The 72,089-nt window shown below is 33.0% G+C and overlaps 1 protein-coding gene and 1 long non-coding RNA gene across 3 annotated transcripts; one reads left to right on the plus strand and one right to left on the minus strand.

Moving 5' to 3' along the window:
- The first annotated feature begins 877 nt into the window (after positions 1 to 877).
- LOC145055291 (GDSL lipase-like) lies at positions 878 to 3,966 on the plus strand. Its single transcript, XM_079003590.1, has 6 exons — positions 878 to 1,198; positions 1,293 to 1,420; positions 1,486 to 1,707; positions 2,342 to 2,591; positions 2,670 to 2,900; positions 3,566 to 3,966. Exons 1-6 carry the CDS (start codon positions 934 to 936, stop codon positions 3,670 to 3,672), a joined length of 1,203 nt encoding a protein of 400 aa, XP_078859716.1. The 5' UTR covers positions 878 to 933; the 3' UTR covers positions 3,673 to 3,966.
- A 19,889-nt stretch (positions 3,967 to 23,855) lies between these two features.
- On the minus strand, positions 23,856 to 27,894 carry LOC145052005 (uncharacterized). 2 transcript variants are annotated; one of them, XR_013683899.1, is made up of 4 exons: positions 27,586 to 27,894; positions 27,213 to 27,482; positions 24,345 to 25,086; positions 23,856 to 24,129 (listed from the first exon to the last, which is right to left on the minus strand). It is a non-coding gene; the product is annotated as an uncharacterized LOC145052005 (long non-coding RNA). The 2 variants fall into 2 exon arrangements; XR_013683898.1 differs by having other exon boundaries at positions 27,213 to 27,894.
- Positions 27,895 to 72,089: the final 44,195 nt, after the last annotated feature.

Here is a 72,089-nt window from a genome sequence, read left to right on the forward strand (position 1 = left end):
AAAGTGTAAATATAATTGTATGAAAAAAAACTTATTAAAATATTATTCTTTTAAATTGATAAACTTGTCGTTAAACCTAAAATATGTAATTAATATCAAAACAATAAAGCTACTAGACTCCAAACTCAAACTATAATAAATTTTATAATAATCAAAGTTTTATACGAAAAGAAAAAATGGCTAAACTAAAAGGAAAACCAAAAAGAAAAAAAAAACCAAAATTATTTATGAAATTTATCTTATACTATTATTCCAAATTAAAAACAAATATGATATATCTTTATATAAATTAAGAAAACTAAACAAATCACATTTATTAATAATATATATTACAATTTAATAAAATTAATAAATAGTTTTGTTATTCCGATTAAAAAAACAATCAAGCTGCAAAAAATCAATATTCAACCTAAAAACTAAACAGTAAGATACCTACTTTTAAAACAATTGTAAAAAAAAATTAAATTAGATTACTTTTATCCGTGACAAATAAGTTTTTGTATAAAAATGAAACAAAAAAAAATGAATAACTTTAAGCAGAAGAAAGTGGAATAGGTGAAAAGTGGGGTGAGGAGAAAATCATAGACACTATTAATTGGATAGTTTTCACAGTCTAAGTTTAGATTGAATTGAACATTTATTACAAGTAGTATGAAATGTAAAAATAAAAAGCTTTTAACACTATTAAAAAGTTAGAAAAGTCATGATTTCATGATTTTCAAAAAGACCAAATTTACTTTATTAGAAAAATCATTCTTATTATCCCAAACATCTTTTTAACTTCTTTCTAAAAAAAAAAATCAAAAGAAAAGTTAAACCAAACAAACTCTTAATCTTCAACGGGGCTGACTAGATTGGGCCATTTAATTAAAGAGTGAAGACAAGCAAACAACTCAAAGGGTCATTTGAAGGTTCAGAGTTGAGACATATGATATGGGTGTTCTAAAAAGCATGTTGGGACTTGATCAACTTGTTGTTTTGTGTCTTTTGATCCTTACAGGTTGCCAGAGTTCTCAGGGGCATTTCAACAAACATGTTGCGCTCTTCGTTTTCGGTGATTCGTTTTTCGATTCCGGAAACAACAACTACATAAAAACTACTCCGGACTTTCAAGCCAATTTTTGGCCCTATGGCGAATCATACTTCAATCACCCAACTGGAAGATTCTCCAATGGCCGTCTCCTCCCTGATTTCATCGGTAACAATTAATATATATCTCAAACAACTACCAATTTTACTCCTCTTTTTCAAATTTCTTTCTTATTCCAAACTTAATTCCCTTCTGTTAACAGCTGAGTTTGCTGGATTGCCTTTCATCCCTGCATATCTCGACCCCCATTACCATAATAGTGGATTTTTGTATGGAGCAAACTTTGCATCAGGGGGATCTGGTGCATTAGTTGAAACTGATGCAGGACTCGTATGTATCCCTTCTTCGTATCCACTGCTTGAATTGACTTCATATATATAAATTAATGGATGTAGGTAGTTGACCTCAAAACACAGCTACAATATTTCTCCGATTTAGAGAAACAATATAGGCAGAATTTAGGTGATGCGAAAGCCAATCAGCTGTTGTCCGATGCTGTCTACTTGTTTAGCTGCGGATGCAACGACTATTCAGTCCTCTTGAGCAACAATGAGAGTAGTCTTCTTTATGAGCAGTACGTTGAAATGGTGATCGGAAACCTTACTGATGTCTTCAAGGTAACAAATATCAGGAGTATCCATAACATGAGAGGTGTTTGATGGAGTTTTTGAGTGACTCTATTCTCACTCCCCTCTATCTATACTTCCTACCATTTATAATTATATTTTATTTATTATGTATTGTAGATATGATGTGAGACAGTGAGAGTAGATGAAGTTTTTCAATTTGATTATTAATGAGTCCACAATGACCTAATTATTGAAAAAACTTTTAGGAATAACTTGTTAATTAACAAACTTTTTTTTCAAGATGTTTTGATTTGGAAAACCTCCCAGAAAACTTCTATTAGGATGTTGTTATGTTTCCAATTAATTACCTTGATCCTCAATTTATTTTAGAGTAAATTATTAAAATCGTCCCTATGGTTTTAGTTAAAATTACATGTTTGGTTCCTAACTTTTTTTTGCACTGGGTTTGTCTTTGTGGTTTGATTTTGTTGCGTTTTTCATCCCTTACATACATAAAGTTAGGGACTAAACGTACAATTTTGACCAAACATAGAGACGAAAAACGCAACAAAATCAAACCATAGGAATAATCCGAGTGCAAAAAAAAATTTGGATGTAATTTTGACCAAACCATAATATAGATCTGAGTAATTTACTCTTTATTTTATCTTAATTTAAAAAGGAAATCCATGCAAAGGGGGGAAGAAAAATTGGAATCGGTACAGTCCCAGCAATAGGCTGTTGGCCTAACACTCGTGCAGAAAGGCCAGACAATACGTGCAACGAAGAGCTTAACATCATAGCAAGTCAACACAATCATGCACTTCTACATAAATTGCAAGATCTAGGGCAACAATTGGAAGGATTCATGTTTGCAAACTATGATATCTCAACTGCCATTAACAAACGGATGAAAAACCCATCAAAATATGGTTGTATACTCATGAGTTTCATTGCTTTCAATTCGTGAGCTATTATCATTCATTGTTTGGATTTGAATGGATTTGTAGGTTTTAAGGTTGGAGATAGTGCATGTTGTGGTAGTGGTCCTTTACGAGGGTTTTTTAGTTGTGGAGGAAAGAGAGGAATACGAGAGTTTGAATTATGTGATAATCCTGATGATTATCTCTTCTTCGACTCATTACATCCTAGTGAAGCCGCAGTTCGCCAGTTTGCAGAGTTGTTTTGGAATGGAGATTCCAAATTCACATCTCCCTACAATTTTAAAACCTTGTTTCAAGGTACCTATATATGTGTTTTTAATTATCGTAGTCAAAAACTAATTATCGCGACTTAGCAATAACAATATTAACCTTATTCTAAGCTAAACATCGTAACAAAAAAAAAAGGAATCATTATGAGTTTTTGGTGTTTTATATTAAAATATGTCAAGATAGACCTTTATTTGTAGAGAAAAAAAAAATACGAACTATGGTGTATTTTTCGGCTAAAAGTAATGTATGTCACTAAATAACTTTAGTTGGAAGAAAAGTTAAACCAACAAATCAAGAGCTGAAAAGTGGTGTCCTTGAAAAATTAAGTTATGATTACATTTGTGTTAATTTTTTTATTGAAAGTTTATTGACTAATTAAGTAGTTGGTAATATGTCAGCACCATTTTTAAAAGCTGGTTTAACTCAATTGAAAAGTTTATATCGGGGTTGGCTAAAAAGACATCCTATTTTACCATTTAGACAACCCTAATTAATGTTTAAAATATTTTTATTGGTTGAAATTGCATTGTTTTCCGAAAAAGATGATTATAAGTAGTTGATTATAGGTTGACTTTTTATAAAGATGATTATAAGATGTCTAAGGGGTGTCTTATTTCTAACCCATTATATTTCTAATGAATACATAGGTGACAAGAGATTACATGTATTTATTTGATCATATGAAATTTTAGGTGTAGGACCTCAAATAGGAGACATCCAGTCTACAAGCTCAGTTGATGTGAAAGTTGGGAGGATCGAGACTGGCTCAGGTGTGGACGCTGATGGAGCTGTGATTTAAGCACATGTAGGTTACGGTGGAGATATTTTGAAACAAAAATATAGATAACAACATTGGCATCCAAGCCTATGAGTTTATAGTTATGAGCTGTTCAATAAAAGGAAAGAAAGGAAATTATTATACCCAATGTTTTAAAAATCGGTTTTTTAGTTGAACTGATATGATTACCGGTTTTCGGTTCAATCGGTTTAACCGATTCGACCGTCAAATAAACCGGTTTCTATAATTTTTATATTTTTTTTGTATTTTCCTACACATACATATATACATAAATTAATAATTTGATGTCCACAAGTTCAAACGTTAAAAATAAACATGAAAACAAGTCGTAGATCAATTTAAATATATTAAAATAACATATAACCATAAGTTTTATACCAATCCAAGTGGATTAAAAAGAAAATAAAGTCTTAAATGAATACAAACGCATCAAAGAACTTCATAAAATTTATCAAGTGTTTTTATTCATGAAAATCTTAATAGATATGAAAAAACCACCAAAGTTTATTATGCAAAATGTTTCAATTTCATATGTTTTTATTCAATTTAATCGGTTCAACCTGTTTAATTTAACCGGTTCAACCGGATTTTTGTGAAAACCGGTCGGTTCGTTCCGGTTCAGAAATAGACATAAAGCCGGTGATAGTTGAACCGTTCCCTTCTCCGGTCCAACCGGTTTGACCGGCTGGTTCAAACCGATTTTTAAAACATTGATTATACCGATAAAAGATTGAGTTCCTTGTAAGATTATTAAAATTCATTTGTATTTTTAGCAAAAGATCACTTAAAATATTGTATTTTTTTGGCTTAGCTTTTGTGGGACAAAAGTCTTTTTTGTAAAAGAACTTTTTGTAAAAGAACTTTTTGAAAAAGTTGTTTTTTAAAATGTGTTTGTATTAGCTTTTGAAGGGAAAAAATCAAAAATTAAAATGTTTGGTTTAACTTTTACATGTAAAATGACTAAAAATGACTAAAAATGACATGGTTTAACTTTTAGATGGGGTTATAAATGTAATTTAATGTTTTAGCTGGTGAAAAGTTTTCAAAAAGCTTGAATTTACTCTATAGCAAAAGTTGATTAAAAAATCATTTTCATTTTACCCAAACATCTTTTTAGACTTTTTCTAAAAGATAAAGTCAAAAGTTAGTTTAAAAGCCAATACAAACACCCCCAAACATAGACGGTCTTGGGATGTGCGGGTCATACGGTCGCACAAGATATCCGATTATAAAGAGGTTTTCGATTGAAAATTTCTTTTAATATTATATTACTTACAAAATTAGAACTTGATAAAAATTAAAATATAGTTGGATGTTATTAATTTGATTCACGTTATTAGCAATATACTTTAAATTTAGGTTTGTTAAATATATTATAAATATCGATTTCTCATATACCAATATATAGACATTTATATCACGACACTAAAGCTCGAAAACATAACTCAAATTTAAAAATATATTTGGGCTTTAGGGTTGAGTTAAGTAGATGACGAGGGTCAGACTTTTAAAGTTAAGAATGCAACACATTTATTAAAGAATCACTTCAAGTGAATATATTATAAAAAAGTGTCAAAATGGCATATAACGAATAATCCGTTCAAATGGAGCAACATATATTTGAAGATAATACTATAAATTTTAATAATATTCAATCTAGTGAGGAAAAACATAAAGAAGATGTAACACTAAATGTGAATGAAGTTGTAACCACAATTTGATGATGAACATATAGAGGGCAACTACAATATGAAACCATGGATATTGATGAGATAATGAATAGTATATGAGCACTTATTGAGTTTCTTAAAGACTAACGACAAAATGGGTTTGAGAAGGCTTTGAATTTTTCTTAAGCAATAGCTTATCATTTAGGAATTTATCTGGTGTTTGTTGAGAAAAGTAATAAAAGAATTATTGGAAAAAAAATTGTTTGATGAGAGAAACGTTGAGTCACCGAAACTAATACATGAACGTTCACCTCAAGAATCATTTGTGGTTGATTATTTTGACTATATAAATGATCAAGTTATTGGTTCGTCGCTCTTATTTGTTAGAGCGATGATTTGAATAATACAAATAATATGAAAAGATTTTTGGTTTCTTATTTAGAATATAAAAGTTAAAGTCATTGAGTATTGATAAGCTAAAGTGTTGAAAAAAAATCTTGATATGACGATATAAAATAGTCACATCTCATAATCATCTAACGCATACTAAATTTTTTAAAAATGATAAATAATTATCCAGCTTATTGTCTCGTACATAATATTGCTAATTGTTCCTCTGATTACAATTGCATCACTAGAAAAAAAAAACTATTCAAAACTAAAACTTTTGATATATTATTTGAGACCTACTATTTTTCAAGAGAGATTAAACGTTTTTACTTTGATTTTGATTGAGAATTAGATTTTTTGAAAATATTGACAATAACACATAGAAAGTTTTTTCTTTTAAAAATACTAGATTATCGACGTTCAGAAAATAGTAATGCAATAGTTGTTTTTTTTTATTTGGAAAGCTGTTTGTAGCTGTTTCAATTTATTTCTAATGAGTTAAGACCAATATATGATGCACAAGTACAAAATTAACAAGATACTTGTTATAAATTTTAAGTTTTAAATTTAGCGATAATGAATTTAATCAACAATTATCTACAAACTTTTTATGAGACTTCAATTTGATTTTTGCACAAGGCATGCCAGGATATAAGGTGTTAATAACACTATAGAAAATGATTAAACGATGAAGGACCAAATATTTAGTGCGCCTTTACAAAACCGGTTTATAAAAACACTTAAAAAATTGTATGATAAAATCATAAAAGATATGATTGCCAAATGAAGTTAGATCATATAACCTATCATCAAGATACATGTCATTCATAGTGGTTCCCTTTGGTGGTGCACTGGGAAATGGCTCGTAAAAGAAATACATCTTGAAAAGAAATACATCTTTTGTTCGTGTCTAATAATAAGTAATAACCCTTAGACATAGATGCTAGTCATAAACATTGATGATTACCTATACGGTCGGTAATTATTTATTATCAAAACTATGTTTCACCATATCCATGTCTTTGGTCAATGTTGTAACACCCAAACTTATATAAAGCTTGAAAGTAACAATAAAGCAATGCCAATTTAAAATATTGGTATGGATGTAAATGTATGCGGGTGGGAATATGATTAAATGGTATTGGTGAGCGGATGTTGCTTATATGGGTAATGTGATGTGTATGGGTCGTTATTGATGATAAAGGTACAATGCGGTATCCCAACTATTTTGTTTTTTTTTTGAATAATTATTATGGTATATTATCATTTCAAGGTTCTAAGTAACGTTAAACAATATTTATAATATGATAATTTAAACAGACATTCTTAATTTTAAGAAATTTTAAGTATGTATACTAAACGCAGTATCATAATATAAGTCTCATTATGACAATCATAAACTTAACGAGTGAGCCTTTAGGATACTTAATTATAAGGTTGAAACTAAATGTGTGTAATCTTCGTATGATGTCAATTATAGTATATAAGTTAAGGGTATAAAATGTTGAAAGTAGGATGCTATAAGTGTTCTATGTGGTTTACTACTTAAACCGATTATATAAGAAAGTGAGTCACACCAGAATGTTGTTAATGATATGTTCAAAGTGTTGATTTCCATGTTTAAGTTAATAACTAAATTGGTATATTCTTAAAATAAAAACAAAGTCCTTTTTGGGTTGCCCTTAAAACTAGCAACCGAGAAGAATTACATTGAGAGAGAGAGAGAGAAAAAGAGAGAGGATAATTTACTCATATTTTATATGATTAATATATTAATTAGAAAAAGTAATTATTAATTTAGAATTAATCATAAATTAATTGAAATTAATTTTGGGATTAATTAAATTAATTGGAAGTGCAAGGGATTAAAAGTGACATTGTTCAAAGGTTGAGCAATGGAGAGTTTCTAGAACCTCCCTCTAGGGGACGATTTTTGTAGAGATTCCTAAGGCTTCTAGGAAGCCTTCGAGAATAAGTAAAGGTTTGGATAACTACATATTTTGAGATATTACTTTTATATTCAATTGAGTGTTATCCATGGATTCCATATCAAATAGGACCTTATGGTCTCATTATTTTTGTCCATGCCTTCTAACTCTTCTAAGATCCGAAATTCCTTACCCCTCTCTTCTCTCATCTTATGTTCTTGTTACTAAGGTTTGGGTACAAACCATTAAAGACATCATCTTTTTATGATAGTTTTTCCAAGCTTCATAACTTCAAGGATTTGTTTGATTTGTTTGCTATAACAAATCAAAAGGTATGAAACCTAAACTTTGTAATATTCGATATACACTAGGGTTAGGTAGTTTAGTTGTTCATTGTATGTTGTTATCAAGGTGTATGACATAGACCTTTTATAGGATGCATGTAACTTATTAATTGTTAATTGTTTTCCACATTATACATATTTGCTATCTATAAAACACATTAGTGGTATTAGAGCCTAGAATTAATTTTTTTTTTCAAAATACTAATCTCACGATGTGAGAGATAGATCTCACGTCGTGAGCTCAATGTTTTTCCAGAATTTCAGGTTTTCATCCTCCTAATCAAATTTATGTGTTAGTTTTTGTAATTATCCGGTATTAATTCTGTAAGATTCCGAATTTTGATTGCCTTGTGTGATAATCCGTAAAACCCTAAATATTAGGAGATATCCTTATTTGATAATTTATAATTAGATAGAATTAAATTGAATGATCTCATATGAATTTAATAATTAATTTAATAGTAAAGTAATTAATGGATAATTATAAATTTATAATATGTTTAAATTGATTAATTAATTATATGATAATTTAGTAATTTATATTTAAACCTCGTATTTTGAAAAGTTTTAAAATACACCTTATAATATATATATATATATATATATATATATATATAAGTTTAATATACTATATGTATAAGACAAGCCATTCAATCGTTAGTAAGCCTCATTCATAAACCATGCTATATAAGGGGGGGGGGGGTATAAGAAACGACCTATAAAATGACTGTTGAATGGGTTTATACTCTCACCCACTGCTCCCTTGCGTGGTGGAGGGTTGTTAGCCGAACCGGTTGATAGGACATAACCTCTAAAAGTATGATACAATAAAGTAACTAAACCTTTTATAAAATCCCAACTCTAGTTACTTTATGAAAAAATGTGAAATGTATGTTAATCCATGAAAACACAAACCACTCTTTATAAGTCGTTAGTGGAGCGTGCGTGGTTAACCGACACACTAATTTGGGACTATAAAGTTGGGTGATGGACAAATCAAAATTTATCATTGTTAATGGAGCATGTGTGGTTTACTGCACATTAATTTGTGATGATAAATGACATTGATGTTGTCAAGCGGGATTGCATGGTTATTCACATCTTATTTGTGATTCCCGGCATCCTAGTCACAAATTGAAGAACATAATCTAAGATTAAACATGTCGTTGATAAGATTCAATGAATCTCAAATGATCTAGGAATTTTATGGTAGATTGGAATTGGTAAATTTGTGTTACATACTTTAATAAATTTGCAATTAGATTTTGACATCCCTTCTCTTTATTGTAAATTGTAGTTAGGATCCTAGCCTTGAATATTAATTTTTGGTTAAAATAATAACGATTTATATCATTAACTAAAACTATGTCTCTTAATAGATGTCTGTAAACGGTGATCTCTCAACTACTCAAACCGGCTCCTCAAACTCAAGCTTCTCCATACTTTCGATTTTTTCAAAAGAGAAGCTTACTGCCCTAACTACATGGACTGGATGAGAAATTTGAAGATGACTCTTCGATATGAGGGCAAGGAATATGTCCTTGATAAGCATCTTGTTGAAATCGATCATTCCACGGCTACTCCCGAGGAAATTGCTTCCTACAAAAAACATTCTAATAACTCCACGAAGGTCACTCGCATCATGGTGGCCACTATGGCACTTGACCTAGCCAAGTTCTGAGGACTACTGGCCATATGTGATGAGTCTTGACCTTGCTGGAAAGTTCCACAAGAAGGCCAGACAAGAGCGTTATGAAGTGGTCAAATCTCTTATGACATGTAAGCTCAAGGAAGGAGAATCAGTTTGTGCTCACATACAAAAAATGCAAAGGTACATGGAGCAACTCTAGAGGCTGAATGTCTTGTTTGGTGAGGAGTTGGCCATTGATACAGTCCTTAAATCTTTGCCTCCTAGTTATAATCCGTTTGTCCTAACTTATCATTTGAACAACATAGAGACGACATTGACCCAGTTCCATATTTTATTGCAAACTGTTGAGTCGAGGATGAAGAAAAATCATGCCTCTACTACAACAAATGCTCCTGACCTAGCCATTGGATGTGGCAAAAGGAAAAAGAGGAAGGCTCCTTCTCAATCCAATAGGAAAGGGAAGTCCCATATTGGAGGGTCTAGCAGTAGGTCTAAGACGAAGCCCAATTTTGATGTTCCTGTGATTAGTGACCCAAAAGAGGCCACTTGCTTCCATTGTGAAGAAAATGGTCATTAGAGAAGAAGCTGCTCAAAATACTTGCGGGACTTGAAGGGTGGAAATTCAAGGCGTCCTCATCAGGTATTTACACTACCCACGTCAGTAACACACGACTTTATTATACTTGGGTTCTTGATATAGGATGTAGTTTTTACATTTGTTATGATTTGTAGGGATTAAGAAAAAGTGAGGAAGTAGAGCATGGAAGACTGAACCTGATCATGGGGAATAGACGATCTTCACCTGTTACCAAGATTGGGAATTATGAACTTATGCTTAGTAGTGATGTTAGGATTGACTTATTAAATTGTTGCTACTCTTTAGAAATGACACGCAACATTATTTCTTTTCAGGTATTGTTCAGAAAAGGTTTTAAATACACTTTTGATAATGATATTGGTTCAATTTCTGCTTTCAAAAATGGTGTTTTTATATTTAAATTTTTACCTTGTAATGGAGTGTACGAAACTGTGATTTGTGTTGATAACTTAGGCAATAATGTGTTTCATATTGATTTGTCCAATGGTGTGGACAAGGCATGTTTGTGGCATTGTCTTCATGGTCACATAAACAAGAAACACATCACACAACTCCAAAAGGATGGAGTGTTGGAATCGTTTGACCTTAGGACAAATGGTGAATGCAAATCTTGTCTCTTGTGCAAGATGATGAAATCACCTTTCACTGGAACATGTGAAAGAGGTGAAGGATTACTGGATCTCATACATACAAATGTATGTGGCCCATTCAGATCTACCACGAAAGATGCTATTCAATATAATGTGACATTTATAGATGATTATAGTAGATATAGTTATATCTACTTGATCAAACATAAATCAGAAACCTTGAAAAGTTTAGACAGTTGAAGCATGAAGTCGAGAATCAATTGAGTAGGAAGATTAAGAGGCTTAGATCTAACAGGGGTGGTGAGTATCTTAGTATCAAGTTCCATGACTATCTTAAGGAATTCGGAATTGTTTCACAATTGACTCCTCCCAGAACACCACAACTTAATGTTATGGCTGAGAGGCGCAATCAAACCTTACTAGATATGGTTCGTTCTATGATGAGTCAAGCTTCTCTTCCTATTCATTTATGGGGGTATGCCTTAGAGACAACCACCCATATCTTGAATCTTGTTCCGATAAAGAAGGTTGTCAAAACACCTCATGAGATGTGGACAGAGAAAGCTCCCTCGCTTTCACATATCAAGGTCTGGGGTTGTGAGGCACTCGTAAGACGAGAGACTCATGACAAACTTGAACCTAGAGTTGAGAAGTGTTATTTCATTGGCTATCCACAAAAGTCCTTTGGATAGTTGTTCTACAGACCTAGTGAGAACATGGTCTTTATAGCTTGAAGAGGAGTCTTTTGCGAGAGAGAGAGAGAGAGAGAGAGAGAGAGAGAGCTCATATTCAATGAGGTCAATGGAAGTGCTATTGATCTTGAATAAATTCAAGAGTCATCCAATGAAGGAACCTCTGACAACACTAACACTCAACTTGAGGAAAAAATTCCAATTGATCCAGTTGACAACCTATCACCCCTTAGTCGATCCAATAAGGTTAGCATGCCACCCACGTTCTATTGTTTCCATATTACATCAAATGGTGATATGTTTATCAGTGATCGAACACTGGTAAATTTATATGAACCTGCTAACTTCAAGGAAGCAATGGAAGGCCCTAAGGCTGCTAAATATAAGTAGGAAATGGAGAGTGAGATTCAGTTCATGTATGATAATCAAGTGTGAAACTTGGTTGATTAAGTACCTGGTCGAAAGACAATCGAGTGAAAATGGATCTTCAAGAAGAAGACCGAAATGGATGGGAAAATACACACTTTCAAAGCTAGGTTGCTTACAAAGAGATTTACTCAAACCCAATGGATAGACTACGATGAGACCTTTTCAATAGTAGCTAAGATAAAGTCTATCAGAATTATGCTTGTTATAACTGGATTTCATGATTATGAAATGCAACCGAAAGATGTTAAAACCGCATTCCTTAATGAGAAGTTATCTGAGACGTCTACATGAGTCAGCCATAAGGTTTTGTACATGCCAAGTTTCATGATAGAGTGTGTAAGCTTGAGAAATCCATTTATGGATTGAAACAAGCATCTCGAAGCTGGAATCTTTTCTTCCATGAGAAAGTCAAAGAGTTTGGGTTCTCTAGAAGCAAAGATGAGTCCTATGTATATGTCAAAGCTAGTGGGAGTATAGTAAGTTTCCAAGTGTTGTATGTTGATGACATAATCATTATAGGAAACAACATTCCAACTTTGCAAGAAGTCATGTCTTGGTTTGGGAAGGATTTGGCTATGAAAGATCTAGGGGAAACAACCTATGTTCTAGGAATAAGGGTTCATCGTGATAGAAAGAATTGTCTTATTGGTATTAGCCAGAGTACATATTTGGATAAAATACTTAAGTGTTTTAGTATGAAGAACTCAAAAAAAAGGAGAATTGTCTATTCATAGTGCTATCAAGTTGAGTAAGACTCAAAGTCCCAACACTAATGAAGAGATAGTTGACATGAGTCGAGCCCCATATACTTCGGTTGTAGGATCGATCATGTATGCAATGACATGTACTCACCCTGATGTATCTTATGCTTTGAGCATGGTTAGTTGATTTCAGGGAAATTCTGGCAGAGCCCACCGGATTGTGGTGAAGAATACTCTTAAGTATCTGTGAAGAACAAAAGACATGTTCCTAATTCTTGGCGGCAGTGATACATTAAGAGTAACTGGTTACAATGATGCAAACTTTCAAATAGACTGATACAACTTCAGTTCGCAATGTGGTTGGATGTTGTTATTAAACGGGGGAGCAATTTTTTGGAAGAGTTCCAAACAAGACATAATGTTTGATTCCATCTATGAGTCAGAGTAAATTGCAGCGAGTGAAGCATTGAAGGAAACGGATTGACTAAAGAACTTTATTGGATATCTTGGAGTCGTTCCAACTATTCAGGAGCCAATGGATCTTTTCCATAATAATGAAGGGGTGGTTGATTTGACGAAAAAACTAAAGGATCATGGCAGATCCAAGCATATCGATAGAAAATACCATTATATTTGACATCGGGTAGAAGAAGGACACCTTGTGGTGAAGAAAGTATCATCAGAAGATAATGTTGCAGATCCTTTCACAAAAGTTTTGAGCAGAGTCAAACACTACCAGCATACTAGGAGCATTGGACTAAGAGATGACATTAGTTTTAGTAATTATGTCATATTTAGAAACGTATAACTAAATAAATGTAATTGTTTTGGTGAATGAATAATGGAGAAATATTTATGAGTATCGTACTGCCTTATTCAATTATTTATTCTTGTTTTCCTTTTTGCATGTTTATAATTCCTGAGTAATATGAATTATTAAAACCTCCAGAATTGTTTGTACTTTTGGAAGTAAGTAGTGAATCAAGACTGTCATGAATTGATTATAGATTGTCGATTGAGGTTAATACATTGCAATTGGAATTGCTATAATATTCATGAGTACTTTGAAAATAGGGATTTTAAGTATTGGATAAACCCACGCTTAGAGATTACTTCATGGATCTAGTCACGAGTAATTCATATATGATAATATCTACTATTCTGGAGATACATAAGTTGTAATTTACAAATCGGTTGTATATTGGTGTTACATAAACGTATTAGTAACTTGATGTTATAAAACATAGTATCATATATGATTTGGTGAGTAAATGTTACAACTACGTGGTCAAAGTTTATTCATTCCTTTTGCTCTAACAGGGAAAGTGATATCTTTAGGTCCCTCGATGATTTCATGTTGACTATATATAGTGTTGGGCCCAACCATGACTAATTGATATGTTCAGTTGAAGTCTAATAAAGTCTTTACAAATCGGGAAATCGAGAAACAGAATCTTGGATGAGATTGATTCTGATCCATGTCACGTGTCCATATGATATCTTGTAGAACGAAAGAATAGCTAACCACTTATCTTAGGGCCTATGGCTGATATGAATCAAAGTTTGGCAGTGGCTTTAGAAAGCACACTTTGTTGTTTACTTCAAGGTCTATACTTGCAATTGTAGATACAGACTTATCCAAGTGGGTGACTGTTAATTTGGGTGTCTAAGCCAATAACTAAATTGGTATATTCTTGAAATAAAAGAGAAGTTCTTTTTGGGTTGCACTCAAAACTAGCAACTGAGAGGATTTACATTTGGAGAGAGAGAGTATTATTTGTTAATATATTATGTTATTAATATATTAATTAGAAATAGTAATTATTAATTTAGAATTAATTAGAAATTAATTAGATTTAATTTTAGGATTAAATTAATTGGAAGGGTAAGAATTAAAGGTGACATTATTCAAAAGTTGAGCAATGGAGAGTTTCTAAAACCTCCCTCTAGGGGACGGTTTTTGTAGAGATTCCTAAGGCTTCTAGGAAGCGTTGGAGTATAAGTAAAGGATTGAATAACTGCCTATTTTGAGATATTACTATTATATTCATGTGAGTGTTATCCACGGATTCTTTATCACCTATAAATAGGTTATGGTCTCATTATTTTCTTCCATTCCTTCTAACTCTTCTAAGAGCCAAAATTCCTTACTCCTCTCCTCTCTCTTATTGTGTGCTTGTTGCTAAGGTTTGGGTACAAACCATTAGGGGCATCATCTCTTTGGTGCTAGTTTCTGTAAGCTTCATAAGTTCAAGGATTGGTTTGATTTGTTTGCCATAACAAATCAAAAGTAATGTAACCTAAACTTTGTAATTTTCAATTTACACTAGGGTTAGGTTGGTTTAGTTGTTCAATGTATGTTGTTATCAAGGTGTATGACATGGATCTTTTATAGGATGCATGTACCATATTAATTGTTAATTGTTTTCCGCATTGTACATATTTGCTATATATAAAACTCATCACAAAGTGTTAATGATAGTGTTACTTATTACTTACTGTAATTGGCATTAACGCGAGTACCAAATGGAGATTTAAGCTATAATCTAATATAATTTATGAGGTATGGAGTGCACATTTTATATACTATGAGTTCTATCTTGAACACGACAAAATGTGGAGGTTAAAGGGCATCGCCCGATTGAGAGGTCGTAGGAGAAAATGTTTTGGCAGTTGAAGAAACATGTAGAATTTGGGTATGCTTGAAGAAAGAAATTGGAATTTAGATATTCTTGAAGGCAGCTCAAGCTGCATGTGCTACATGTCGAAGCTTATTTGTGTGGCTACTTCTTCCAAAAACCGTTTCTCAACTGAAGATTCCACAATTTCTTCAACCTTATTTGATTTTCGGATTGATTAATATATGTACTCATGTGACACTAATTTGGAAATCTCTTATGAAATCTAACATTCCATATATTCCTCATTGCTTTGTTCCTTGAACTTTGAGTGTTCTTGCTTAAGTTGAATTTCTCAATAATTCATGCATATAGGGGATAAATATTATTTGGTAAAATTACACAAACTTTGAGATAACCTAATTCCTTATTACCAAACCTCTATTTTTAGCCCATGCCTCTAACACAAAGTCAGAAGGCTACTCATGAGCTTTATAATTATTCGAGGTCTTCACATAGGGTAAAACAAGTTATGTAATACGATGAATATGATGAGAAGTTACAATTTCATAGTCCTCTAATACCTCATATAAATCCAAGTTTCTAGAATTCATGCCTTTCATTTGAATATTAGAAGCACACATATTATATCATACTATGTGAATATTCGCGTGTTGTGCAAAATAAATTTATATAGTTAAACTTTTGGTAATCATATGTTATTGAAAATATTTATGTTATTTATATTAACTATAAAATATTGATTATTACATTTATTTGATGTAAAGTTATAATTAATTTGAATAATAGATAATAACACTTATTAAAATCAAAATCATATAATGGTCTCTACTCACACTTTACGTGTATACAAAATTAGTTATATTTCTCAACTATTTTAATTAACTACTGCTATGATTTATTAGTTTTAAAATTTTGTGACGATGTTTTAATTTCATCATGATGATTTTTCAAATATCAACTATTTTTTTGTAATGTAACATAATCTGATTTATAACTTTATGTTATTTTTAACCATTATTATTATAAATTAATTTAAAGTAACTTCATTGAATTTTTGTTATTATAAAAAATTATTTTTAGACATCTTTTAGTTAATTCATTTTTTAGATTTAAATTAGATTTAGGTTCTTTTACATTTATCGTATTTAATATTTTTCTATTAAGTATATTAAAAAGTATATTGTGAATTTTTTTTACAAACTTTATTTGATATTTTATGTTAGGGTGTAAAGTCATGCTTGTATGTGGCTTACCCTTATTGATGTGTAGATGAGTTGTCTTTCCTATAAATAGGAAATGAGTGACACTCATATTTAGTAATGATCACTTTGGAGTGTTAGTCTTGAGAGAGAATTTGTACAAGACCCATTTGTATACTCTTTCAAGATCTAATGAGAGTTTAACACAAATTTATTTACTCTTTGTGTTCTTGAGTTTACATGATGATTCACTAGATCTTTTCTAATTCCGCACATGCCATCATAATCAACGTCACTACAATTGGTATCAGAGCAGGTATTCTTGATTTGATCAAGAATAGATTCATGGTGGCTTTCTTGATTTGGTGATTCTTCATTTTGAGTTTTGATCTTCGTGATTTAGAGAGTTTTTGGATTCTAGAAATCGAATTTATCTTTGATTCTATTCAAAATTCGATTTTCTTCACTAAAATTCAAGTGATTTTTACTTTCTCTCTCTAGAAAACCCATTTAAAATCACTATCTCTCTCTAGAAATTTTCAAGGTTTTGTGATCATGGTGGATTTGCCTTATTATTCTTGGATTGTGATCGTTGAAGATATCAAATACAAAGTCAATGAAGATCAATTTTATGGGTGATTTTAAGCAAATTGATTTCATGGGGTAATATGGTTTCTTATGGAGATTTGAATGATGATCACGGAAGCCTGATATTTCAACCACTTTGTAAGATTGTATGGTTGAATAAAATTGTCTTGTTCATATTAGTTCGTGGTTGAAATCAAAAGGAAGGAGAAGAAAGAGATTTGTTTAATAAGAAATAATTGAAAACCCGAATGATCTTCATGCTCTTAAGTTTGTTGAAGTTCTTGACAATGGAGTTCAATGTGATGTTCTTGATGTTCAAGAAAAAAGAGTTCAAGTTGATTCTCATGAAGATGCAAAAGTTTTTTGCTCGATTGGAGTTCAAACCGATGATATTTTGTGTTCTTGTGATTCGTTTGAATGAATGATTCCTTATTGGAAACCGGTGATCCAAGAAATTCACAAGTATCACACTCCAAAAGATTTGATTCAAACTTGCAAAGTTGAAGTTGTCAAGAATGAAGGTGTTCTTGAAATCAAGTATTCAAGATGCAAAAAGATGAGAAAAAAAAAGAAGAAGAAGATTAAACGGAAGAACAAGCGGGTTTATTCTCAAAAATCGTCAAATGTTGTGAAGTCGAAATTCGTGAAACAAATTTGGGTTCTAAAGCAACAATCTCCAAAGGTTGCATTGAATTTGAAGTCAAAACCCAAAAGTGTTGGTGGTTCTTTTGAAGATGTTCTTGGATCATTGAAGAACACGAAAAACACAAAGAACGAGCTGTACAACACACATTGTGGATGATACAATGTTCAAATTCGAGAATTTCTCGTTCCAACAAAAGAACCAAGATCTTCTAAATTTATTCATTTGATGCAAATGGATATCGATTCGTCAAAAAGGTATCTCAAATTCTCAAATGGATTCCCAAACGTCCATGATTTTGATTCGTGTTTTTTCGTTTTTCAATTTTTGATCGATTTGTCTCATTTGATCAAATCCGTTTCAACCTCGTTGATTGATCCAATTATTTTTGTCTAGATCAAAATTTCAAACATCAAAATCAATTCTCAAATTTCTTTTACTGTTGATCAAATCAGAATGAGAATCTAATTCCATTTGTTTTTTTTTTTTTTTGTCAATGTTCATCGGTATTCGCTTTCGAAGCCTAGTCCAACATTAATTCATTTGTTATTGATTTTGAGCCCAAATTTTCGATCAAATAATGTTCATCAATTTCAAGCCCAAATCTTATTAAAAATGTAAACTCGGTGACTCGTGGATTTCAAATTGAATCGTCGAATAGATTGTATTATCGATTTCTCTTTCTTCCATCTTGACTATCGATTCTATATTTGTAAATCAAATTCTCATCACTTTTTAATCGTTGTTAGATCTATTGAATAAATTGATCGATTTCTTGATTTTGAGTAGAAATCAGACGTTAATTGCTTCTAAGTCGAAAGTTGTTGAAGTCATGGTTGAAAGTCAAAATCGAATTATTGATGCATCTGGAATCAATTTCAGACTTGTGTTTACTGTTGAGTGGGAATGTATTGTTAGTCGATGATTAGAAATTCGTTTTTGGAATCGATTGGTTGCAAGTTGAAGTTGATGTCGATGGCAACTAACAAGGTTGAAATCGATAGTTTGAGATGGTATTTGACTTTGATTTCGAATGATGAGATTAAATCTCAATGATTGCAAGCTTGATTTCAAGTGAGTATTTGGTTTGAGGTCGAACAAATCAAGGCTCAAGTTCGAAATGAGTTTGAGTGACTTAGAACTGAAATCAGAAAACGAAAGATAAAAGCGAAGGCTGATTTGGAATCATTTTGGGATTCGATTGTTGATTTGGATTTAGGTATCGATATCGATATTGATTTTGAAGGACTAATTTTGGGTTTGACATGAGTATCGATTTTAATTTCGAAGTATTGGAATAAATTTTTGTTGCTTGATTGGAAACGAACTGGAAAGGCTTTCATATCGGTGTCAAAAAGCGAAGCCGTGGTTCACTGGAAATCGTTTGTTGAATCGATTGGGTTGATGACGATTCGTGGCGATGAAAAAGCAAATGAAGGATTGGGAATCTGATTTCGAAGATTTTTGTTCTTGGGTCGATGTGCGAAAGTATTTGATTTGGTATTGTTGATGCCTTAGATTTGGGTTAAGATTGGAGGTCAAATTGGATGATTGCTGATCTTTGACTTCGTTTTTGTGATAACGAATAGCAGATTGACATCGATTTCGAAAGGCTGATGTTTTGGGTTACTAAAAGCGAAGGACAAATTGTTGTAGTTGTGACAAAGAAGGACTCGTGGTTGATTTTGTTATCAAAGACCCGTGCTTCGTTAATAATATTTGTTTGATTGGAATGCGAAGGATCGAAACTAAAAGCGAAGCGTGAAAAGAGAATTCGTTACTTGGTTAACCAAGTGAAGAAGAAGATACAAATGTTTCGAAAGTGGACCCTAAAGTTTCACAAGTTTGACATTTTAATCTTACATTCGAAATTTGGGGTATAAGGGAATTGGTCCCTGTAACTTTCGAAAGATTGACAGTTTGCACCTTTCGAAAGTTTGAAGAAGTGTGCAGAAGTTTCAAAAGTAGTCCCTGATGTTTTGAAATTTTGATTGTTCGCACCCAAATTTCGAAAATGGAGTTATAAAGGTGAGAAATTGAAGAATATTCATTTCTGACACCTGCAGTTTGTGCGAATTTACGCTTTATGCCTAGTTTCGCATATTTGGTTGTTTTTGGCGCAACAGGTCCCTGTAGAATTCTGTTATTGACAGTTTAAACTCAGATTTTGGAAAATCTTGCAACTTTCACCCAAAAAGTCAAAAAATTTCACGACTTTGGAAAATTTTGAGGCTTTTTTGTGATTGTTTTTCCGTGCAAGATTTTTGGTGATTCAGTTTTGGTACACATCAAGGGGAGTATTGTGAAGTTTATTCCTCGGACACTTCTCACCCTTAATGAGTTTTATAATCATTTTTTGATTATAAAAAGGGGGAGAATGATAGGTATTCGAAGCGAGTTTTTCGGGTATTCATTTGCGGATTTGAAGACCGATGTTACTTCGAGGGGGAGTTTGGTCTTGGTCACGTGAGCTCGTTGGATATTGAATCCTAACTTTGAGGGGGAGAATGTTAGGGTGTAAAGTCACGCTTGGATGTGGCTTACCCTTATTGATGTGTGAATGAATTGTCTTTCCTATGAATAGGAAGTGAGTGACACTCATATTTAGTAATGATCATTTTGGAGTGTTAGTCTTGAGAGAGAATTTGTACAAGACCCATTTGTATACTCTTTCAAGATCTAAGTTTACATGATGATTCACTAGATCTTTTCTTAAATTCCGCACATGCAATCATAATCAACGCCACTACATTTTAATTTAGGAGTTAAATTTTACAGTATATTTTTAAGGTTATTTGATATATTAGTTTTGGTTATGCATTTAACACTATATTAAAGTCGACAAATTAAGTATATCATATTGATAAACCAAGAAGTCTTCCATTTATGATAATGTCTATAATTAGCAATATATTTAAGTTAGTAAATTAAGTATATATTATGTGGAAATATGAAGAGTTTGGAGTTTCAAATGGATGTGGTGAAAGGAAAGATATTCCATTTATAATATACTAGACGAATTTTCGCACGACGCAGGTGAAAAATATATTGTTAGAATATTGAAAAATATATGTTTATAATGATTATGTTATTGATGTTAACTTTGACATAATATTTTTATACTGATATATATATATATATATATATATATATATATATATATATATATATACACACACACACACACACATAATCTCAACTAATTTGAACAATAATATTTATTGAGATCAACCCACCTTCCTCATTAATAGAATTAAGTATAATGATGTATTTAGGATTATTTTTAACAATTGTTATGATTGATTAAGTTAAATTTTTACTGATGCAATTATTTTCTAATTTCATTAATGATGTTCATTTAAAATACAATTTATTTGTAGCTAACGTTATGTAATTTATAATTATATGTTATTATCATTTAAAATTATTGTTCATTAATTTTAAACCGCTTATTATTATTCATAAGTTAAAGAAGACTTTTAAGAAACACTTAATATTATTATTCATATATATAAAACATATATAAATAATAAAGTGATAAGATTGACAATTTGCATTTCAAAATAGACTTGCATGAATAATATGATATATCCATGATTTTTATAATTTGATTTGATTATTTATAATTATTGTTCATTAATTTTATAACCACCTATTATTATTAATAAGTGAAGGAAAACTTTTAAAAAACATTTATTATTATACTTAAAATGTTAAACATATACTAAAATATAAAGTGATAAGATAGACAATTTGCACTTTGAAAGAGACTTACATGAATAATATGACATATCCATGATTTTTAAATAATTATTGCTTTGAAGCAACACAAACATACAAACATATATATATATATATATATATATATATATATATATATATATATAATATTTAATTACATATTATCTATATCATATTCCATAACATATGATCGACAACATGAATCTAATCTAATTTACATTAAAATTTCAACCATAACATACAATGATTGTCTTAAAAGAATACTTAAACCATGAAAAAAAAGAATTAGTATATAACAAACTTACAAATTTAAAAACTTTAACATAATAACATGGCTCGAAAAATGGTCAAAAGCCCTCGAACCAACACAAAAACATTTAAACTTCTTTTCTTTGTGAATTTTGTATGTGATTGGTATTTGTGTGTCTACTTAAAGAGATTGACCTTTTATAGTAGACTATCCATTAATTGCTTATTAACCATATTATATAAGTTATAAAACCTTTGAATGGTTAATCGTTATTAAGAGACTTTTGAGTGGTATTCATTCAAATAGTAGGTTTCAAATGAATACGTATTGAGTAAAAATGTATCATGAGAGTTTCAAATGAATATGATAAAAGAAAAAATGCTTCCTTTATAAGTATACTAGACGAATGCCCGCGCGTTGCTCAGAAACACCTATATAGTTGAAGTCTTTACAAATATATGATTTTTTAAATATAACAATAACGTTGTTGTTAAATTTGATATAATAATTTGTATATACTAAATTGATATAATATATTGATTATTTTGAATTATATGATAATATATACATTTATTATAACTTCATAATCTCAATCGTTTGAATGACTTCTACCCGCGAGTTACACATGAATATAATTAAATATAATATATGATTTGATATTATTTATAGTTGTTTTTATTGTTAATTAATTTTTTTAAAATTTATATGTTTAATGTTTTAATTTCTATCATTATAATTATTTAAAACATCAAACATTGTTTTTTTATTTTAAAGCTAACAATATAATCATTTATATAGAGTTTTTTTTAACTATTGTTATTGTAAGTTATTTTAAGCTATTTATTTGGAAACTTTTAACGATTATAAAAATATATTTAAAAATATTTTATTTAAATTGAAATTACAATTTAGTTTTTGCTTTTATCACTACAATTTATCAGTTTTAACTATTTACAAAATATTATTTAGTTTTTTTAAATGGAATTGAAATTTATATTTGAGTTGACATTGTAATGCGCATAAACACCTATATTGTTGAAGTCTTTACGAATATATATTTTTTAAAATATAACACTAACGTTGTTGTTAAATTTGATATAATAATTTGTATATTAATTTGATATAATATATTGATTATTTTGAATTATATGATAATATATAAATCTATTATAACGTCATAATCTCAATCGTTTGAATGATTTCTACTCGCGAGTTACACATCAATAAAATTAAATATTATATATGGCTTAATATTATTTATATTTGTTATTTTTAACTAATTTTTTAAAATTTATTTGCTTAATGTTTTAATTTCTGTCATTATAATTATTTAAAACATCAAACATTATTTTTTAATTTTAAAGGTAACAAGATAATCATTTATATAGAGTTATTTTTAACTATTTTTATTATAAGTTATTTTAAGCTACTTATTTGAAATTTTTTAACGATTATATAAATATATTTAGGAAATATTTTAGTTAAACTGATATTACAATTTAATTTTTGCATTTATCACTATAATTTATCACTTTTAACTATTTACAAAATATTATTTGGTTTTTTTAGTGGAACTGAAATTTATATTTAAGTTGACACTGTAATGTTATATTTAAATTAACAATTTAAGTATTTTGTCCAAACTGTTCAAAAGTTGTAGCTTTAAACTGATAATGGTTTACATGCAACAACATTTTAAATCTAATAAATTAATTATAATATGTTAAAACTTAAAAACATAACTTTATAAATATAAGTAAATATATTATTTTAAAATTGAAATTTAGTCTATTTATGATTACACTTTAGGTTTGATATTTATTTAACCTTATTAACCAACTTACAATCATTATTTGAAAGACACTACAATTTATCACTTTTAACTATTTATAAAATAATCTTTGGGTTGTTTAAGTTAAATAAAATTTATATTTAAGTTGAACCTATAATGTTAGATTTTAATTAATAACCAGTAGGTGATCCCATGCTTTGCATGGGACGGTTTTTTTCTTTTTTTTTTGTGTTGTGTTGAATTGGATTGTTGGTACCCACTCGAGATAAAAAATCGACAACAATACACACACACACAAAGGGAAAAACCATCTTTTACATCTCCCAATTCTTGATTTGTAAAGGGTTAGAAATAAGTTGTATAAAATGTGCTATAGAGTATATGCAATAAGGGTACAAACAAAATTGGATGTAATTCTTATCGATAAATGGGAGGTTCCATCTCTCCCATACAAATTTCAAAAATAAGTTGTTGTCATTAGTAATCTTTTGTTCTAACCTGAATAAATCCAAAAAAAATGCCTTGTTTTGCAATGATCTCACTTCCCCGAGTGGTGCTAAGGCTATGTAGGTGTGGTTTGTTGATATGCAACCTTCGCTAGAAATGAACCTACATATAAATCGGGCATTTTAGAATTTAGCCAAATTTGTTGAGAAAATTACCTACTTTTGTTGAGAAAAAAAATTAAACGTTGTGTTAGATTGAGACTTAGTAAATATCCCCGGACACCAAGAGGTATACCAGAAACCACACGGCTCAACACTTGCAAGTATTCACAAGTCTTACTCTTTTAATATGTATTAAACAGAATTTTAAGATCTAACCTTCTCTTCCAACTCTCTAGAGTTAAAAGCATCAGACTTTTTTCAAAGTACTCCATTGAACCTTGCTTTTAGTTCTCCTATCAGTGAGTTAAAAAAAAGACTAACCCAAATTAAACATTATACCTTCAAACCAATAAATAAAAACTAATGTTCTTTTAAATAAACCAATACTTGGGAATCACAAAGCAAAATCAAAAAGTTACAGCAAGACATATATATAATTGTAATTTGCAATTCTTCTTTTATATCAACATTAGGACCTTAGTACCCTTGTGGAGATGGCTACCAAAATTACATCAAATCTGCATTTGTATTAGATTGAAGGTAAAAAATAAACAATAAAAACCATATTTGATATATGCTCCTTTTCTCAAATAGAAGAAAGAGTACCATTTCAATAGTGTAGCTGATAAAGTTAGCTTCAAGCCAAATACAATCAGTTGAAACTAACAGTTATGTCACCTGCTATTTTTCTAAATTTTGAAGTGAAAGCCAAGCTCTAAAAATAAATAAATGGAAAAGCCAAAGGGAAAAATAGTCATTCCTATTTTAAGTCTACCTCGACTTTCAACTCTTCAGAAACAACCCACCTCCAAAATTTGCACAACTTCTATACCTTCACCTATAGATCTTACCTTGGGATTTGAAGCGATTGGTTGAGAGAACAGATGAATTAGAGGCTGACTGTCGTCTCTAACATGAAAATATGCGCAAAACCAACCCATCGTCCAGTGATTTAACTCTACAAAATTCAATTTCAGTTTAGCAACATAACATGAAAAATATATGGAAATTTTGTAGTATGAAAAAGTAGATGTTTTTAGAATTTTACAACTAAGCATTGGATTCATCATAAATACTGTTATATAGAAGAGCCATCGAACAGATTTAGACTTGGATATCAGAATCTTGTAACACACATATCAGAATTGTGTAACAGATTAGTCATTAATCAACATACATTGCTATAAATTCAACTAAATGCCCTACAAGGAGTATATAATTTATATATCATTAACCCCATCTGTTAAAATAGTAATCACACATACAAACACTTATATTATTTGCTAAATATTAATTATATGATGAAAAAAACAAAAAACATAGAAAATGAGGCAAAATTAGAAAAAAAGCATGCTTTTAGAATAGTTTAAACCATTCAACACGAATTTTTTGTTCAACAGAAAATTAATGCTCAACACTAAAAATTATCATTTTTACAACAAAAAAGACATTTTTCAAAACAAAACAATGACAAAAAGGATCCTTTTAATAACAAACAGTTACCATTTTGACAGCAAAAACTATACAGCCAACTTGCAAATTTTGGTCTAATCAAACTACAATTTAATTTTTCATCTTGACACGTTTATTGGAGCATTTTGAATCATTTTAAAAAATCTAACAGGAAAAAAGTTAAACTGTTAAGTAGACTTGCAAAAGTTGGAAAGGAACATGGACATGAAAACCTTTTGTAGAAAAAATAAATATTTTTTTGGGTTTGAGACAAAAAAAAAATTTATATATGACAGAAGTTTACTTTAAGAAAAAAGTTGAAAATATGATGGTTAAATTGAGAAAATAGAAGTAGGATGCTATAAGAAAAAACAAATGGAAGTAATATTTATAAGTAATTGTGGGCGTATATGTGTATTAGCGTATATGTATGTGACTGTAGTGTTTATGTGGTGGAGGAAAGTCATTAAAATTGGAAAAAATGTATTTAGAAGAGCAATTGAACAGAAGACCATAATCAAATTGAATCAACATACAACATACAGAAACTCCGAAGAGCAACAGAGACAGGCGGTGGGTGGCGACTATACAACGCAGGCGTTTGTAGGCGACATAATTCGAATTCCTAAATTCTTGGTTGAGAAGTCGTCAGGAAACTCAAACCAAGAGAGTTAGAATCGAAGAAAGAAAGGAGTCCAAGAATTTGAGAAGTAATGGCGGTGGGTTTTGGATTGGGAAAGTAAGGTTGTGAAAATTTACAAAGTATCTTGGTGAAATTCTGAATTTGTTGAAGTTTACTGTTCAGAGAACGGCTATAAAGAACAAACAAACGTCTGGTGAAATTGAAATCCTGAATTCTTTTGATGGATGCGTTTAACTGCTTAAAAAAGCAGTTGGTGTTATGATGGCTACATGTGACTTTAACATTAAGTAAATATTTAGGTGGTGTTTGATTGGAACAGGAGAGTATGTTGAGTAAGTGGTTCCTAAGTATCAAGGGTCCATGATTCTGCTGCACATTCCTATTTGATGTAAAACAAACATGATTTTTCAATTTATTTTACCATACTTTTGGTTTTCTTGCTCTTTGTTGATTATAATCAACATGTTAACTGTATATTGCCATGGGAAGGTGTAAGAGATCTTATCTTGATATGGAACTTATTTCTTAACATGAATGGCAACTTTAAAATTGAGTGTTAGAGAAAGGATCAAAATCATCTTATGATCATTATCAAAATATTAATTAATAATTTTAAACTGAATTTTTGAGAAAGGATGAAATGATCTAATGATTCATTATTACACTGAAATAAAGGATTGGATACTTATAGTGTTGTGAATCATTGTAGTTAACAATGAAAAAATTGTTTTCAAATATTTCAAGGACGTCAAAATTGAGAAGACTCATGCCCCAACTTCAGCCAGAAACCCATGAAAGTCCAAAAGGTTATAAAAAAAGATTCAATTATCTGAAAATTAGATTTATAATGATTAAAATATACATCACAAACAGGTCAATAGTAGATTCTACCGGAAAGGTCAATTTTATAGATTTGGAAAGTAAGAAAAATAGACAAGTTGAAATCGAAAACTGGACAGAAAATCAAACTCATATGGCAGTGAACATACCCGAAATTCAAATAGCAATTGAGTGTAGATGATTGGAGGCGGCAACAGTCACAACCGTTTTTTGGCGACAAAATTGAAAATTCATAGTTCTTGATTGAGATGACGTCGGAGATGTCAAACCCAAAATTGAAAAATCCTAATTTATTGATCGAGAAGGCGTAGGAGATGTCAAATCCACACAATCAGAAAGGAAGAAGAAGACGAGTCCGAAGAATTTGGAGAAACGTATGAAAGCGATGATGGGGGAAAATTGTCGAGAGGCTTCCGTAACTTCAATTTCATCGAGTCAGAAAGTTAGAAAAATAGCATATTCGAAATTTAAAATTGGACATAAAATCAAAATTGAATACAACAATAGAGAACATATCCAGACTTCAAATTCAATTGATTGTAGATGGTTGGAGGCAACAATAGAGCATAGCAGTTTCTTGCCGATAGAAGTTGAAATTATAAGTTCTTCATGAGTTTAATTTCAAGAAAATTTAATTGTCAATCAGTGAATGGCAAACGGTTTTGAATGGTAAAGTTAATTCATGAGATGTCAGGCTAAGAATTCAAATTTGTGATTCTTGTTTGAGAAGGCGTATGAGACGTTAAAAAGAGAAGTCTGACGAATTTGGAGAAACTTATGGAAGAGATGATGGAGGAAATATTGGATTAACTGTAGGGTATGTTTGAAATCGTTAATTGGTAAGTGAGGATAGAAAATGTTGGACAAAAGCGTAAAACTATTAATTGTTAGTGTTAGAAGTCTAAATTGTTAATTGTTACTGTTCATAACCATGTTGGTTTTTAATAATATGTAATAATTTAAGTAGTTTATACAAATTGTTCAAAAAATTATACCTTTAAAATGATAATGGTTTACATCCAACAATATATTAAAACTAATAAATTAAGTATAATATGTTAAAAGTTAAAAAACATAATTTTATAAGTAGAATTAAATATATTATTTTAATATTGAAATTTAGTTTATATATGAATATACTTTGGATTTGATATTTATTTAACCTAATTACCAAATTATAATTATTATTATAAAGAAATTGAAAAGTCATGGGAGTTTCAAATGATTGTGGTGAAAGGAAAAAAGAATGGGGGTTTCAAATGCATGAGATTCAAGAAAAAATGCTAGCTTTATAAGTATGTATGATATAAATATAGATTATGTTGATTAATATTATGATATGATGATTATGATATGATATAATGATATGAATTGATAACTTTATGTTATATATATATATTAAAATTATCCTACCTTAGCTACAGTAATCTTCCTCACTTTGGGCAAAACTGGTACCCTGATTATGGGTGATGTTGCAATTTTATCTATTTTCTTTTACCTTCCAACATGTTGGTTTTTTGGCACACATAGTCCTTCTTTTATGGTCGTCTGTCTACTTCTGGCTTTCTTTTCCGTTTTTGTTTTCTGGGCATTTTTTCCATTTGATCGGTTTGATCGGTTTTTTGTTGCTACGTGTTTCGCGTCTGTTCTCTTCACCGTTTTCCCACCCAATCAATTTACGACTGCTTCACTGTTTTCCCACCCAATCACTTTATGATTGTTGGCATTCTTCCGGATCCTTCCCACCGCCTCTCTTACATTCCGGTTTTGAATCGGTTGGTTGGATTGGAGGCGTCTTGCCATTCGTACCCTTTCTCCTTCCACCGTTCCTTCAAAGAGTCGATGTTTTCTTCGGAGCCTCCAACACCACCCCGCCCCTCCGCTAACGACACCCACCTGCATTGGTGGTTGTCGAGGCCAACACAAATAATAACCCTAAATATTACACACTAAAATAGTGTATAGTGGTAAAGGGATCGAATCCACGGAGATCGGTTCAATTTATAACTCTATGAAAAATCTCTTTGTAAAAATACTTGTAAAATGACAATAAAAATAAAATGGGGGGTTTTGATGTTTTGAAATACTTGAAACAAACTAGAATTAACTATGATTTAAATAGACAAATGCAACAAAAATAAGAGTTTGATGTAAAATCAATAAGGGAGAGATGGTTGACTTAAAGTTTCCTCACTTTGACTTTTGATGAACATATCATTAGAATCCAATGGTGCAATACTTTGATTTAAATCCTTAATTTGGCTATAGTAATCCAAGGAGCTTGAGATTACCTAGACTTTTCTTAATTGTTGAAATGGCTAGAGAAGCTCATAACAATTTCCTTAGTCAAAGTCACTAATTCCAAATAGCATGTAATTAGTGAAAGTCAACTAGCATTAAGAACCAAAAAGTCACCAAATCCAAGAGGGGTCAAATGCTTTCACCACCATGTTGGAGGAAATGTTTTTATGATTGTGTGAAGCAAAAACAACACAAAATTCATTTGTTGCTTGCTAATTTGAGGATCCTTTACTTAATCAAGAAATTAGCCAACTAATCACCACAAACACATTTAAACTCATGAACTAAAACATACAAGTAGTGATAAGATGTTAAAACACAAAACATTCCCATAAAGATTTAAGAACATGCTCATGGATTCTTCAACATTCAACAAAAGTTCAAAGGATTAACCAAAAGTCAACCAAGATTAGTTTAGCCAAGCATGGCTAAACTCAAAGAAACAAAGTTAGAGAAAATTGTACCAAACATTAAGCAAGAATCAAGAGGTAAAAATATGATGTTCTTCAAGTGTTCTTGGCCTTCAAAAGTCTTCAAAACTCCAGAGAGAATCTCCAAAAATCGGATGTCCAAGAGTCTCCAAAAGATGGGCACCAACCTTCCTCAAATAGCTCAAAAGAAGAATTTCCGAAACTGCCCCTGCAGGAGGTTGCGCGACCCGCGTGCTGTTGCGCGGGTGGGTTGCGCGGGTGGTCCCTGAATGTAGCATCTTTGAGGTTTTGGGCCTCCATAGCTTAGCCCACTTGGCCCAGTGCGAGCCCAATCAGCTCCTAGCCCATTTTTCTTCAAGTTTTCTTCAATTTAAGCCCAATTTGGCTTCTCCAAATGATTCATAGCTCGTAAACTCGCCCGATTAATAATCTATGCATGCTTGAATACACTCCCGCATCTTGTAAATTTAAATGTTTATTTCTCTCCAAGCCTTCAAATAATCATCAAGCTCGCTCCATGCATCATCTCCACCACCCATCAAGCCTAAGATCCTTGTTTTCCACCAATTCCCATCGCTTTCCATACGTCCCGAACATTCCCGCTCCACTAGTCTCCATGAAATCTGCAATAAAGCTCACGAAACTAGAAAGTGCCCGAAATAGTCATAAAATAACAAAAAGGAAAATATGCATGAAAATTAACTAGATTATGGATGAAATATGCTAAAATAAACTATAAAAAGAAGTAAACAAAGCTAACTATCAAATCACCCCAATCTTAAACCTTACTTGTCCTCAAGTAAGACAAGACTAAAATGAACTCGGGATGAACTATCCTAGAGAAAATAAAAAGAATGGATAGAGCCACAGAACCTGATCACCATTAGTCAATATGGTCAGAATTAATCTTGCTATTACCTCACGAATTTTTCATCCGATGACAAAGGGACCATAAACCACAACCAGGATAACTCCTTTAGGTGAGTAAGGAGGGATGAGCAGTCGCAGCCTCAATGGAACATGCATACAATGAAGAATATCTGTGTTAGGGAGAAAGCAGCTGGATGGGCTCGGGTGGAGCTCTTCTTTAAGTGTACACTCTGATCTCACGTTTTCCGGTTTCTCTCATGTGTAACTAGGTTTAATCGCTCGGGCACCGTTGTAGGAATCGGTTCACTTGGTGTTGGCCCAAACCTCCCGTAGTATCTGACTCGACAGTCTCCCTAACATCACCAATTTGCGAAAAACAATTCGATCTATATACAATAAAACATACCTAAATAAATGAATATCAAACGTTGGGTGACCAAAATGTTGGAAGATTTAGTTCAATAATTGAACCGGTCACCCTTCTCAGATTTCTGCAGCTGGGAATTTGCCTGCCCCTTTTTTTGTTTTTTTTTTGTTGTTTTTTTTTGTTTTACTTGAAGGTAATGTAATAACAACCCTTTGACTCAAAATTTGGTTCCTAAAGTGTGTAAGTGGAACCGAAAGAGTAGTAATATAATCTGAATGGTCTAAGCGAGAAAATGACCATGTGTGGAGCATAAAGATATAATGTAAGCTCCTTTTCAAATTTGTGAACTTTTTTTTTTTTTTTTCAAAAATAATGAAAATGTCCACATGCGGACTAAAAGACTTCTCTAAAATCCTAAGAAAATCGCAAAAAGATATGGTGATGTAAAGAGACCAGATATGGATTCTACTCGGGGACAAGCACTAGTGCTTCATCCTAACGGTTCAAACATGATCAAGTGTGATCCTCTCGGCGGTAGTGACCGCAAGGCTAAGACATCCATTGCTATAGTATATCCTACAGTCATTAGTATTGTATGCATAATTTTTCATGAAAACTACCTGGCCATGATCACTTACCCCTTTAAGCTACCAGCATCTGATCCCAAGTATGAAATCCCAAACTGCAGCTAATGGTCCCGGTTCGATGGGTGAGATAACAACAAGATCCTGGACCAATAATGATACAATAACTGTGAACCTATTCCATGGCATCCAGGGGGTGAGAATAAACAGACAACAAAAATGCATGAATGTTAATGCCTAAGCTAAATGTTATGCAAAAATATAAAAGGTGAAACAGAAAAAATAAATTTTTTTTGGATTTTAAAAAAAATGAATGAAAATTAGCTTAAATCTAAAATGTTATGCAACCTAATTAAAAATGCATGGAAAAAAAAATATAAAAGGAAAATGAAATGCCCCACCCCAAGCTTAAGAACAAGCATTGTCCTCAATGCTTAAGGTAAGGGCAAAAATGACCTAAATCGGAGGATTGGATGACGGGAGATGTTTGTGGCGGTGGTTTCGTGAAATTACGACCAGTAGAACTCCGAAAATCATGAATTTTCCGGTGAGGTGGTTGCTGGAAGGTTATATAAGAGGAATGAAGTGGGAGGTCAAGATGATTAAATGAAGAAGAAGGGAAGCTGAACATTTTAATCTATGGGTCAAAAAGGGTCAATTTCGGTCAATGTTGGTCAAGAAAAGTCAAAAGGTCAACTCATTAAAACCTTTGGTCAACACCTGGTCAAATAATAGCCAAAAATAGCCCAAATTGCCCAGCACAGTGCGCGGGTCGCGCAGAGTAGCATGCGGGTCGCGCAGACCTTGCAGTTAAGTCTTGGGCCAATGTCGCTTCATCACACCTGGCCGCACAACCCACCCGCGCAACAGCACGTGGGTCGCGCAACCCGCTGATGCTGATCTTCATTTTCGCTTCATTTTTCTTCGTTTTTCACCCGTTCTTGCTTTGGAAGGCCCCAAACACCTAGAAACTCTTGATTTCTTCAAAAAACAACTCTTTTGAATCCCAAAAACATCTTCAAAACTCATTTTGTTCAAATTAAAAACACAAAAACACAATGCTTTCCAAAAATGCCCTTCTTTAACGTCTTTGGCGAGACGCCTCCAAACTTCATTTTAACACTTTGGGGCGTCCAAATGGATGACATCTTGGACATTTGAATCAAAACCTTCATTGAATGGCTTCAATCGATGTCCATTAACCTTGCAAATTTGCCCCGTGTCTACATTTTTTAATTTCCACACCTCCATTGGGACTCTTTTCTTGTATTTGACTTTCTTTTTACGGGAGAACCATACCAGACTCAGACCTTTGATAATAGCAATCATCCAATCATATTCTTTCTTGTACTTGTTCATTAAGGTGACCAACTCTTCCTTCTTTTCTAAACTCTTAGACATGGTTTTTGAGTAGGTGACCGGTTGGGCGTCTTCTTTCTCGGGATAGGTAACCTTTGAAGAGTCCGACAAATTTATCGTTTATGGCTCTTGTGGTTGGTCTACCACTGGAGTTAGTTTCTCAATGGTAGTGGGTGACTCAACCTCTCCTTCGTTAACCCCTATTACTTCCTTTACAGTTTCATTGACAACATTCTTAATTTCTTCTTCCTCTTTGACAACTTCTTCCACTTCTACTTCTTCTTCCTCTTCTTCCTATAACACTCTTGGGGCATCAAAAGTTTTCTCATCTTTAAATGGAATGCAACATGCGTTATGACATGGGCTCTCTTCAGATGGTAATTTGTATTGATATTCCACTATACTCAATGATTGAGAAATTTGTGTTATTTGTTGCTCTAAGCTTTTGAGGCTAGCTTGAGTTGTTTCCTGGAAAATTTGGGTAGAAGTGGCAATGCTTTTCACAATGTCCTCTAAGGACATGCTTGGCGTTTCAGTTTGTTGAGGAGGGTAAGGATAGGGTTCTTGGAATAGTGGAGTCGGTTGGTATTGGTTATTTCCCCATGTTTGGTATGGGTTTTGGTAATGGTTATTTCCCCAAACTTGGTTGTTGTCCCACCATTGATCATGTTGAGGTTGATCATAACTCCATTGGTTTGACCGGTAGTAGCTTCCCTTATCTTGCACTTCTTCCCATTCTCCTTGTAAATATGGACACGTGTCGGAATGATGTCCATTTTGGGCACAAAAATCGCAAAGAAGAGGTGTGGGTTGCACACTTTGGTCACTTTCAATCATCATAACTAACTGAGCTAGCTCAGAAAGTTGGTCTTCGGTGCAAGTAGTATTCATTTCCGAACCATACTCTTTTTTTTTTTTTAATTTTTGGATTTTAAATTAGAGTACCTGCACAATGAGATCTAGGCATAGAGAAACAAACTGATTAAATCAAAACCAATCCCCGGCAACGGCGCCAAAAATTTGGTGGTTGTCGAGGCCAACACAAATAATAACCCTAAATATTACACACTAAAATAGTGTATAGTGGTAAAGGGATCGAATCCACGGAGATCGGTTCAATTTATAACTCTATGAAAAATCTCTTTGTAAAAATACTTGTAAAATGACAATAAAAATAAAATGGGGGGTTTTGGTGTTTTGAAATACTTGAAACAAACTAGAATTAACTATGATTTAAATAGACAAATGCAACAAAAATAAGAGTTTGATGTAAAATCAATAAGGGAGAGATGGTTGACTTAAAGTTTCCTCACTTTGACTTTTGATGAACATATCATTAGAATCCAATGGTGCAATACTTTGATTTAAATCCTTAATTTGGCTATAGTAATCCAAGGAGCTTGAGATTACCTAGACTTTTCTTAATTGTTGAAATGGCTAGAGAAGCTCATAACAATTTCCTTAGTCAAAGTCACTATTTCCAAATAGCATGTAATTAGTGAAAGTCAACTAGCATTAAGAACCAAAAAGTCACCAAATCCAAGAGGGGTCAAATGCTTTCACCACCATGTTGGAGGAAATGTTTTTATGATTGTGTGAAGCAAAAACAACACAAAATTCATTTGTTGCTTGCTAATTTGAGGATCCTTTACTTAATCAAGAAATTAGCCAACTAATCACCACAAACACATTTAAACTCATGAACTAAAACATACAAGTAGTGATAAGATGTTAAAACACAAAACATTCCCATAAAGATTTAAGAACATGCTCATGGATTCTTCAACATTCAACAAAAGTTCAAAGGATTAACCAAAAGTCAACCAAGATTAGTTTAGCCAAGCATGGCTAAACTCAAAGAAACAAAGTTAGAGAAAATTGTACCAAACATTAAGCAAGAATCAAGAGGTAAAAATATGATGTTCTTCAAGTGTTCTTGGCCTTCAAAAGTCTTCAAAACTCCAGAGAGAATCTCCAAAAATCGGATGTCCAAAAGTCTCCAAAAGATGGGCACCAACCTTCCTCAAATAGCTCAAAAGAAGAATTTCCGAAACTGCCCCTGCAGGAGGTTGCGCGACCCGCGTGCTGTTGCGCGGGTGGGTTGCGCGGGTGGTCCCTGAATGTAGCATCTTTGAGGTTTTGGGCCTCCATAGCTTAGCCCACTTGGCCCAGTGCGAGCCCAATCAGCTCCTAGCCCATTTTTCTTCAAGTTTTCTTCAATTTAAGCCCAATTTGGCTTCTCCAAATGATTCATAGCTCGTAAACTCGCCCGATTAATAATCTATGCATGCTTGAATACACTCCCGCATCTTGTAAATTTAAATGTTTATTTCTCTCCAAGCCTTCAAATAATCATCAAGCTCGCTCCATGCATCATCTCCACCACCCATCAAGCCTAAGATCCTTGTTTTCCACCAATTCCCATCGCTTTCCATACGTCCCGAACATTCCCGCTCCACTAGTCTCCATGAAATCTGCAATAAAGCTCACGAAACTAGAAAGTGCCCGAAATAGTCATAAAATAACAAAAAGGAAAATATGCATGAAAATTAACTAGATTATGGATGAAATATGCTAAAATAAACTATAAAAAGAAGTAAACAAAGCTAACTATCAAATCACCCCAAGCTTAAACCTTACTTGTCCTCAAGTAAGACAAGACTAAAATGAACTCGGGATGAACTATCCTAGAGAAAATAAAAAGAATGATAGAGCCACAGAACCTGATCACCGTTAGTCAACATGGTCAGAATTGATCTTGCTATTACCTCACGAATTTTTCATCCGATGACAAAGGGACCATAAACCACAACCAGGATAACTCCTTTAGGTGAGTAAGGAGGGATGAGCAGTCGCAGCCTCAATGGAACATGCATACAATGAAGAATATCTGTAGTAGGGAGAAAGCAGCTGGATGGGCTCGGGTGGAGCTCTTCTTTAAGTGTACACTCTGATCTCACGTTTTCCGGTTTCTCTCATGTGTAACTAGGTTTAATCGCTCGGGCACCGTTGTAGGAATCGGTTCACTTGGTGTTGGCCCAAACCTCCCGTAGTATCTGACTCGACAGTCTCCCTAACATCACCAATTTGCGAAAAACAATTCGATCTATATACAATAAAACATACCTAAATAAATGAATATCAAACGTTGGGTGACCAGAATGTTGGAAGATTTAGTTCAATAATTGAACCGGTCACCCTTCTCAGATTTCTGCAGCTGGGAATTTGCCTGCCCCTTTTTTTTGTTTTTTTTTTGTTGTTTTTTTTTTGTTTTACTTGAAGGTAATGTAATAACAACCCTTTGACTCAAAATTTGGTTCCTAAAGTGTGTAAGTGGAACCGAAAGAGTAGTAATATAATCTGAATGGTCTAAGCGAGAAAATGACCATGTGTGGAGCATAAAGATATAATGTAAGCTCCTTTTCAAATTTGTGAACTTTTTTTTTTTCAAAAATAATGAAAATGTCCACATGCGGACTAAAAGACTTCTCTAAAATCCTAAGAAAATCGCAAAAAGATATGGTGATGTAAAGAGACCGGATATGGATTCTACTCGGGGACAAGCACTAGTGCTTCATCCTAACGGTTCAAACATGATCAAGTGTGATCCTCTCGGCGGTAGTGACCGCAAGGCTAAGACATCCATTGCTATAGTATATCCTACAGTCATTAGTATTGTATGCATAATTTTTCATGAAAACTACCTGGCCATGATCACTTACCCCTTTAAGTTACCAGCATCTGATCCCAAGTATGAAATCCCAAACTGCAGCTAATGGTCCCGGTTCGATGGGTGAGATAACAACAAGATCCTGGACCAATAATGATACAATAACTGTGAACCTATTCCATGGCATCCAGGGGGTGAGAATAAACAGACAACAAAAATGCATGAATGTTAATGCCTAAGCTAAATGTTATGTAAAAATATAAAAGGTGAAAAAGAAAAAATAATTTTTTTTTGGATTTTAAAAAAAATGAATGAAAATTAGCTTAAATCTAAAATGTTATGCAACCTAATTAAAAATGCATGGAAAAAAAAATATAAAAGGAAAATGAAATGCCCCACCCCAAGCTTAAGAACAAGCATTGTCCTCAATGCTTAAGGTAAGGGCAAAAATGACCTAAATCGGAGGATTGGATGACGGGAGATGTTTGTGGCGGTGGTTTCGTGAAATTACGACCAGTAGAACTCCGAAAATCATGAATTTTCCGGTGAGGTGGTTGCTGGAAGGTTATATAAGAGGAATGAAGTGGGAGGTCAAGATGATTAAATGAAGAAGAAGGGAAGCTGAACATTTTAATCTATGGGTCAAAAAGGGTCAATTTCGGTCAATGTTGGTCAAGAAAAGTCAAAAGGTCAACTCATTAAAACCTTTGGTCAACACCTGGTCAAATAATAGCCAAAAATAGCCCAAATTGCCCAGCACAGTGCGCGGGTTGCGCAGAGTAGCACGCGGGTCGCGCAGACCTTGCAGTTAAGTCTTGGGCCAATGTCGCTTCATCACACCTAGCCGCACAACCCACCCGCGCAACAGCACGCGGGTCGCGCAACCCGCTGATGCTGATCTTCATTTTCGCTTCATTTTTCTTCGTTTTTCACCCGTTCTTGCTTTGGAAGGCCCCAAACACCTAGAAACTCTTGATTTCTTCAAAAAACAACTCTTTTGAATCCCAAAAACATCTTCAAAACTCATTTTGTTCAAATTAAAAACACGAAAACACAATGCTTTCCAAAAATGCCCTTCTTTAACGTCTTTGGCGAGACGCCTCCAAACTTCACTTTAACACTTTGGGGCGTCCAAATGGACGACATCTTGGACATTTGAATCAAAACCTTCATTGAATGGCTTCAATCGATGTCCATTAACCTTGCAAATTTGCCCCATGTCTACATTTTTTTAATTTCCACACCTCCATTGGGACTCTTTTCTTGTATTTGACTTTCTTTTTCCCATATCTGTTTTCACCCAATTTTTTGTATCGTGACACCGAGTTCCAAATTTGCAGCTTTCGGTTAGACTTCCAGACCAGAGGTGATATCCTATTATTTTTATGTCATTATTTTGCTTCCTCTATAACATTTTTTCACATGTATTTTGAAGCACCCTACAAATATGGCTAATCCATTCAACACAACGGTTGTATCAAGGTTTCTTTGTATCCACGACTACGAATCACCAGACTTTCGGCAATTCATTCAACCTAACGATGGTATCACGGGATAGAAAAAGACAAGCAGGTAAAAAACATCCACTGTTTCCAATTTTGATTAGTAATTTGAGATTCAATATTAAGAACACAAATTGTTTATTGTTAATTTTGCTCTTTCTTTTTTGTTAAAATAAAATCATACTTTATGCTTTCCAGTTGATATCATAAAATAATGAACTTAATAAAAAAAAGACTTAGTATGCTAAATTATATGAACTCAGGTGGATATATTTGTTTTTGACAGACTCATTATAATGAGAGGTTGGGTAGGAGGGTAGTACTGGACTCTTTCAATGTGATTTCTGGAAAGGTTATCTTTTTTTTTTTAAAGTTTATCTTCATATAATCTTGCTTTGAGTGTATTATTTGTTTTAACGCATCACTTCCAAAAGAATTCCCAACCAAATGCCTTATGGAACAAGTGTTTGATTAAGGGGCAAAATTGAACCAAAAAAATAAGGCAGGGGAAAATTTGTCCGACGGAACCCAAAAGCAACTAGGGGAAAAAGAGTACTATGCCTTCAAAGACGCAAGAGCCAAAGTAGACCCGAAGAGTGAAAGTGTTGTTTTATGGAAAGATAGTCCTCCGAAGCTGAAGCGAGCATTACATCAAAAGACAAGTTTACCGTTTTAGCAAAATCATGAGAAACAACTGCATGTGGAGTTGGACGATGAAGAGTTCTTGCTATTGACTCTCATTTTGAGATAAATCAACCAAGGTTAGGGATATCACTCAACACGGTGGCTTTCTTATTATATGTACATAGTAACATAGCCTCATTTTAAAATCATGTTTGAAAAATCAATAACATTTTTTTAAATATCCTTTTTGTTTCATGTAAAGTAATCAAATTGCGTTTTATTTCAACATGAGAAACTATCATTGTTATTGACTAGTTGGGGTTATTGGCTTTTGTAGCGTCGTCGTTGATTTAATCAACAAGAGCACTGGAATGCATAACTGGGAACAACCCGTTTGGCTCCAATTCTTCAAAAATATTGAATTAATTTTAACTTTTTTTTTAAAACTTTGCATCAATGACAGTGCAGGTAATATTTATATCACTCTTATAATTTTTTTTTATCTTTTTTCATAAAGTTGTAATGATTGATTAAAAAAATTACAGGTTAAGGTGTTGGGAAAGAAGGGGAATTCGTACTCTCAGATTATCAATACAAGTTTGATCAACTCTGTGTTAAAAAATGCATGCTACTACAAAGCAATAACGAAGCATTAGTGGAGGTAATACAATAAGGGGCGAGTACGAGGACTTGAACTGCAATTAACTCTATCATGTAGCCAAGAATAATTTTACTGATTGGAGATGGAATTTGGAAAATGGGAAGTAGCACTTGCTGAGAAAAATTGAATGGTTAGTGAGGCCTTCGACTTTAAAAGAAACAGACATGTGCTTCGTTGAATTTATTTAAAGTTTAGAGTTCTTAAAAATTAATGAGTTGAAGCACATGGAGACACGAGCAAAATGGTCATTTATATGCACAACTCAACACGTATAAATAGCAGGTATACATGACACATGAAAATCAATTTTATTTGAATTTGATCTACTGTTTTTTTTATTACATAAAATTAGTTGGCGTAACAATATGTTGAGAAGAGAGCTTCCAAATAGCAATAATGTAGCATAATGTTTATTTCATACCCAAGTGACATTGAAGAAGTCGAAGGATGATTGGGTGTAAAATTGGGAAAAGATGCGTCCACACAATTGGCAAGATGGCAACTGCATCAGTAGGAATTTTTTGGCTTTTCTTGCATTTGCACTCTCTTCTCTCCTATTTGCTTATAATCTTTGTACCCAGAGATCTCTTTGATCTTTGATTTCTCTAAATTTAAATTGTAAGATGGTTGTATTAGGCAAGAGTTATCTTAATGAAAATAATACAACCAGTTCTTGCTAAAGTTTGTAACCTTTTTTAAATTTGAAATGCAGGAGCTCCTGTTGTTCTTTTTAGAACAACACGCGACCTTCAATCCAATAAAATATCTCCTTTTGCTGATATACATTATTTGCTAAATATCCGTCTATAAATTTTCTGATGGTACGATTATCGACAAGTGTTGGAATCCTCTATCCACAATTCAGATAATGAATGGAGAAATCGTAAATTTCCATGTGCACAATTACGATTTACGTTGCTTGAAGTGGGGAACCCTAAATCATACAGAATTCAGATGTTGAATGGCAAAATCGTAAATTTCCATGTGCACAATTACGATATGCATTGTGTGAAGTGGGGAACCCTAAATCATACAGCCAGAGGCACACGCAATATCTTAATAGGATTGTTGATTTCAAATTCAATGGAATTGTAGGAACTTCCTTTTACTTCTTCATCATTTGTATTAGATAGGTTTGAGTGTTGTTTATTCAAGTACAAGTAATATGTTATTTCTGCATTTAATTTTTAGTTAAATACAAGAAATAGCAACCTACATTCATAACTATGTCTATAATATTATACTTCAACATTGATTCCAATCCACATGCACCATTCCGAGTTTCCGACCCACACAACACCATTTCCGACCAGCGCAACGTGCTGGAACGCATCTAGTTATTATTATTGTTATTATCATAAATTAATTTAAAAAAAAAACTTAATTGAAATTTAGTTATTATAAAAAAGAGTTTTTGAAAATATTTTAGTTAATTCGACTTTTAGATTTAGATTCTTTTACATTTATCGTATTTAATATTTTTCTTTTAACTATATTTAAAAGTATATGTTGACCTTTTTTAAACTTTATTTAATATTTTACTTTTAGAGTTAAATTTTACAGTATATTTTTAAGTTTATTTGATATATTAATTTAGGTTATGCATTTAACACTATATTGCAGTTAACAAATTAAGTATATCATATTCATAATTTAAGAAGTCTTTCTATTTATGATAATGTCTATAATTAACAATTTATTTAAGTTAATTAATTAAGTATATATTATGTTGAAATATGAAGAGTTCGGAGTTTCAAATGGCAGTGGTGAAATGAAAAATGTTTTTTTATAAAAATATTAACGATGTTTTAATTTCATCATGATGATTATTTAAATTATCAATCACTATTTGTAATGTAACATAATTTTATTTATAACTTTATGTTATTTTTAACTATTATTATTAATAATTAGTTTAAAAAGAACTTAATTGAATTTTAGTTGTTATAAAAAAAATAGTTTTTGGAATCTTTTAGTTAATTCGACTTTTAGATTTAGGTTCTTTTATATTTATCATATTTAATATTTTTCTTTTAACTATATTAAAAAATATATGTTGATTTTTTTTTTAAAATTATTTGATATTTTACTTCAGGTGTTAAATTCTGCACTATATTTTTAGGCTTATTTGATTTATTAATTTAGGTTATGCATTTAATATTATATTGAAGTCAACAGATTAAATATATTATATTAATAATTCAAGAAGTCTTTTATTTATGATAATGTTTGTAATTAACAGTTTATTTAAGTTAGCAAATTAAGTATATATTACGTGGAAATATTAAAAGTTTAGAGTTTCAAATGTATGCGGTGAAAGTAAAAATATTTTCTTTAAAATATTGTATGATATGATATGACAATCTCGGTAAGTAACAATATATTTAAGTTAATAAAATAAGTATATATTATGTGGAAATATGAAAAGTTTTGAATTCTAAATGGATGCGGTGAAAGTAAAAATGTTTTATTTAAAATATAATATGATATGATATGACAATCTCTGTAAGTAACAATATATTTAAGTTAGTAAATTAAGTATATATTATGTGGAAATATGAAAAGTTTTGAATTCCAAATGGATGCGGTGAAAATAAAAATGTTTTCTTTAAAATATAGTATGATATAATATGATATAATGTAAATCTTAATGAATTTTCCAAAACGTTAATTGCACACTTATTATTTTAACGAATCTCACAAATATATATATATATATATATATATATATATATATATATATATATATATATATATATATATATATATATATATATATATAACTTTGGCAAATACCCAATTTTTCAATTCCACTTTTCTTTGTAATCTGACTCTTAAAACATGTGTGATGTTGTATGAAACATGTTTAGAACGTCTATGCATCCCTTTTTTTTTGTTAAAAGGTTCACAAAATACCTAAAATCTAATTTTTCATTTTAAACGGAACATAAAAGATGCTCAATTGTAATAAAGTTAAACTATATTTTAGCCATTTGAATATCTTATCACGTTTCTAATGGTCTTATGTAAGCTTGTTATTATTTTAAGACGGTCTTTGTTGTTTCCATGAGATATAGTTTCTAAGTTTGAAAAACACCATAGATGGTTTAGTGGTTTTATAAAATTTAACAAATAGTCCATCACCAATATAAAAAAACTTATTTATCCATTTTAATATAATTTTGATTGTCTTTATTTTAATATATTTCTTTTAAAAAAAGGATAAGCAAAATAAATAATTTGAGCCAACCTCTCTCTCTCTCTCTCTCTCTCTCTCTCGGGCGGGGGGCTCGAGCCCTCGATAATCCGAGGGGGAAGGAGTCCTTGGGGGAGCTCCTTCAAATGCGTAGAGACCTACGAGCTAGGAATTTTAAATCCGAGACCTTCGGCCTATTAAAGGAGAAGGTTTTCTTTAAGGATAAAAATCTTGTTCTGGTTGCATCCGAAAATAATAAAAGTTAAGATATCTCCATCTGGTGGGAGTTGTTATGCATATAGTTTCATGGCAGTTCTACTTGCAGCTGGTGATAGTTCTCTTGCATCCGCTTTCAATCCAGCAGAGTAAGGGGAAAAAGGATCTGATGCGGCTTCCCAGAAGAAAGAATTGAATTAGCTAAGTCAGTAAGAATGACTAGGACCTAGCACAATACGTTCTTTGATTCGACATTCCCGATCAAAGCATTGATTCTAAGCCTTTCGTTAGCTCGTTACTTCAGGGTATTCTCAAATACTTTTTGGTAGGAAAACTCTTCCTATTACATACGGATAATACTACTATTCCTTGTTATCCTCTCTTTACGGGTGCACTAAGAAAGATTGCTACAACGAGAAAAGGAAAGAAAATAGACTGCCATAAATCGTAGACCGGAACTGCCCTCGCCTACCTGCACTGACTTCCTTGCCTTACGAAAAGCATTTCAAAACTTTCTGTTTTTACTGGTAGTAGTACAAGCCTATATATTGATTAAGGTAAGGATCATGGGATCCTTTTCTATAAGATAGGAAGGGTAGTAGCACAAAATGCACTTTTAAGTAGTTGCCCCATAGATCCTATATCTATCTATATGAAAAAGAAATCATGTAACGAAGTGGATTATTATTTGTACAATTGGTACTTGGAATGAGCATGAAGAAATTAACGATACTTCTTTATCTTTTGAGTTGTTTGATGGTTTTTTGTCGACAATCGGAACATGAGAATATTCAGTTACCCGACAGGGTCAAACCAACAACACAGAGGCTCTACAGCAACAGGAGCCACAAAGACGATTATAAAAAGATACCACGATTCTACTCAAACATGAGCATCGGTACTCTTGTTCTTGATGGTTAGGTTACCTTGTTGAGCCCTCGATAATCAATGCCCAAGGCTCCCTTTCTGGAATAAAACTTTCATTACAGGAGAAAGTCACTATCCTCAGTTGCCTTGTCTCTGCATTTAGCCCCCCCCCCCCCCCCCTCATCCCTAGACTGGGTAGATTATTTCGATTCTTCAATGAAAGCCTTCATGAAAGCTGCAACAGGATAAAGGATATCCTCTCTTCTCACTCTGTCTGCTTAATGCCTTCTATTGAATCGATTGGTGCCATTTCTTCTCTTAGAGGCAGAGCAATAGATTCATCTTGTCCTTGGCTTGTGAAGGGAATGGGGAATAAGTAATGACTTGCTTTGTGAGAGCTCAGTTTCTAAGACAAAGGCTAAGAATTCTCTACTAAAGGGATTGAAAAGATCGAGGGTAATTTATGAGTCTTGATGGACCTTTCTGTTGGATTAGTGTCTAACTCCATAACTATTTTGGTATGTACTTGACCCGATGGTGCATGGTCCTTTTGGGTTGCCTTCACCAAAGCAACTTGATAGGATGAATTATGGAGAGAAAGGATTAAATATGATTTATTAATATATTATGGGAATAATATATTAAAGGAGAAATCATATTGTTTAATTAATATTAGTCAATAATTAATTGGTAATTAGTTTTGTGACTAAAAGAGATTAATTAAACTTAAGGGAATGGAATTGTAATTATAAGATAATTGCAATTTGGGCCATGGATTGTCTTAAATCAAGAGGTGGACGAATTCTTATGGGAAGCCCACAAGGAAATCGTCCAAGGGCTTGATTAAAGGAGTCTATGGGTTGCTTAGGGCTTAAGCAACCAAATTAGGGTTTCCTTGTTAGATAACCCTAATAGCCTCACTATAAATAGAACCCTTAAGGCTCAAAAACGTGGGGAACTTCTTTTCTAGGGTTAGAACACGTTTTGGGCAGCCTCTAACCTCTCTCCTCTTCATCCTCTTGCTTATGGTGTTTGTAAGCCATTAGAGGAGTGACACTTGTGACTCTAAGCCTTCCAAAGTCAATTCAAGGAGATTTGGGATTGTTATTGCTACATAACAATCAAGGTACTATCTTAAACCTAATTATATGTTAATATTGATTTCCATATGCTAGAATTAGGGTTTATAGTCTTGGATTCAAAGCATGTACAATAGAGAAACCTAGATCCAAGCATTAGGGTTTGTATGAGCACATAGGATGTTCTTAGGACCAAAACCCATCAGTGGTATCAGAGACTAGCTTGGTTTCAATTGTATTGATGCATTGCATATCTGGAAAATTCGTTTTTTGGGTTTCTGGAGGCTGGACTCGCCGAGTCCATAGCTGAACTCGCCGAGTCCAAGGTGACTCGACGAGTCAACTCGTCAGATGGAGGTTATCTAGGGATTTCTTGTTGTTTTTGCATTGGGATAGTTACCTTATCATGTTAGATCAATATTAATCCGATTATATGATATATTTGACTATAATTTTGATCTAATTGAAGATATTTATCGATTAATAAGATAATTGTTTCCTTATAAGATAATTGATTAATTATTTTGACTAAATTGATAAATTGTTTTGCAAGAAATCATTAAACAAATCAAATATGGATAATTATGTGATTAAATGTTAATTTAAATTATTTGTTATTTGATCCTTGTTGTTATGAAAAGTTTCATATTTTGCCCTTTAGGTTTTATAGTTTAAATTTGAACCCAAAAGTTTTGAAATTTAAATAGTTGAAACCCTTATGTTTTGAAAAAGGTTTCAAAACTTGCCCTCAAGTTTTGGAATTTAAATTTTGATTAATAGTTTAATTTTGATGTGTATTTATATTCTAAACTCTAATGTTTGAAATGTTTCAAAACTTGCCCTCAAGTTTTGGAATTTAAAAGTTGATTAAAAGTTTAATTAGGAATGTTAAATTCTAAAACCCTAGTATTGTTTTGAAAAAGTTCAAATCACACCCTTATGGTTTTATTAATTAATTAAGGTGTATAATTAAAAGAGGTTTAATAAATCCATAAAAGTTTTGGTTTACAATTTAATTGAATTAAAGGTATAATTGTTAAATTTGACCACCTAATATTTTAAAAGTATAAAATACACCCTATACTATATATAACATTAAAAGTCTAACATTATATATATGTATGAGTAAAAGTCAGTCTTACCATTAGTAGGCCTCATTCACGAAGCTGGTCTATGAGGGGTGTTTAAGGAAATTGCCTATAAAATGGCGATTGAATGGGTATCCACTCTTACCCACCGCACTCTTGACTAGTGGATGGTCGTTAGCCGAACGGGTAGGATAAGACGAAACCTTCCATTATAAGTATAATGAATTATCAAAGTAACTAAATGTTTTTATAAAATTCCCAATCTTAGTTACTTAGGCAAAAGTGAATTGATGCAATTCCATGAAATTACACTTTGTGCCCTTGCGAAGACGTTAGTGGAGCGTGTGTGGTTTACCGACACACTAAATGGTTCTAAGCAAAGGTAGCAAAGGGTGACTCAATGTTTGTCATAGTTCAGTGGAGCGTGTGTGGTTTACCGGCACATTGAATAGGTGACTGTAACATGTGAGGGCACCATGTAAGTTTTCATGGTTATTCACACCCGCTTTGTGATCCTCGGCATCCCAGTCACAAACAAGAGGGGCATATCGAGATTTAAACATGCCATTGAAAGTTCAATGAATCTCAAAGGATCTAGGAGTTTTCATAGATTTAAAACTTAAATTTCTTTTTCGTTTTTCGTGGTGGAACTTAGTGAATCGTCATTCACTTACCTTCAAATATTCTGCAATTAGGGTTACGGCATCCCTCTCCCGAGTTGTAGAATATTGTGTTGGGTCCTAGCCTTAGTATCTCATTTGGGTGATTTACTAAGGACTCAATCTATCAACTAACTTGAATTTGTTTTTCTCCCGTTTTGTAGATGTCAAAGTTAGACAACTATGGTTTTCCCAAATCCCGTGGAACAAGCTTTCCACATGAAGATGGTATTCCACGATTCAATCGAGGAACAAGAAATCATGCTTCACTTCCTCCTCCTCCTCCTATTGTTCTCCCCAACCCACAAGATTGAAGAATTGAAAGGTTCAATATCACTAAAGCCCTATTGGAAATGAAACATGAAGATGGTAAACCCGTGTGTGCCCACGTTCTAGGAATGAAATCACACATTGATAGGTTGATAATGTTGGGTGTGTCATTCCTAGATGAGTTGGCTGTGAATTGGGTTTTGCAGTCACTTCCTGAATCATATAATGAGTTCAAAAGAAAGTATTATATGATGGATCATGACGACAACCTCATTGACCTAACTTACATGCTCATTGCTGCTGTATCAGAAATGATTTGGCGAAGCAATGGAGCGAATTTGTTGGGAAAGTCAACCGACCATGCTTCTGAGGACGTTCTAGGAGAACCGACCTGCGTTTGCTGCCAAAAGAAAGGGCGTTGGATACAAGTCTGCCCAAAGAGCCTAAAGAGTCCAGAAGATGGGAGAGTCAAAGAGTATGGCTGCGCTTCAGGTAAAATCCACTAACTCCATTAAGTTCCTATTCATTAATTCTTAATACATAATGTAATAAGATTGCATTTGAATGTTTTACAGGATCGGTAAAAAGAAAGGAAGCTTGGTGAAAGAGCAAGATGAATCTAATCACAAGGAATGGATCTTGATCGCATAGACTTGAAGATTAGATTTTGAGCTTAGATAGTTATGATAGAGTTGTTAGAAAATTTTCTTTTGAAATACATAGTTTTCAATGGATTTTGCATTGTAAGGACAAATGTTTTCCGCTGCTTTTATAAATAAAATAAATTTTCGTTTGACTTATTTGTTTATTTCCTTGCAATGAAATCGTTATGAAAATTGGTGTTTGCATATTTCTACAACAAATGGATATGATTCTTATTTATGGTGTTTATGGAAAAGTCGAGAATTTACCAAATAGGGAGAGTTTCTCATCGCCCAAGTTTCAATTGGACAGAAATTTGGAATCATGCAACTTGGTTGCACGATGAATGAGAAATTTCATATTTGGAAATTAGACTAATTCATTGACAAAGTGTCAAGTGAAGGACTTGGAGATCGAATACACAAAGTTGCGTGTTGATCAAGTCCACCATAAGATTAACAAAGATATTCGTCATGATTTACTAAAGGTTTAGTAAATATGATTATACTTACAAGATTAAGTGTAATTCTGAATTGATTAAAGGGTTTAGATCAATAGCAGAACGAATAAGAAAAATCAAGTAGGCAGAAAGATAAAAGTTTCTCCATTCTAAGTAGAAGGGAGAGTACCTTTTATGATTTATGATAGGTCTTAATGATTAAGAACCATATCTCAATTGATCCTCTAAATGAGTCTTAGTACAATTGTATGTCTAAGAAGAGGAATCAAGAATTGAAGAAATGGTTAAATCAAGAAGTTAATCATACTTCGTTCCAATAACAAGTCTTAAAGTTAAGATTGCGACATTGAGTGAAAAGTATTAAGAAGGTTTGTAACATTCATCAAATGTGGAAACTTGTGATGTCTTGGATAAGACAAAGACCAACTAGGACCAATTTATGAAGAGTTTTGATTAAAGCTACACTAACTCTTGAATATTTGTTTGTCAAGAAATGTTTTGACAAGAGAATCTTATATGTCAAGGAGTCAGTGGGAGTCTTAATGGTCTTGAAAGGTTTCAAGAACAAATCAAATAAACCTTACCGATCATCACTAGCACACGAGTTGAGGTTTACAACCTATCGTGTTGACATTATTTTGTTTCTGTGCCGTTCCACTTGAGTTAATTATGCATATGAGTCCTATGAGTTCTCATTTTGAACGCATAAAAGGCAAAGCACCTTAATCAATGAAAGGTACATTGATAGGAAAGGGTGAGCTGCTTAACTACTTGGAAGACATGGTGGGCAGCTGTGCTACCATAAGGCAAGAAATCAAGATTAAGAAAGTTCGGTCCATATGAGTTTGAATTTGTCGTAAACCTTAGTTTCAACAAATTCACATGGATAGGAACACATACACCGCTCAAATCTAAGTGTCATAAGACTTCCTCCTTCATGAAAATGATTGTGAGGAAATGCTTTCACTAAGAAAGATTTAAGAAGATAGTGATTGTAAAATTGCATTCTCGAATTCGATTATGGTTACGGTATCCCTTTCCATAATTTGAATTGTGAGGTTTGGCAATTAGTCTTAATTGTTTAGACACACATATGAACTATCAAAGGCAAAGGTGTATAAGTTCAAGAAACCTTGATAAAAGATTATCAAAGCACTAAGTATTAGAAACATGAACTTAAGAAATTCAATAAGCATTGTTTTTCTAAAAGTTAAGATGTTTATGAATACATGTCGAAGCTAGTGGGAGCATAAGTGTTATGTTTTTATAATAATCATCATGATAGTGGGAGCATAAATGTTATGATTGTATGATTATTAAGGCACGTATTGCAAGTTGGCAATATTAATTATAGAAAACAAGAGTTATACCTTGCAAAGTAGTAAGGGTTATAAAGTTGTTTTGCTATAATTAAGGGAGAGAATATTATGCTTCATTTCAAATCTAAAGGATTAGGTTGAGAAATGTTAATAAATTTAGTCAAAGGTACATAGTGTGTTCTTAAAATTTCGATTATGATTACGGCATTCCTCTTCACAATTCGAATTTTGAGAACATAGCAAATAAAACATTGTGCGTCGTGTCCCATACGCTTCGGACATAGGATCGATTGCAGATGCTTTAATGTTAGACCATTCTAAAATTTTCCAAATGTCGAGCGCATTTAGAGGGAAAAGGGACTAGAATTGGTTTTGACTAAAACAATTAAACAACTATCAAAGGACAATCCAAAGTTTGACGAGGATTGGTCGCTTGTGAGTAGTTAGAAGCATGGTATGGACCATATCGACATTATTATGAATAGAAAAGATTCTATTAAGAATGAGTTGTCATATGGAAATTATGGAAATGTTTCCATATTGGATGGACCATATCAACTTCATCATGAATAGAAAAGATTCTATTAAGAATGAGTTGTCATATGGAACATATGGAAGTGTGTCCATATTGGGAATTGAATATTGAGAAATCTATGACTAGATTAGAAACTTCTATGCAAAAGGATGTTCAAAGAAAGTAATTTGACTGAGAGACATCACATCTATGGAATTGTCTTGTAACAATCTCCGATAGAGGACTTTGTAATATCATTGGCAATAGTCTTTGTGACTTTAGTGCAGTGACATTACGAAAGGACAATTGCATAAAATGTTAGAATCTAGCATATTCTATAAGTAGCAAGAATTTGATATTCTTTCACTTATGGAAAAGGATTTGGAGTTGTGAAATGAGAATGATTGAGAATGTGCTCAATTTGGTCTATTTCACAAAGTAAGAACCATAGGTAAACATTGTGTGCATGCTAGGAGCATGGGACAAGTGTAATAATTCAAGTAAGAAGTTGATTACCCGAAACGACAAATAATGAGTAATCGATATGGTGATAAATAAAAGGGGTTTTATTTATACTCAAAGGTTTGAGGCCATATGGGATTAATATTATTCTTGTGTTTCACATTTGCATGTTTTGACTTCCAGAATAATTAAGTTTATTAAGAATAATCGAATTATTCAAATGGGCCACAGTCGTTCATATGTTGGAAGTAGATATGAATGAAGACTGTCATGAATTGGTGTGTGGATTGTCTATAAGGTATTAGACATAAGCAAATGTTTGCTGCAACGTTCATGAGTGCTTATGAATGAGAATTTGAGCATTGGATTAAACCCACACTCACTTAGATCACTCCATGAATTGTATCACGAGTGATTGGTGAGACGATAACATCTTATATTCTTGAAACCGAGATGTGTGAGTTGTATCTTGCAAATCAGTTGCACATTGATAATATGTAAACGCACCAGTAACTTGGTGTTATAAAACATATTGTTGTGTGTGATTCGGTGAGTGAGTGCAAGCAAGCATTGTATCAAAGTTTATCCGTTCCTTTTATCCAAGGTAGGATAAAAGTGATATCTTTGGGCCCCTCGATGATTTAGTGATGACAAACATAAATGCTCGGCCGAGCTAGGGCTAATTTGATTTGTTCAATTAGTCAGTCTTCATAAATCGGGAATCGAGATATAGTACAAAGAGAATGATTTGAAATCATATCTCATATGATATCTAGAATGGAGGAATATATGATCCCTTATCTAAGGAAACGCGTATCTGATAGGATCAGAGTTGACAGCAGCTTTGGAAAGCTACGATTGCAGATCAGGATCTGAAGTCATACGCATAATAGTTATTAGACTTATCCAAGTGGGAGACTGTTGGATTAGTGTCTAAGTCCATAACTATTTTGGTATGTACTTGACCCGATGGTGCATGGTCCTTTTGGGTTGCCTTCACCAAAGCAACTTGATAGGATGAATTATGGAGAGAAAGGATTAAATATGATTTATTAATATATTATGGGAATAATATATTAAAGGAGAAATCATATTGTTTAATTAATATTAGTCAATAATTAATTGGTAATTAGTTTTGTGACTAAAAGAGATTAATTAAACTTAAGGGACTGGAATTGTAATTATAAGATAATTGCAATTTGGTCCATGGATTGTCTTAAATCAAGAGGTGGACGAATTCTTATGGGAAGCCCATGAGGAAATCATCCAAGGGCTTGATTAAAGGAGTCTATGGGTTGCTTAGGGCTTAAGCAACCAAATTAGGGTTTCCTTGTTAGATAACCCTAATAGCCTCACTATAAATAGAACCCTTAAGGCTCAAAAACGTGGGGAACTTCTTTTCTAGGGTTAGAACACGTTTTGGGCAGCCTCTAACCTCTCTCCTCTTCATCCTATTGCTTATGGTGTTTGTAAGCCATTAGAGGAGTGACACTTGTGACTCTAAGCCTTCCAAAGTCAATTCAAGGAGATTTGGGATTGTTATTGCTACATAACAATCAAGGTACTATCTTAAACCTAATTATATGTTAATATTGATTTCCATATGCTAGAATTAGGGTTTATAGTCTTGGATTCAAAGCATGTACAATAGAGAAACCTAGATCCAAGCATTATGGTTTGTATGAGCACATAGAATGTTCTTAGGACCAAAACCCATCACTTTCTTATTATAGGCCAAAGGAATAGCTAAGGACTGGCAAGTCATTATGGTATCTCCTATTACGGGTATGGCTCTAGCTAAGCTTGTAATTACCTACCTCCTGGGCTTGATCCTGAATCGAAAGCGATCTCCTTTTTCTTTCAGCCTTTTGGGACAGAAAGGCCACCAATAACTAAGATTTCTCGGGGTTGGATAATCTATCAAATGTTGATTAAGTGACTAAGATTCCATACCTATCCTGGATTTGAACCTAACTTCTCAACAGACTTAGTAGAGTTCACGACCCTTGCCACTATGACTCCAAGAAAGTTTACGAGGTCAATGAGTAGTGTCGGGCTTTCTTTTACCTCCTTTGCCCATTAAGTTTAGAGACTTGAGAACCGAACAAAAAATAGGGGGCTCGATCGTCTTCTGAAAAGAGATGCGGCTATGTTGAAAAGATAATTATCTCATTTGCAAACATATCCGGGTGGGATTAAATATATGAAAGGGTTACCCGATATTGTAATCATCGTTGATCAGCACGAAGAATATATGGCCCTTCAAGAATGTATCATGTTGGGAATTCCAACAATTTGTTTAATCGATACAAATTATGACCCCGATCTCGCAGATATTTCGATTCCAGCCAATGATGACGCTATATCTTCAATCCTTTTTGTAACAAAATGAATCAGAAGTAGCACCAAATTGAGAGTTAGCAGCATAAACAAAGATGAATTTGTGAATGAGAAATACAAGTTTCCTATATTCATAGGAATCAATGGGAGAATGGAAATTGCTCAAGTGGGCTGTTGGGCGTAATCATAAGAAACACTTTGGCGGAGAGCGGGGCAAGAACCATGTTTTCAGAGAAGTGGCGGTCCGAATCTTATCTGAACTGCGAGAATAACTGACTAAGCCGTGCCTTTAGGTTTTTTAAGTAGGCTGGGTGACAGATCGGCCATAGGAGCAGTCCGGGATATAAACCAGGGCAACAAAAGTGGAGCATACGACGATGCCGTCCGTTTTCATTTCGTGGAAGTCCCCGGTAGAGGAAAGGGTTGTAGGTGATGGTGCGTTCTGCTTCTTATCTAGGAGCCTTGGGCGTTGATTATCGGGTGCTCAACAAGGTAACCTAACCATCAAGAACAAGTATCCACTTTGATTGTAGACACATATCCTTTCCCGTTCGCGTCTTTTGTCTAAACTGGAATTTGAGAAAAAAAAACTAAATAGAAATGAGTACTTGCTACGGGAGTAAAGAGTTTCAAGAAAAATATCCTTAACGCGACAGCGGGAAGCTATTCTTACTACATTTCACTGGGGAAGAAAGAAGGAATTGAGTCCTTTCAGATTATCACGAAAAAAGGGGATTGCCTATTAGTCAATTTTGATTTCTTAGAGGATAGAGTCTAAGGAAATGGAAAGTCAGGTGAATGCTACCAACTCCCTTTACTCCCACGTTGGAAAGCATATGAACTTGACTGAACTGAATGACCAGCCACCTGACCACCTAACCAAAGCACTGAAGGCTCTAGTCCGGAGGTTTCTTCTTCTCCGATTCAAGCAAGTTGACCATAAGGTGAATCGATGACCTGACTGAAGCCATTCCTAGCCACCATTACTTTCGAAAGAGTCGCTTTTTGGGGGAGAGATACTATTTCAGCAATCGAGTCACATGTATCTAACATATTCATACATAAGGCTTTTCCACAAAGTGGTGACGAAACGTATAACTTGTACAAATCTTTCCATTTCCAAGCCGATCCATTCCATTCATTCGTAGAGCTATTTACTCGATCGCAGACATTTCTAGAACACCTCTAATATAGGGATAAAGAGTCAATTTTGAAAGAACTTATTGTCAACCTCTTTCAGATATGAATCTATCTGATTCAGAAGAGAAGAACTTGTATCGGTATCTCAATTTCAATTCAAACATGGGTTTGATTCACACTCCATGTTATGAGAAATATTTACCATCTGAAAAGAGGAAAAAATGGTGATCTTGACCGACTCAATTAAGGTATTAGTCTTTGTTCTATTAGACAACAAAGATCGCATTTTTTTCACTTCGTTCAAATAAAAGTTGTACCCGTACGAAATTCTTCTGTTTCTCAGTATGATCTCTATCATCATCTCTATTCCCTTTATCAATTCTCTTATCCCACCTAGGTCTATGAATTTCTTTTTCTAGATATTTGTGTTTTTCTCTGTTGGCAATGATGACAAGCGCTTGCATTTGGCAAGTATATTACTTAGATACTGAATGAACTCGCATGCTGGAGAACCGATGAGAGACATAGTCAATGCCAATATAGTTGTAATTTCACACTGAAGCTTCATATTGAATATATTAAACCCATCTTCCTTTAACTTCTTTCATCAAAATCTTCATTCTCACACACTAAAACACATACACTGAAAAACTCAGATAATAATTGTGATGTATATGTGTTTTTTTTAATTTCATCAGTAATCAATTGTTGGATTAGATGTCTAAGCCAATAACTGAATTAGTATATACTTGAATTATTAGCAAAGTCCTATTTGGTTTCCCTCAAACCTAGTAATTGAAAAGGATGACTTTTAGAGTGAGATATTGATTTATTAATATATTATGTGATTAATAAATTAATTAGAAATAAAAATAAATGAATTTATTAATATGTTATGAAAAATAATATATAAATTAGAAATCATATTATTTAATTAGTAATTAATCAGAAATTAATTAACATTAATTTTGGGATTAATTGGATTAACTAAAAGTGCAGGGACTATTTGGTTATTTATTTAAAGTTGAAGCTGTTGGATTAAGTGTATAAGCCCATAACTATTTTTGGTATGTACTTGATTTGATTATGAGCATGGTCCTTTTGGGTTGCCTTCACTCATGCAACTTGATAGGATGACAAGAGGAGAGAGAGTAGAATTTATTATATGAATAATAAATTGGTACTTAAAATGGTTTTATTAACATATTACAATATTAATATATTATTTGGAAATCATATTATTTAATTAGTATTGATCAAAAATTAATTTGGAATTAATTTAGTGGTAAAAAAAGACTGATTAAATAATTGGGGGACTGTTATGCTAATCATTTATAGTTGCATAAATGGGCTAATAGACTCCATAGAGTGGAGTGGATGAAATCATATATGAAAGCCCTATAGATTTCATCCATGGGCTCTAAGGAAGGAGTTCATGGGCTGTTTGTATCCTAAGTTAGGTATTAAGGTTTCCACCTGATAACCCTAGCAGCCACAACTTTACATATAAGGACCCCATATCAAGGGATTTTCGCCTAATGCTTCTAGGAAGTAACCCTAGCCAAAAATCCTTCTCTCCTAAGTCATCCTCTTACATTGGGTGTTTGTGACTCCATTAGAGGTGCAACACTTGGGGCACTAGGCTTTCAGAAGTCAAGATAAAAAAGGATTGTTCTTGTTATTACTACATAACAAGTAAGGTAAGGTTTTTAACCCTAATCATATGTGATTTTCGAATTGCATGTGTTAGTTCTTAGGGTTATTACTTTGGTATTCATTGTTGTATGTTCAATAGAGAAAAACCTAGATCCAAAGCAATTAAGGTTGCATGTACACCATAGGAATATTGTTATGTTGAAAACCCATCAGAAGCAGGAAGGCTCTAGAACCCTATAGGACGGGGTGGATGAAAATTGGCTAGGAAGAGCCTAGAATTTTCGTCCATGGGGTAAGGATGAGAAGATAAGACAGTTTGATTATTATATTAATTAATTTGGGCATTATCCCAAAACCCTAGCTTTGACCCCAAGTTTCCTTCAGCTATATAAACATCCCCTAGCCTTTAATTTTCGGCTATCACTTGATTCTTGAGAGCCAAGGCCAAAAATTTCATATCCCCTCTCCTCTCTCAAAAGCTTCTTAGTTGCTAGTATTGGGTGTGAACCACCATAGGCACGACATTTGTGGTGCTAGTTCCAAGTTATAGAATAAAGGATTCTTGATTGTTTGCTACAACAATCAACAAGGTATGCAATCTTCCTTTTATGAATTCTGATTTCATTAGGGTTTTGTAGTTTGATAGTTCATAGTATGTTGCATTTATGTGAAAGACATAGATTCTCTCTAGGTTGCATGTGCCCTAATCATTTAATTGTTAAATGTTTTTCCACTTAGAGCATTGTTTTGTAATCTACGTTTTCCATCATTAATGACCCTTGAAGTTGAAGAACATGTGAGTCAAGACTGGAGATCTTTATCTGGATCTTTCTTTCCCTCGCTCGATCTACCTCCGCCAATGATTATTTTTCTTTTCCCCTCTCTAATCTTGTAAAAAATTTTACTGATTAAACTAGAGAGAGAAATGAACAAAACAACAGTATAAAAATCAACAATCACACATTGTATGTGTGTTCTCCCCACCACCATTGATGATGTTTTAAGATGGAAAGGAAGATTAGTAGCAAAGGAAACAAAAATATGGTATTTTCAATGTATCTATTGCAAAACTCCAAAGATGTTCATAATCACCACTACTATCTCCCTTCTTTGGTGAATGCAGATATTGAAGTCTACCTCTTAATCTACCATCAATATGAAATGAACCGGTTCTTCATTATTTATGTATGATTTTGTTCAAGAAAGAGATATTTATCCCTTTTACTTTCCACCATTAAAATGTGAACACCCACTATCAGTTGCCCATATCTCTTTTTACTACCACTGTCGCTTGCCCTCCACCTAAGCATCCATCAGATGAAGCTTTGAAGAACCGGTGCAAATATGAAAGCTTCTTCCTCGTCTACATAACCAACTTACATTTGATTTAAATTTCATACGCTATGATAACATATTTTCTTGGAAATGAAAGATGAACCCAAATCCCTTTCTTGCAGTATGATCTTCGTGATGGATACATGATTTCTATAGACCTAGTGAGAACGTGGTCTTTGTAGCGCGAAGGGGTGTCTTTTGTGAAAGAGAACTCATATGCCAAGAAGATAGTGGGAGGAAAATTGAACTTGAAGAGCTTCAAGATTTAAGGAATGAAGGAACCTCTAACACTAGCAATCAACCTGAGGATGAGACTCTTGTTGAACTAGTTGATGAGTCTGTACCTCTAATACGTTCCAGTAATGTTAGCGTTCCACTTGTGTTATATGGGTTTCATATAACAACTGAAGGTGATACGTTTATCAGTGATAATACACTGATAAATTTGGATGAACCTAACAACTACAAGGAAGCCATGGCGAGCCAAGAGTCTGCAAAGTGGAAAGAGGCAATGGACAACGAGATTCAGTCCATGTATGATAATCAAGTTCGGAACTTGGTAGAAAATGTATTAGGTCGTAAGACGGTCGGGTGCAAGTGGATCTTCAAGAAGAAGACCGACATAAATGGGAAAGTACATACATATAAGGAGAGATTGGTTGCGAAGGGCTTTACTCAAACTCCTGGAGTTGACTATGAAAAGACCTTCTCACCACTAGTGAAAATTAAATCTATAAGGGTTATGCTAGCCATAGCTGCATTTCATGATTATGAAATATGGCATATGGATGTCAAAACCGCCTTCCTTAATGGGAAGTTGGTTGAGGATGTTTACATGAGTTAGCCAGAGGGTTTTATATATGCAAAGTACCCTAATAGAGTGTGTAAGCTTGAGAAATCCATTTATGTATTAAAACAAGCATCTCGCAGATGGAATCTTTGTTTCGATGAAAAACTCAGAGAGTTTGGTTTTTCGAGAAGTGAGGATGAGTCTTGCGTATATGTCAAAGATAGTGGGAGTATAGTTAGCTTTCTGGTATTGTATGTAGATGACATACTACTCATAGGGAACGCCGTTCCAACCTTACAGGAGGTTAAGTCCTGGCTTGGGAAGTGTTTCGCTATGAAGGACCTCAGGTAAGTTGCTTACATTCTAGGTATAAGGATATTGAGAAATAGGAGTAAAAGACTCATAGGACTCAGTCAAAGTACCTACTTGGAAAAGGTGTTAAAACGGTTCAACATGAAGAATTCCAAGAAAGGAGAATTGCCTATCCAGAGCAATACCAAACTGAGTAAGGATCAGATTCTGAGTACCGATGTCGAAATAGCAGAAATGAGTCGAGTACCATATGATTCTTCCGTTGGCTCGATCATGTATGCTATGACATGTACTCACCCTAATGTGGCTTTTGCTTTGAGCATGGTTAGTCAATATCAAGAGAATCCTAGTAGAGCATACTGGATAGCAGTAAAGAACATTCTTAAGTACCTGCGGAGGACTAAGGATTGGGTCCTTACCCTCGCTAGGAGTGATGAATTGAGAGTGACAGGGTATAGTGACGCCAACTTTCAGACCGACAGAGATAATTTCCGCACTCAGTCGGGCTGGGTATTTACCTTAAGTGGATGAGCAGTAACATGGAAAAGTTCCAAACTAGAGATTGTAGCTGATTCAACGTGCGAATCAAATTACATAGCAGCAAGTGAAGCGTCGAAGGATGCAATATGGCTAAAGAACTTCATCAGAGACCTTGGATTTGTACCAGCTGTAAAGGAGCCTATGAAGATTTTGTGACAACGAGGGTGTGGTCGCCTTAACCAAGGAACCAAGGGATCATAGCAGATCCAGGCACATTGACAAAAAATATCACTTCATAAGACATCGGGTAGAAGAGGGACTCCTCGTAGTGAAGAGGTTATCGTCAGAGGATAACCCATCAGATCCCCTTACGAAAGGATTGAGTAGGGTTAAGCATTTGCAGCATGCCAAGAGCATTGGCCTGAGAGACAATATTAGTTTTAGTGATTAGATAGGAAGTTAGAAACTTGTAATAAATAAATGTAATTGACATTTGATGATCAAATAATAAGGATTTTATTTATAAGTAAAGTTTACTGTCTTTTCTCAATCGTTTATTTTATGTTTCACTTTTGCATGTTTTGATTTCCATAATAGTATGATTATTCGAACTATCCATAGTCAATCATACTTTGGAAGTAAGATATGAGGTTAGACTATCATGAATTGGCTTGTAGATTGTCTAAGGTGTTTAGACATAGCAAAAGTTTGCTACAACGTTCATGAGTGCTCCTGAAAAAAGATTTGGGTATTGGATTAAACCCACGCTCACATGAATCACTTCATGGAATTTATCACGAGTGATTATGAGATGATAATATCGTAAAAATCTTCAAACCAAGATATATGAGTTGTTGATTACGAGTTGGTTGTGCATTGACAGTAGGAAAACGCATCAGTAACTTGATGTTATAAAACTTAGGGGTGAGCAAACCCAAACCAAGAAATTGAGAAACCGACTAAAACCTATGAAACCGAAACCATAGCAAAAATGACGGTTAGGGTTTGTATTTTTTAAAAACCGAAAATTCGGGTTTGGTTTCGGTTTTTACTCAGAAACCGACCCATCCAACCCAAGAAACCGACCCATACTTAAAACCGACAAACCGCCCCAAGAAACCGACCCATACTTGATTGTTTTTGGTTGTAATAGACTATTTCAGGCTTTGGTTGTAACTTGTAATAGACTATTTGTTGTAAGACTCATGTTTTTTGAAGTATTTAACTTAAATTTGGTGCTTTTTGAAGTATTTAACTTATTTCTTCATTTATGGAAAATGGGTTAAAACCCAAAACCCATGGGTTTAAACCCAGAACCCGTGAATGTATGGGTTAAACTCAATAAACCGAAAAACCGCCCAAACCGACCTCAGAACCCGAGAAACTGATCCTATTGGGTTCTAAAAACCAGAAACCGACCACTTATGGGTTGGGTTGGGTTTGGGTCCAAAACCGACCCATGCACAACCCTAATAAAACATGTTGTTGTGTATAATTTAAAAAGCAATTAGTACAAGCATATAAGTCGAAGTTTATCTATTCCTTTTATCCTAAGAGGATTAAAAGCGATATTTTTGGCTCCTCAATTATTTTGTTTTAACTTATGTGTCGGGCCCGGTCAGGACTCAATTGATGTGTTCAAATGAGTTCTATGTCAAATAAATCAGAAATCGAGAAACAAACTGTTAGACAATGAGTATGACTTTATTCCATGTCTTTATCCAAACGATATCTTGAAGAACAGAGGATTATACGATCCCTTATCTAAAGGATGCGTCATTGACTAGGTCAGAGTTCGACAATGGCTTTTGAGAGCTACGATTGCTAATCGGATTTTGAAGTTACCTTGGAAATTATAGTTATTATACTTATCCAAGTGGGAGACTGTTGGATTAGATGTCTAAGCCCATAACTATAATTGGTATGTACTTAACCCGATAGTAGCATGGTCCTTTTGGGTTGCCTTCACCGGAGCAATTTGATAGGATGGATATTTGAGAAAGAGGTTATTTGTGATTTATTAATATATTATATGAATAATATATTAATTGAGAAATCATATTATTTAATTGGTATTGATCAAGAATTAATTTGGAATTAATTTAGTGATCAAAAGTGACTGATTAAATTTGCGGGGACTGATTAGGTAAATCAGTAATAATTATAGTTTGGGCTAATAATCCATGTTGGTTAGGGATGGACTAAGCCTATATGAGAGTCCATGAAGGTTTAGTCCAAAGGGCCTACTAAATGAGAAGATTCATGGTGAATTAGGGTTTACATGTAAGAAACCCTAAGAATTCCACACTATAAAAGTAACCCCTAGCATCCCAAAAATCGGCCATAAGTATTCAAAGGTGAAACCCTAGCCGATTTGTGCTTCCTAACCTTTCTCTAATAAGCCTCCTTTTGCTTTTGAGGTTTGTAACTTATTATATGTATCATACTTGAGGTACTAAACTCTTGAAAGGCCAAGAACTACAAGCTACAGCTAAGAGGTATTCATCTAACTAGTTTTTATATTATATATCTCCAATTGCATGCAAGCTAGGGTATATGCTTTGGATAAAATGAAATTGCATGTATAACTTGAGAAAACTTAGATCCAAATCATTGGGGTTGTATGTGCACCATAGGATTGTTATAGTGCTCAAAACCGATCATTGTTCACGATTCGGTTGGTTGTGATGTGTTGATCTTCATTCTCTATCAGGGGACATGATTTTGACTTTGGGGAAATCTATGCTCGGGTTTGGCGTACGCGCTTGGCTTTGGAATTCTTTGGTTTTTTAGTGGTTGATTCGCGCCTGGGAAGATCCCTCGATGGATTTCGGAGGGAGTCGTTTCAAAATGATTGGTAAGGGTAGATTTTGAGGACGAAATCTAATTTAAGTAGGGGAGAATTGTAAAACATGGTTTCCAGAATGGATCAGTGTGAGGCATTAGGAAGTTATAGACATGATTTTTAGGAAAAACGATGGATCATGATGTGACCATAAGGAGGTCATGACGTAATGAGCCAAATGAGGACGCGTATCTGAAGCAGTGGTCACAACATGACACATAGCTGGTCACGATGTGAAAAGGGTTGTAGCCCAAGCCCATGATCTTTTAGGGGTTCCTTTGTATTTAAGCACCCTAAAACTCAGATTTAGGGTTCATTTCTCAGCCTCCGTATCTCTCTCAAACTCATAAAACCCTAACCCTAGCTTATCTTGGTGGTTTTGGCTCATTTTGGGTGGTTTTCATTCATTTTTGAAAAAGAAAGTCCCTTTGGTGCATTGTTTTAAAAATCAAGCCTCCTCCTCACCATCTTGTGTTGCTTTTGGACCTTTGTAAGTCCTCAAGTTCTTGCCTTTCTCATTTAAGCTTGCTAGATCTAAGTTACCCACTTTTCTCCATGTATGGGCTTAGTAGGATGATTGAAATCCATAAAGTTGGTAACTTTATGGATCTTTTAGATCATTTAATAAGCATAAGTTTCAGAACTGAAGTTTAATGGTTGATTGGACTCTAAGCATGAGTCTTGGTCTCATTTTCCTTTGTTTTGACCTAGTTAGTGTTCAAGTCATACATTGGACATGCATGACTAAAACTCTATGATTTTGATGTTCCTTTGGGTTGGGGAAGGCCTCTAGAAAGTTAGAGTTGAAGACTTAATAGATTAAGGACTCAAACCATTAGGATTATGCTTTAGACAGTGATCACGTCGTGACCGGAGAGTGTCACGATGTGACGATGGAGGATCCCACAATTATCTTGTTGTGTTCACGACGTGACCATGGAAGGTTAATGTCGTGGTGAATTCTCACGACATGACCAAGGTTTGGTCATGACGTGAGGGTCATCTGTTAGTATTGTTGGTTGTTGACTTTGACTTTGACCGTTAACTTTTTGACATGTTGGCTATTGGTCAAACTAAGGGCTTTGGAGTGTAGACTGAGAGGGTACTCTTTATTTTTGTTAGGTGCCTTGTAGGATTTGTCATCATTAGGAGAGAGTTATGGTGTTTAGCTGCTACTTGCGAGGTGAGTCTTCTTACTCTAATTGCATGTGTGGTAGTATATGCTTGTTGAACAACTGGGTCTTATTTTGTTGATTTTTGTTTTAAGTGAACCAAGTTTCTGATAACTCCTAGACTGCTATGAGTCTGTGAGATTGCTAATAATCCCCAGGGTTGCTGATAAGCCACTAGGTGTGATGTTAATCCACAAGGCGTGATGTTAGCCCACTGGGACCACTGAAAGTTATGAGGGTTTTTGATAACCGATACTTGTTTATTATGATGTGATATATGTTATATTTTGGGGAACTCACTAAACTTTGTGCTTATAGTTGTGGATTAACCATTTTGCGGCTGTTTACCGGATTGCGAAGGCGAAAATGTACACACATATCAACAATTTTATGATTTGAGACTACGCATTGTCTTCATTATAACTTTGATTTCTGTTTCTGAATAATGGTTTTTGAACAAATGGTTTATCTCGAATGTTATTTTAATAAAACTGGATGTTATATTATTTTAAAATTGAAAAATTTAGCCTGGGTTTTTGTGATATTATATGAAGACTACAAAGTTGCAATGTACTAGTGCAACTCAACAAAGTTACTCTCCCAAGTTCCATAAATAATTTTTGTTGATTTCCGGATACCATGCCACACATTCTAATAAGAAACATCAATATTCAGACTATTCTTAATATCTACTTGTATATGTTTCACCGAATAAGCAACATATTTTCCAATTTAGTGAAGGATGTATGAGGTACTTGTTGTGAAGTTCAAAATTTCATTATTATTGCCAATGAAAAATCCAAAACAATTATGTACATCTACCCAACTTGTAATCCGCCACCTATGATGACCTTTCTTCTTAATTACACGAACATACCATTGACAATATAGTGTATGGTGAATAGAATTAGAGTTCTCTCCTTCATCTCCTATAATCTTACATTTTTCTACCCATTTGCTATTTATCTTTTCTACACTTTAAACTCTTTATTTTAGGCAACGAACCAGAGTGTTACTTCCTTTTCACATGTAACTTACATTCAAATTACATTGCTAGTCGAATTTTATTTTCTAATTCCTTCCAAATATCTATAGAAATGTTTTCCTTAAAGTATTATATGTCATCACCTCCTACATTTCCAACATCATTTATAAAGTTCTTAACCAGTATGTCACTCGCATCAATGACATCATCCCCAATATTTCTTAATTACTAACTATTCCACTCAGAGTTAGGCTCATCAAAACAAAAGTTATTATCTACTTAATCTCTATCATCATTAGGCAAAAGAATTAGTACTTCAAAATTACAAACATGATCTACAAAACTAGTATTTGTAGGATGCACTATTGTTCTTTCAATTTCAACACAAATTTGACTCTACTATTTTTCATCATTCTCGACTAGATAATTCATCAAATCAGGACAAATCACTTGTGAGGGGTGCAATATTGGTTTGTTCATATGTTTAAATCCAATATGTGCATAAACCAAAATTTTAAATTATTCATATCATATTTTATGCCTAAAAATATATGAAGCAATCAAAGGTGGTTCGGCACCCTTCATGAAGCTAAATAATGCATCATTCTCGACTATATACAACATCATTCTAAAAGTTTTCAAGAGTTATCAAATGAATTATGACATTTTTGTTTTGGGTTCCACAATTATTGTTCATGTAGATTTTACATATTGTTATATTTGGATTTAACAATTCGCATGCACTAGTTATATATGAATTTTATTATTTATACATTTCTAATAATAATCCTACATTCATACATTTGATATATATATATATATATATATATATATATATATATATATATTATATATATATATATATATTATATATATATATATACACACATATTTTTGTCAGGAAACCCTGTGATCATGTAAACATCATCTATGATACTACTTGTAACTCTAACTTGATACCATGCACTATGTTCATTCTATGACAAAAAATAGATCAAAAGTCACAAGTGAAGTTCAAAACTCTACATAAAGCATCCAAATAGTCAATTGGGAAGTTGAAAACCCTAGAGATCCAGGTTCAAGTTCATTATAGACTAGGATTTCTTTATTAGGCCTAACGGATCAATAAACATTCATTTCAACTATATTGGGCTTAGAAATCCTATTTGGATTCTAAATGGACCCAATACATAAATCAATAACATTTTGGGCCATTTGGGCATAGAATGATTCATTCTAATCCTAATGGGCCTTGTTGGGCCATAACAACTCCAATCACCCTAAAGAGCCATAAAACTCCCTTTTTTTCATTTAAATGGGCCGTGAACCATCTAATGAGCCCAATGGGCTGAAAAATAATATTGGGCATGTAAAATTTGATCAATCCAAGCGTTTGGACCCAACACCATTTTCTTCATCTCACTAGGCCCATTCTCAGCCCAAATGAGTAAAAGAAAAGAAAAATAAAAGGAAATTAGGAAGATTAATGAGAGTTAGCCACCTCTTTATTACACGGTGGATCTTCATGCATATCACCTCACTCCCTCTCCCCTCCTTCTCTCTTTTATTCTCTCGACCGTGAACATCAAACATACACACTCAAACATCACTTTCAAACACTCTAGAATCTCTCAAGAACACTCCTTCCTTCCATCTAAAATTTTGAGATCTCTAAGTGTTTCAAGAAGATCTTCACCAAAGATCACAAATCTTAGGTAAGTCATCACACATCCAAGATAAATAACTTCATTATTATGCTAGATCACTCCTTCTAAACATTTTTTTATGATCATACTCTTTGAAAACCCCCTAAGTTCAAGATCTACTCAAGAAAGCTTGCTAGGAACAAAAATGTTCTTCCACTTCTTCTTCAAACCGTGAACAACTAAACAAGGTGAGTTCATACCCCATTTTTTTTTTTCGGTTTTTACATGTTTTTAGGGGAGAATACAAGTATTTATGTGTAGATTTATACATTTATGCATGTTATGTGTGATTTTCTTGGCTTTTGTTGTCTTTTTGTGATAAAATCGATGGATCTATAAAACTCTAACAAAAATAAGCAAGATTCATAAACAAAAACACTTTATACATCATACTACAAAGTTAAAAGTGTTGTAAATTCCTAAGTTGTGAAAAACTAAACAAAATCTTGTATAAGGATCATTTTTGGCAAATAAACAAAAGTTTTGGGACAAGAGTGACATCTACGGTTTTATAGGGCTAAAAGGGTATTTTAGCTTAAAAAATAAGCTTTTATAACAACCATAATTTCCTAAGGGTCAAAAGTGTAAAATTTGGCATTTTGGGCCTTAATGTGGGCCTCACGGCTTATTGGGCCCAAAATTGAAAAAATATCAATCTTTGGGGATTAAAATGTTATTTAATCAAAACTTGAGCAAAAAATGAGAATAAACGAAATTAGGAGCTGAAAATGACACTTATCTCGAGATTTGGACCAAAAATGTATATTTTAAAAAAATTGGGCCGAAAATGTCATTTTATGCAAATAAGGGGCTGAAAATGTAATTTTCTGCTAAAATGGGCCGAAAATGTAAAAATATGAATTTTTGGACCAAATCATAAAATTACTAAATATTTGGGGCGAAATTACAAATTTTTATAAATTTATGGACTAAAATGTTATTTTTAATTAAAATGGACCAAAAATGTCATTTTATGTAAAAATAAGCCTTTTAATGTTAATTTAGTTCTTAAGGGACCTAAAGTGTAATTTTATTAAAAACAAGTTCAAATTACAGAATTGTGACGTATTCCACTAGAAATAACATTATGACAATACACTAGATTTCTCATAACATTATGAATAAATTTTTCCGACTAAATGAATCATACTATAACAAACAAACGAAATACGATAAGGGTACGAATATTATGCCTAATACTTACTATACATGCTTATTGGGCCTTCGTGATCCGTTTGCATGAATAATGGGCCCATTATATTCATTTCATGCTTATTGGGCCTTAGTGACCCAATTACATACTTAATGGGCCTAAATTATCCTTTACATGTTTATTGGACCTTAGTGGCCCATTTACATGATAATTGGGCCTGAACTATTCATTATATGCTTAATGGGCCTTAAGTGTCCTTCTGCATATCTAACAAGCTTTGAAACAATTTACACGTCTAATAGACAACAATTGTCATTTTTCATGTTTTGTTGGGCTTTGTCATTTCGCATCCATATATCAACTAGTGTTTGTAAACTAAATACATATAACGCTATACATATTCATCTGGAAATATTTGGGATCTAGTGGGACTTGTCGGTTGACATCACTGAGTGTATGGCCATAGCCTGTAGTTATAATCAAAGTTTCCTGGAGGGAGAGCGAGAGTTTGTGTATAGATCTATACGGGGTGACCCCCCACGCCTTAGATGTTCGCTACAGCTAGACTAGGCCAGTCTAGGGCGACAAAACCTTAATCAAACACCGACATTTGAAAAATGCCAAGGCAGGTAAATTAATCATTATCATGCATGGTTATAACGGCTTACATAGAGATCCAGTACCATCTTAACACTTCGGAGATCAAACCCTTCGATTCGTGTCGATACAAAACAATTTATACGATAATGCAAAAAAAAAAATTATAACACTTTTATAAATCACAAAATATTAGATTTTCTGGGGAAACACTAATAATCATTACCTTTTTCTCAAAACAGATATAATACAAGGAATTTGGATCTTTTTTTATACATGATTTTACTATGAAAATCACACATACATGTATACTTAATCATTACATCTTTTTAAGAATTTTACAGAAAATATCGGATTTTATGGGTTACGCGCCCAATAAAAAGTTTTTCAATCAAACATGCTTATGAACTTACCAACATTATACATGTTGACCGTTTTCAAAACAACTTGTATTCTCAGGTAATTGATAGGCTGAAGAACCGTCAGGAGTATTTTGGGATGTCTTTTGTGCAAATGTCTTCTATCGAACAATTTATGTTTTTAAATCATACATACTTATAAAAGAAGCATTTTTCCTTGATTCTTATGCATTTGAAACCCCTAATTTGATTTCCTTGATTATTATGCGTTTGAAACCTCCTAATTTAATTAATACCACTCAAAAGACTTTTTAATAATAATTATTAATTGGTTCTTTAATGTAAAAATAACATGAACAACATCAAACATAACAAGACCAAGTATAAATACCATGAATAATAGGAACATCTTTGTCATATTTTGCAAGGATTAAAGACCTTTAAAGAAAGAAAAAAGACTTTTATGTGTGTATTTCTTTTCATACAAATTTCAATATATATATATATATATATATATATATATATATATATATATATATTGTTTTCACCAACCGTTCAATGTGTGGTTGCTTCAGGTATGTCACATGTTATATTCGGAGTAAAAACTTTTGCATAAAGATGCACTTAATTCCATTCACTACAGGTACTAAATTAACATTTGACTCACGTACACACAAACAAGTCTTGCTGAGCATTTTAAATTATTTGAATAGATTCGGTTTTCATCATCATTCCTTCAACAATGGAAATTATCTCTACCTTCACTATTTGACACTTCCATATGTATCCATGCGTGTAAGAACTTCTATTTTTCTTAATATTTTTTTTTGTTAAAACCATTTTAATATCTAAGAATATAAGAAAATATGGAAAACAGTGATATATTCATCATTGGCATCACAAGGTGGATTTATTGAACCCTAGAAGATATTGGAAAATATGAAGTCATATTAGCAAATGTATTGCTACATATAAATTGTTTTACATCTCAATTGGTCTTAGTTTCCACTAAAGTCATGATTTCCTATTTGATCCTATAAAATATCACATGTGAACTAAAGGCAGGTCATGCATATTTTAATGTTGTACTGGTATTAACCGATACCAATGAGTTGACATGCTCCTTTTCAAGTCATGATAACGTAATCCTTTTAGCTTTCATTTTTTTGTATATATATACGTTTAGTCTGAACCAAGCATTTGTGTGGCATGGGTGTGTTTCTATTAGTCTCTAATGGAAATTAGATGTTGGTATCCAGACTATGCCTATGTGGTTTTAGTTTACTAATGTTGGAATATGAAAATTAATATGATGCATCGATATGCATTTAACAAATAATAAGTACATCACATTATTTACTTAATCGATGTTACTGGATATGAATGTCACTTTGTGCATTTGCAGTAGCGTAATCGGGATTTAATCCGAAAAGTAGAGTTGTGTGGTGATAAACAAACATAGATTTCATAGTATTTGTTGGATGTTTTGGCTTTGATAGAAAAGAACCCATCAAGTACAAAAAAACAACATTAATATATTTCTAAAAATGAAAACGTTGTATTTTGAATAACATGAAATAGTAGGGTAAAATATGAAAGGTATTATGATATAAATATCAATAACATATATTAATATTTATTTGTCAAAATTTTAAGTACGTAATTTTACGTTGCGTAACGCGCGACTATTCGCCTAGTTTGAAATGTAAAACAATGTACTTGACGTGAACAATATCAGTTGTAATATGTAATGTTGATGACGATTGTGTTATGCTTCATGTATATTCACTGTGATGATAGTTGAATTTATAATCACACGAGCCCTCAGACGTTTCCGCCGTCTGGTTCGGGGGTGTGACAATATATATATATATATATATATATATATATATATATATATATATATAAATTTTAAATATAATTAATATTGATACTGATTTGTAGGCATTAATAAGATACTTTTAGCGATATAAATCATTAAAAGTTATATATAAACTTTAAAAATATTTTTAGTAAAAGAGATTTATATATATATATATATATATATATATATATATATATATATATATATATATATCTTTATACCTTATATACATATTTGGTCAAAGGCTGAATTTTAAGAGGTACAAGTCATTATTACATTATGTACAATGACTTTATGCTTTGGAATTTTATTCGGTCAACATTTATGAATCCGTCAAAATTGAACCTAACAATCCCTCAATTTCCTCAATTTTAGTCGATTGAATAGGTCAAAATTAGATTTAGTATTCCCTATTTTAAGCAAATAGAATCGGTCTACAGATGAAGTCTATATAGCATATCCTATCTCTTCCCCACCACTGCCACACTCTAAACTATCCCTCTTATCAACGAATTCTGGAACTCGGTTCACCCTCCTCCATGACCACCTTCACCACTGTCTCACTTCATCTCACGATGGTTCACTATCCCATCTCCTTAAAATCCAGTCAAACCAACAACACCTTCACCTTAATCTCTCATCTCCTGTCCCACTTAGCCACTTCCTCGATTGTAAGCATCGTCGCCACCAACTGTCGACTTCACCATCTTCTCTATCGTCCACCCCCTTACTAGATCTGTCAACACAAATAACCTGTAAACCCTATATTCTCCACCTTTCTTTGTCTCTCTAACATCCACCATCACCACCTCAAAATTATGTAGGCGGATTCGTCGAGTCCAGGTACGATCACACCATCAAAGCCATCAGATCCATCAATGTCTCTAATTTGTTTCTTATTTCTTTTTTTGCTTCAGTGAAAAACAGAATGGAGCCTCTTCATAGAGAAAACGTTAAAAAAATTATTCCCAAACCATTATCCAGGGTAAAAATCATATATTCTTTATTTGTAGTTTCAAAGCACTAAAATTAAGTTGAATTGAATCGAGATTCTAAGATTTCTCAATTCTTCATATAAAATTTCAGTCAATAGATCTTGACTGGTAAACATGTTGGTTTTGTCTTGGATAATGTTTATTAATTTTTGTTTCATCCTGTTGGTGCTTGTATGTCTTGGCTTTGTAAGTTTTAACAATCTAATTTGATCACTGAACTGATGGATGAACTCATTAGATATGGAATTCGTGTGGCATGTTTACTATCTCTACATCAGTTTTATGTTGTTTCATGTTTGTTTTGTAGGTTTGATACATCCACTGACGAAACATAAACAACTCAAGACTGAAGCTAACAAAAAAGTCAAAACTTTGTACAGTTACAACTTACACGTTTTCCACCTTATGTTTTCCATTTTTCTTATCAAATACTCATCCTTTTCGTATTTCTTAACCTGAATTATGATCGATTTTGGCCAAAATAGATCCAAACAGAGAAACGGATGATAATAATGTGTGTATTAAATGTCCCTACTATAAAATTATGCTCGATTTGTTGTGTTTCTTTCATTTTTTGCATTTTAATTTGTCATTAGATGCGAAATTTTGTTTGTATTCGATATTGTTATGTTGGCAGTATATTTTGCAATCAGGACTACAAATAACTCTTTTTATGGTATTTTAGATTTGTTTATATTGATATTTCAGATCTATGTTGCAGATCTGGATGAGAAATGGCTTTTGAGATGAAAGATAGTTTTTGGATATGGGTAAATTAGATTTAAAAAAGAATTTTCAGATTTATTTTAACTTTTAATATTTCTTGGCACTATGTTTATATGTTTTTTTGTATGTTTTGCAGGGATTTGTGATCTCAGATTTTATTTGTATTGAAAAATTGACAGATTTGCATGATGCTAATTACAGTTGATCTATTCAATAAAGCATTTCAAGTGGTATATGGTTTGGTTCAATTAATTTTAGGTTTTTTGTTTATTTTATTATCATCTCAAAGTTTTTACAAATCATTATTGGCGCCAGCTACCCAAAAGGTACCAACGGGTTGACTGACCTTGTGAAGAAAACTTTCTTTCATCTAATGACTCATAATGATGATGCAATAAAGAGGATTCCATGTGTCAAATTCATGATGGGTCTGTTTGATTACTTTTTTAATAACAAGATTACATATATATGAAAGATTTCATAATTGTAATTAATCTTGGTAATAAAGGAAAAACTTAATGTTGCAAAGAAACTTCAGCAAGAAATCTAGAAATCTGTGTATTTGAGAAAACAAGAGAATTAATCTCCAAAACATCACATGTTGCCTCTTAACAATGGTAAGTGGATATGTATTCAAACATAATAGTGGCATGCCTTCATTTTTCTATTATAGTAGTGAACTTTTCTTGGATATTGTGATTTAATCTACAATTTGAGTTTCTTTTATTCCGTTTTAGGTATTTAGATTGGATTAATTGATCCACCATGATAGCAGGATCCCAAATTACTATGATCTAATATATTGGAAAATGTGGAAAGTACACAAGTTTGGTTGCATGGATGCGTGACAAGTTTTGACCGAATTCCAAGAATGCAAGAAGGCATACCCAAATAGATATATAAGGTGTTTAGCCTTTGATAATGTGAAGCATGCTCAGTGCAGTGCATTTATGATGTTATTCAGTTGACTGAGATGGCTAATAAGGTGAATCTTCTTTTATCCTTTTGAATATTATGTAATTTTCCATGGGATAAAAGTGTAGTTTTATTTGAAATTTCAGCTGAAAGATAATGAAAAGGCTGAACAGTCCACCTAAGCATCTCAAGTTGTTGATGTTGTTAAATAATAGATTTTTCTTGAATACGAGTGCTTTTGCATAGTTTATTGGAACTCAGACTGTGTGGATGACATGAGCAATTGAGTTGTCTTACTTGCATGAGGTTAGTACAGAGTATGTGTGGCTTACTTACACGAGGTTTTTTTTTTATACAGCAATTTGGAAGATCTTTCCAATTATATCTGTATACTTATTGTTTCTTTCTTATTACTATGAAAATCCAATTGAGACACAAGACAAAGTTGCATTAATTTTTGTATGGACAAGCAAAAGAAGACATGAGAGTTTTATTATTGCTGACATCAAGTCAAC

Source organism: Lactuca serriola, chromosome 5 (assembly GCF_051521515.1).
Source record: "Lactuca serriola cultivar US96UC23 chromosome 5, Lser_US96UC23_V15, whole genome shotgun sequence".
NCBI classification, from domain to species: domain Eukaryota; kingdom Viridiplantae; phylum Streptophyta; class Magnoliopsida; order Asterales; family Asteraceae; genus Lactuca; species Lactuca serriola.

Excerpts from the sequence above, each read along its gene's own strand:
- LOC145055291 (XM_079003590.1), top strand. The coding sequence starts at position 934 with ATGGGTGTTCTAAAAAGCATGTTGGGACTTGATCAACTTGTTGTTTTG. Across the intron at positions 2,592-2,669 it reads GAAAAACCCATCAAAATATG|GTTTTAAGGTTGGAGATAGT; the intron begins GTTGTATACTCA and ends ATGGATTTGTAG. Across the intron at positions 2,901-3,565 it reads TTTTAAAACCTTGTTTCAAG|GTGTAGGACCTCAAATAGGA; the intron begins GTACCTATATAT and ends ATGAAATTTTAG.